Genomic DNA, 72089 nt, shown 5'->3' with positions numbered 1-72089 from the left:
AAATAAATAAAATAATAAATACATAAATAAATTTTGGCACCTTATTGCTGCCCACTGAGTGCCAATATAATGGGAACTTGGTGCCAAGATTTCATTATAGAACATTAGCACAAGCCACCTCTGGTGCACCAAAAATATAATGCACCATCAATTATGTCTGCTGTAGACGTGGTGTAACTGTTGGCACATTAGTGTGGCGAGGGTGGACACAGCTTACAGAATTCTGTAAGGTATGTGAGTTAATTAGCATCCCTGCCCCTTCCAATGCTTTGATTATTGGCACACGCCATAGCTCTTATGTTCCAAAACAGTTAATGTGCACTTTTATCAAATGGCTCTTAGTGCATTTAGGGCCCCTTTTCTAAGCAGCGGTAAGGCCAATGCGGGCTTACCACTTGCTAAACAGGAAGTACTGCTGGGCTACCGTAGCACTGCCGGAGTGTACCCAGAGTATACCTAGCAGTAACCGGCTCCCACCCAAAATGCTTTACTTGCCGCACGGCCATTTCCTGCAGGAAAGAGACTTCCCTTTTACCCAATGTGGTAAAAGGGGGCCTCGGCACATGTGAAAAACACCCACCCACACCAGCACAGGACCCCTTTTGCCGCAGCTTGGTAAAAGGGGCCCTTAAACACCTAGCTGCCAATTTTCTCAGCAGTGACACATAAAAGTGGTGCATGGCTGTAGGCACATCAACACAAGAGACAAACAAATTTGCACAATACTTGGCACAAACAAAAAATATAAGGGAGATGACCAGTGACCAGTCATGCAGAATCAACTTTATTAGCTTTAAAGACGACTCGACATGAGCCATATTTTGGCTATATCACCTGCATCAGGAGTCTGTCATCATCCAGAATTATGGTATATGTAGCAGCCGTAGTACACTGGTAAATCCAAATATATTGGACACACAATGAATGCTGAACAATTCCAAAGTCAACAATCTCAAAGGTCAGCTGCACTTTCCACCAATATATAGAACGACCTCGTTAATGAGAAGTCTCCTGATTCCTCAGTTCCAAACTGGATTGGTCCACAAGACCATGCTTCTCTTTCTCTTTCCACTTTTTCTGGAAGCTACCATACCTGCTCACTAAACTTGAACACTGTATGGGAATTGTTTTGGATATAAGGTATAAATGGTTTTTGGAATGCTGGGACCAAGGATCTCATGAGACAAGAGGTTGATTGTGTCTGTTTAGGATGAGCTAAGGGAATTACTGGATGTGCAGAAGCCATTAGGTAGGTAGGCAGGCCTCTAAGACGCCAATGCGGTTGATGACATTATGTAATTACTCAAATAAGCTGCAGAACAAAGTAATAAAACACTCATAAAAAAAAGAAAATTATCAGCCTGCGTAATCAGCAGTTAGGGCTGTACTTGAAATCTCACTTGTTAAACTCCGATGAGTTTGGGGAGCTCATTAGTGTGAGCTTTACGAAGTTGCAACACTTCCATTTAAAAAAACAAAACAAAACCCAAAGTCTTTAAAGAAATGACCATAGTGGAATCAGCATATGATTCATCTTCTCTACAAGGCGCCCTGTTGTATGTAATACTAATATTCGCATGACAGCAAGTGTTTTCAAAATAATAGTCCTGTGCTTAAGGTTAATCAGAGTGGGCGCCATCCAACTTACAAAGGTAGCAATTTTCCTCCATTAAATCCAAATCAGGAGAGAGAACCTCAGGATTCCTTTGGGCTAATTACAAGGTGTTAATAATAACAATATAATGGCTGCAATTTTCTTGCTTTGCCCAAACCTATAATCTGCTGAGTGCCTGCGAGTTTATATAAAGACAAGTGTTGGGCTGAAAAATGTTTTTAAGCATTTTTAATTTTTGCATCATGTCTCTCTTTGAAAGTTTTCTTAGGATGTGTTGATTGTTGGTAAAGAGGGTGGGAAAGTGGCAGGTTAGAACACAGTGCTTGGTTGAAGCCTTAGAGCATTTTATTCAGAGCTGGCTTTCAAGGCCCACTGGTGAACGCAATCGTTCCTAGATACGAAAGCTCTTCAGGCAGATTTGGGTGAGAACAGAGTTAAACATCATAATATGAGATAGCTGGGATCAGTGTAATTAGGCACACATCCTTGATTCTGTAATATTTTATCAGTACTACTAAGATCATATCTTTGCTTTGTGATAAATCTTGGTAGTAATAGATGGGAGGGGGACTTGCAAGTTGGATTGAATGAAAAAGCGGAAAGAGTAAGAAAGGAAGACAAGGCCCTTGATGACCTACACACAGATGTAGAGGTTAGCACTGTAATGGAAGGACTCCCTAAGATTCAAGGATCACCTCAAAAACCCATTCTTTCAATCAGGTCTTTACCTAGAAGACCATCTGGTTAGAATACCAGCGTTTGCTCTATTATGGGGTTTTACCTGGAGTAATTTTACATCCACGCTAATTGGCATTAATGACCAATTACTGTCTATAATTGGTGCTAATTGTCAGTAATTAGCAGCTAGGTGTGTACAGTAACTGCCCCTAGTCAGTATTCAAATTCCAGAGCGTGCAACTGCAAGGTAGCATCGGACCTGGGAGGTGCATGGGCAGGTCAGGGATGTGTCTGGAAGTTGCTCACATGGATTCTAGGATTCCTTCATCTACACACCTAACTGCCTACAGTTAGAAGTGAGCATTTACACCAGCAATTTGCTTGCATAAGTACTCGCGCCTAAAGTTAGGTGTGTAAATGCAGACTTACCCCGGTATCCTATAATGGCAATTGCCCATGCGATCAGTGAGCAGCATCCCGGTGCCCAATTGAAGGCAAGCTTTTGAGAATTACTCCCCTACCATCTACAAATGGATGCAAATGGTGGAGGCGTAGCCTAATGGTTAGTGCAGTGGGCATTGATCCTAGCAACCTGTGAGCTTGAGAAAGTCACTTTAACCCTCCAGTGCCCCAGGTACAAAACCTTAGATTGTGAGTCTTCTAGGGACAGAGAAAGTACCTGCATATAATGTGTACAGCACTGACTATGTCTTGAAGGGCTATAGAAATGATTAGATCAGTAGCAAATGTGCTCCCTGAACCCTCTCTCACACAGATACACCCATGCAGCTCATCCATCCCCAGACACCTGCTCAGCCTCTGAGACACAATTTACCATGCCTCTTCTCAAAGTGACCCCACAGGTCCACCTGAGTCTTCAAATTAATGGAGGGCAAACAGCTCATGCCATGCTCTCAGTGTGTACTTTTCAACTTATTATAATTTATCATTGTCAGGTGCTTTTGAGTTATTTTACTATTGTAATTATTTATGTTTCCTAGTTTTGGTAAATGCAAAGTATGGATTTCAAAATGTATCATGTATTGGCGATGTCATTATTTATTTAGCATATTTCTAATCCACCCTCCTGGCACATAATCACGTCACCCAGAGCGGTTTTCAGTGTTAAGAAAAACATTGCCTTAAACCTTTGTGGTTAAGTGATTAAGAAGTGTGATAAAATAAATATCATAAAGGAAATTTGGCAGACAGGGTGGGTCCTTTTCTGCCATCACCTACTATGTTATTGAGGTGCATCCTTGCTGTATCATGCCTAGGTCACATCTGCTGATCTTTGTAGTTGAAATTATTTTTACTAACTTCTTGGTTACTGCTCAGTAGAAATAGATTGTCCAGATCAACCTGTGTCCTTCCTGTTCAAGACATCAGTGACCAACACAATATCCAGTGGTGTTTACAATGAAGGACAGAGCGGTTTGATGGCCACTGCAATCTAGTGCTCCAGTCCCATTGAGGATATCACAAGGATTTTACAGCCAGGACTTTGACAATACTCTTGTTGTTAAGCATTTCTGCCATAACATCAGAGATCCACCAGTCCCTTGAAGCAGTCCTTCATGCCGAAACACGGCTGTGTCGGGTCGTCTTTTAGCTTTTTCCAATAAAGACTACTTGATATCCTCCTCGGACCCACCTCACTGTTTTGTTTGTCCTATGCGAAACTTCCCCGGGGGGGGGGGGGGGCACACGGTAGGCAGCTCCCGACAAAAAAAAAATGCAGTTCCCGGCAAAAAAACAAAACAAATATAATCCTTCCACCCCTTGCTCCCTCCCCGAAGCTAAGCAAGCAAACCACCTATACCTGAGAGAGATCTAAAACACATATTTAGGGAGTGGGAAATAAAAATTCAACTGGCTGAGCTATTCAAAGAATGCCAGGACATCTACCTAGCATCATATAAGTACATAAGTATTGCCATACTGGGAAAGACCAAAGGTCCATCAAGCCCAGCATCCTGTTTCCAACAGTGGCCAATCCAGGTCACAAATACCTGGCAAGATCCTGAAAAAGTTCAATACATTTTATGCTGCTTATCCCAGAAATAGCAGTGGATTTTCCCCAAGTCAGTTTAATAATGGTCTATGGACTTTTCCTTTAGGAAGCCGTCCAAACCTTTTTTAAACTCCGCTAAGCTAACCGCCTTTACCACATTCTCTGGCAACAAATTCCAGAGTTTAATTACACGTTGAGTGAAGAAACATTTTCTCCAATTCGTTTTAAATTTACTACATTGTAGCTTCATCGCATGCCCCCTAGTCCTAGTATTTTTGGAAAGCGCAAACAGATGCTTCACATCTACCTGTTCAACTCCACTCATTATAAGTACATAAGTAATGCCATGCTGGGAAAAGGCCCATCAAACCGAGCATCCTGTCCCCGACAGCGGCCAATCCAGGTCAAGGGCACCTGGCAGCTTCCCAAACGTACAAACATTCTATACATGTTATTCCCGAAATTGTGGATTTTTCCAAGTCCATTTAGTAGCGGTCTATGGACTTGTCCTTTAGGAAACCGTCCAAACCCTTTTTAAACTCTGTCAAGCTAACTGCCTTCACCACATTCTCCGACAACGAATTCCAGAGTTTAATTACGCGTTGGGTGATATACAATGAAAAACTAAAACAAAAAAAGCATTTGTTTTCAGCAAAACTCATATCAGAATGTCAATCAACCCTTTCTGGTAAGAAAGGTCATATAACTCCTGCTAGAAAGGAATGGCTCAGTTAGTCCTGGTCTTTTTCTACTTCTGGGAACGTTTTCATACAGAAATTAATAAACTAGAACAGAATGACTCTGTTCTTATAACCATAGTTGTAGTCCACAATGTCCTTGTGACATTAGTACTGGCACAAGAGCCTGAATCATGTGGTGTACTATGGGGTGAATAGATAAACAGATTCCCAAGAAGTTTAACCAAAGCTAGAATTGCTCATCCCGCGTAGAACCACCAATAGGCTCCGTTCTTCCACAGCAAGTCGACTCCGTCCTCCTTGTGACCTTAAGCCTGTCACTTCACCTTCCATTGCCTCAGGTACAAAGTTAGTAGCCTGTGTTAGTATTATAGTAAATGACGGCAGATAAAGACCTGTACGGTCCATCTAGTCTGACCAACAAGATAAACTCATTTTACATGGTATGTGGTACTTTATATGTATACCTGAGTTTGATTTGTCCTTGCCTTTCTCAGGGCACAGACCGTAGAAGTCTGCCCTGTACTGTTCTTGTACTAAGTTCTGAAGATAACATCGAAGCCCCTTAAAATTTACACTCCAGCCCATCCCTATCTATTCAGTCACGATCAGGGCGTAGACTGTAGAAGTCTGCCCAGCTCCCATTTTGTTTCCAATTACCGGCGTCAACACCCAATCTCCGCTAAGATTCCACGGAACCATTCCTGCTAAACAGGATTCCTTTGTGTTTATCCCACCCATGTTTGAATTCCATTACCGTTTTCACCTCCACCACCTCCCGTGGGAGGGCATTCCACATATCCACCACCCTCTCCGTGAAAAAATACTTCCTGACACTAGTCCTGAGTCTGCCCCCCTTCAACCTCAATTCATGTCCTCTAGTTCTGGTTTGTTTGCGGATTAATATCTTTCAAATATTTGAATGTCTGTATCATATCACCCATGTATCATATCACCATGTTAAAATGTTAATGGGTGCCAATGTGCATTAGCACATTTTAATGCATGTCATTTAATAAGATCCTCATTATTCTAACTGTGACCTATTCACGAAGAGAATAATTTTAGAAGGAGCAGCCCTCTTTTAGGAGGCAGGAGTATAAAGGACCTCTTAAAGAATACCAGATAGCAGACAGTGCACACCATGTTTCAAGGGTAACCATTTAGATGTCCATAGGTGTCTACATGGGTGTCTACACATGTCATACAGCAAAGGTCTTGGGATGAACCTCTAGGCACCTGTAACTCAGAGCTATCGAAATAATCGTTTTTATTCATTTTGGCATTTTAAATTATCAATGAGTAGTTAATTCTGAATCTTCAGTCTTGCTTTTGATTTTGCTGTGATTTCTAACATTTTGACCTAGCGGGTTTCAATTAATGATAACCACGTTAAAAATAAAATTTTTTTGAATGTGTTTTAAATTCCCTTCTTATTTAAAAAAATGTCTTTGACATTTTCCAAATTTTAGGATTTTGTTACTCTAGTATTTATTCCCACTGTGGAATATAGGTGGAAACAATAATAATAATAAGAAGAAGACCAGAAAACTCCTGGAAAATACATTTATGCTTAAAGGAGTCAGGATCATATTCAGTATAAAGCCTCACCCTTTCCTCTTTTGTTTTTTTTTTTTAAAGCTCCAGTTGTCTACATGGTTAGAACGTGTTAATTTTTAGTGCATACTAAAAGCGCTAGCGCACCTTTCTAAAAGACCCCTTTATAGAATTACCTTCCATGTACATAACACACATTAACACAGGTTAGTAAGGGTCCCTACATGTATCCAGCATGTGCTAAATCGGTATTACTGCCCGGCTACTGCACATCCTGGGTGGTAATTCTGAATTTGGCATGTGCTGAAAACACACGATAGAAAATATTTTCTAGTTTCTACCATGTGGAGCTTACCCGGCAGTAAATGGCAGTGGGCACGCACTGCATGCCTACCGCCTGGGTAGTGCGTGAGACCTTACCGCTAAGTCAGTGGGTGGTGGTGAGGTCTCAGGCTGAAAATGGACACGCGCTGGTTTTTATTTTGCCGCATGTCCCTTACAAAAAGGCCCTTTTTTCAGGTTGCGGTGAAAACTGGCCTGGCACACGCCCAAAAGATGTGGTCGCACTGCTGCAGGTCACTTTTTACTACGGTTTAGTAAAAGTGCCCCTAAATGAAGGCCTCAGATTCTATGCCCTCTGGAGACAGGAAAATAAAGTACATGCATGAGGACACCAGAACCACATCAGACCTCTATGAAAAATGGATCTAGTCAGATGGGGGCCTGAAAGACAAAAAAATAAAAATAAAAAATTACACCAAGAATTAATATATAGAGCATGTTTTTTCAGAAGAGGGGCAGTAATTTGAAAAGAGGCTTTTTTGAAGATACTGGGGAACTCTGCCATCTTAAATTGATTCATTTCATACGAGATGCATTTTCTTAAAACTGGAAAAAGGTTCTGGCGCCCTGGTCTGCTGTAGGATGCTCCCCTTGTCCTGAACTGAATCTAGACATTGCCAGCCTCATCTGCTTGTCAGTCATCCCAGTAGAGAGAAGAGCCTGAAACAAAGCAAAGAAGTTGAACTTAGCTCTCCCAAAGCTTTGTTTTAATTATAAGCAACACAGTCAGGGGCAAGTAGAGACATCTTTGCAAAAATGTGCATTTAAATAAGGATAAGACTGTGGCATTGTAACTGGAAGCCAGACAGCACCGATGGGTAATTGCTAGCAAATGATTCATGGCTCACTTTATTTTTTGCCTGTGCTTCACGATGCAAGATAGCCTGAAAATAGGTTCTACAAATAACCTGCAAATTATGATAGGAAAGCAAGCTGCTTCCTTAACAAAGAGGTTTTGTTTAACAGTATAACAAGACATTTTTATTGGTGACTGTTGAATGCTATCAGATATTAGATGGCATATGGAGACCACCAGTATGTAGATATTTTCCGTACAAGCAAAACACATGCGCAGACCACAAAAATAATTTGATGACAAATGAGGACATTAAAATGTATGCATTGAATGAAAATGTATGCATGGCAGGAAATGCAACTGAAATTTTACAACAGCAATCAGTAATACAGAATAAATACAAATGTAACGAATAACAAATAACATTCCAATTACAAAAATGATCTTTAATTCACAAAACTGTGATATCTATACCAGTGTCCATCAGTTTGCAATCCCTGTATTCCCACTTCCAATTCAGAAGCTACTACTGCTGGTGACTGACAGCTATATTAGAGAAAAAAAAAACTGTACCCAGGCTGTTACATCTTTTATTTATTTATTGGGATTTATTAACTGTTTATGAAGAGATTCACCCAAGGCGGTGTACAGCAGGTACAGTTTAACATAAAACTTACAATTTTGTTAACAACATAATAATAGTAAAAATTACCAAATGTAAACATAAATACAATAAATGAGGTAAACTTGAAAACAGCAAATTGAAACCTAATAATATGACTACCATTAAATAGAATCAAATATATATACATTTAATATGGCTTAATATCCACAATTCTATCTGATGTATGAATCCCTTGGAAGATTATTGGATGTTCTTGCTATGTGATACTCAATATGAGCACCAAGGATCTTGAACCAGAATTCTGTGATATAAGTTTTGAAGTGACCCCAATGCAAGCATGTCTTAATGCCGAAACACAGCTGTATCGGGCCATGTTACTGAGACTGGAAATAAAGGACTTTGTTGACTCTACTTTTTTTTTTCTTATTTGGATTGCTTCCATTCCTGCTCTATTTATAAAACATGTCATATTGAAAGGGTAAAGGGTGTTCCCCAGAAGCAACCCATGAAGCATCTTGTATATTGAGGAGGAAGGTGACGTTCATTTTAGTCTGTATTATTAGTTCAGAAGGTAAGGAAAGGCCAACGTTCGAGGAATTTTCTTTAAAAGCCGCATCAACCATTAGCTGAAAGAAATACATGAAATGGAAAAGTAGAAAACAGAGCAGAGCTATTACAGTAAGACCCAAGGCTTCCACATCAAAGCAGCTCATCCCCATATCCACCCTTAAATCGTCCTGCTGGTTGTTTTAATGTAAGTCCTCGGTAAAAACAATCCTTTCTACTGGCAGTGACCAGATCAGTCTGGAAATACTTTAGAACTGGAAACTTTCCTTGAATCCATCATTAGCACTCTTCTATGGGAGAGGGGTGGAGGAAAGCAGATGCGTTCCAGTGAATCTCAGAAGATGTAGCAGGCATTTGGGAAAACGTCTTCATAGATTCGGTTTCTGCTTTGGCAGTTTCTAAAGAAAAGAAAATTGGGAATTCATTCATCAATGAAGGTGGACATGTAACAGGCACCCGTCTTGCAGATAAATCTCCCAATCCAATTATTAGAAACATAAAATAAAATAAGAAAGCTCAAGGTCGATAAAGTAGACTCACGAGATAGTCAAAAGTTGACAACGAAATATTTAATTATCAGTCTGGTACCACGAAGTCGAAAAATACATGTAATCAGCCCGCCGGCTGGAGAAACAGCAAAGGTCTTGGGATGAACCTCTAGACACCTGTAACTCAGAGCTATCGAAACAATCATTTTTATTCAGTTTGGCACTTTAAATTATCAATTAGTAGTTAATTCTGAATCTTCAGTCATGCTTTCGATTTTGCTGTGATTTCTAACATTTTGACCTAGCGGGTTTCAATTAATGATAACCACGTTAAAAATTAACTTTTTCTGAACGTGTTTTAAATTCCCTTCTTATTTTAAGAAAAATGTCTTTGAAATGTTCCGAATTTTAGGATTTCGTTACTCTAGTGTTTATTCCCACTGTGGAATATAGGGGGAAATAATAGTAGTAGTAACAACAACAACAAGACCAGAAAACTCCTGGAAAATACATTTATGCTTAAAGGAGTCAGGATCGTATTCAGGATAAAGCCTCACCCTTTCCTCTTTTGTGTAAAGCTCCAGGTACCTTCTAAAGGATAACTGAGGAGATGAATTTGAAAGTATAGGTGGCACCTGCCCTGGTGCACTGGGGCTTCAGTCTCCCGACTCCTTCATAGTGTCCAGATAGAGGTGTCGGTCCGAATCTCCACAAAAGCCTTTTTGAAAAGTTTACTTCTATGTCTTAAAAGAAAATGAGGAAAATATTGTCCAGGCGCATCTTTCAAAGTCTTATCATTGCAGATAAGCTGCGCAGTCAGCCGAGGCATTTGAATTAGGCGAAACTATTATTTAGAAGCATTATTGAAATTGCCAAACAAAAAAATGTTGCTTTTCCAAAGACATAGCATTCATTTTGCTTTTAAAACTTCTCCCAAGGGTGCCTATTTGCTCTACTAACTTTTCAACCAGAAGAACTTAGAAATTTAACAAGCAAGTTACATTGAATCTATCCGTCAATGAAGAAGACACAGATCTAGAAAAAGGGGTTTACAAATGATTTTAAAATTGTGTGTGTTCAGTTCATAAAGATCTTGGTAAATAAAAGAAACGCATCATTTTAAACTGGTTGCCTGACATTCAGTAGGTCATATCGTGGTATGATGCAAGTGTATCCAATCAAAATTCTATAAGCTTGTATCAGACTTTATGGCTAAATTCCCAAATGGATGAAAAAAAAAAAAACAGCTGCTCAATTAACTAACAAAAATGTTGATCAACGGATTATATAAGATCTATATTCTAATCAGTTTATTGAACTTTTTCCAGGCGGTATGTATTAAAAAGCAAAAAACCGTTCCTAGCAGGGAGCTGGTTTCTGCATGTATATGAGACACTGGCAAATTATCACGGGCAATTGTACATACAGGTTAGCATGTTGTTGTATAATAATATTCACTGGGAAAAGAAAATGTAATCAGTACTTGGGAAAAGATGAGGTGAAAGGATAAAAGAAAATGACTTGAATTTCTTTCCATACAGAGATTGTATTTGTGGCATATGTAATGGTTATCTAATTATTGAAAGTAGTACCGATATGGTCTGGTCCTGATATAGGAATACAGTACAACAAGGCTGCTTAAGAATTTTTGAATGGCGCTTAAATCTTAAAGGAAGCAATCAGATCGATCAATCAGGTTTGTTACTTTAAATAGAACCTTTGCACTAATTTAATTAAAATATGTGACATATTTTTTCTACTTCTTCACGAAATAAATTAATATTCTGTGTTTTTACCTTCCAAGCACCTTCCACTATACAAACTTCACCAGGGAGCAATTTTTAATAGGATTTGTAACATTTTTTCCAATTTTATGCAAACCCCTGTCCCTGAAAAATGTATAAGGCTATATACGAGAAAATACAATTGGATCAAACAAAAGTTATAATCAGGAAAATACCCCCTCCCTTTCAAAGTTCGATAGTAAGAGTATCTACAAACGGAGAACAGAATATACAGGTTCCAATTAGAAAATATCCCCCCCCCCCATTTTGTTTACGTTAACAAAAATGATACAATAAAAGGCTCTGAAAACTGAAATGCAATTTTTTGCGCGTATTAGGATATTGCATGTCCAAGGAAACCTATTGATATGAAAAAAGCGCGTGTAATTTTTACCTTTTTATTTGCATTAAACATTTTCTGTTTCGTGTGATCTGTACGCTGAAAGTGTCACACTACTGATTGAACACAGAAGTTTCAATGGAAGCCCTGGACGTACCAATCTGTTAATTTTGGACTATTCCATGCTCCTGGCCAGTGTGAAAGCGGAAAAGTGGATGAATTAATCTCCCGCGCTCTTTCGTGTCGGGAGATCGCTGGGTATTATCTAGGACTGTACGTGCGAGCAGTTTCTCGCCTTCTACTGTCTTGAACGTCTGACAAATGCAATCACTTGCTGAAAGCAATCTGCTTAGACCTGTGTGGAAACACTAATTGTTTTAAATGACATTCTGAAGGGAGATTTGGAGTTTCCCCCGAAACCCGATCCTTTATAAGGCAGGTGGGTGTATGCTTAGAGGTGGGAATACTTACAGAATTATTTCCCATCTAAGAAAAAAAACCATGCACGGGTGGGGCACTAGGTGAACTGTTCTAACGAGACTGTATTGACGTGTGATCGAAGAGATAGGTTACGCCTTTTTCCAGTTGTAGCTTAAGGCGCGTTACAGACAGGTATTTTCCCTGTCGTCTGAGGACTTTATGGTCTAAACGTGTACCTGAGGCGACAGGGAGTGAAGAGACTTTTACCCAAGCTCACAGTAAATTACAGTGGGCTTTGAACCCCGGCTTTCCGCTTGCTATCCTAACCATTCAAAGCTGTTTCTGCACTCCAGTAGAGTCATGATACAAAGCCTTGTATCTGAGTTTCTTCCACAGATATACTTGGGAGCACACGGGGATAAACCAAAAAATGCAACGAACTGACCGGTAATTATTGGTTATCTAGCTTCCATATCTAGCAACGTATCGATGCACTTTGGAATTGTGTCTCCAGAAAATATTGACACGTTAATGAGAAAAATAATGTTCCCTGTTAGAGATATGTAATGTATCTGTAACACATGTACTTATGACTGTCCATCTTTTGCTTGCAAATATTTGCTTAATCGTGCTGAAACACAGACGTTGCACTACCAGGAAAACAATTATAGGGCACAAAGAAACGGGGAGAGAAACATTAGAGAGACGTTTTTATTCTGTTTGAGAGGAAACTCAGAAATGTAACGAGGTGCTTGCTTTTCAATCCCTGTTTATCAGAAGTAGGCATCGTACAAGTGACAGGTCGTGTACCAGAAGGAACAATTAACATTATATTGCTGCTTTAAATGTTAGATACAAAACAGTCTACGCCTAATTTTTTAGATACATGAAAAAAGTCACAAGATTTGAAAGAATAATCTGCATATTATCTGCAAGATTTCTCATGGCAGCAGAGATGAGTTTAGGGAAGGGAGACATATTACAGTCCGGGCGCCCCTTGTGACTCCTGAAAACGACTTTAACCCCCCCCCCCCCCCCCCCCCCAGAAAGCCAAGGCACAAGCAGAGTTCAAACGCGAACTTGATAAATTGCTGCTTATTATATAGTTATTATCGCTCTCTAATTCTTCTCATTAAACCTGCTCTGCCGCAGGAGGCTGGATGAAGGGGTGGAGGGAAGGAAAGTTGTGGGCTGGCTCGGTCTTGCCTCGGAGGCTGGGGCGGTGCTGCCTGGGCTGGAGCCGGTCAAACTGAACAGTCGCTTCCCCCAGGACTTCCTCTTTCATCTCGCCGCCACTGGCGCCTGCAAAGAGCCTCATTACGTCTCAACCTTCCCCCCCCAGCTTTGGAGCACCATGGACAGAGCACATTTTTCCAAAGTGGCGTAATACAGTGTGATCTCTGGTATCAGCAGAGCAGGAGAAAGCTTTTTATGTTTTTTATTTATATAGCACAAAAAAATTAATACAAACTTTACAAACACACAACAGTAAAATTCATAAAATAGTAAAAAACATAATAAATCAAAAGTATTCGGGGGAGGGGGGAGAGGTATTATCCTATATTGTTGTGAAAGTGAGAGACCTACACTTTCACTGTTTGTAGGGGCAACCTTTGAATTTGACCTCAGGCCCTTTTAGATCCATGGAGAATTAGCGCCCTGTCCTGTTTTCTGCTCCTCTGGAAGGGATCAGCAAGCATTTTCTCCACTGCTGCAGAAAATGGTCATATCCGAAAGTTCATCCCACAACATATGTGCATCATTTCTGAAATTGCATTTCCTTAAGAAAAAAAGGAGGGAAATACCCAGTGGAATTGTATCAATTTACAGAAAAATTAAAGGACACCGTTTTGGGTTAAAAAGCTTGTCAATCGTGCAGTGCATGCTTAGACGTAGATAGACAGGCAGGCAGGCAGGCAGGCAGGCATGGACCTACATGCCTGTTTATCCGGGTCTCCTGACCCAATAGTTGATCTCATGGCTCATCCCCTATGAGCCTGCGCCCCGTGATAAAGGCTTCTCACCCCCCCCCCCCCCAACATTCCAACTGACAGAGCATAGGCAACCGAGGGGTGGGAGGGCAGGAAAGCCACATGTGACTGGTGGGAAGAGCAGGAAAACCCTGCCTGTGCTCAGAGGCAATCCTCTTAAATAGCTTGATGTCGACTGCCCCTCATGACTGGCCAATCCCGCTCCCTGTTGGGCTTGTGTTCCTTCAACTGGGCCAATATGGAGCCAGGGACCACGCTGGTCTAAACTGCTCCTTCCCCCCCCCCCTTTCCCCCCTCCGATCCATCCATCCTGCTTCTTCCGCTGGCTGCCACCCTCTAGAACTGTGGTTCCCAAATCTGGTCTAGGAAGCACCCCAGCTAGCCAGGGTTTTTAGCATGCAAATCTCTGTCATGAATATACATTGTGAATCTTGAAAACCTGACTGGAAGGGATGCCTCCAGGACCAGGTTTGGGAACAACTGCTCTAGAACCTTTCTCTCCTTTTTCTGGAGCCATATGGTAACCCTATCCCTGCCTATGGGAAGACCCAGGTGGGCCCAGCCTTCAGTTAGTAAAGCCTTTGAGACTGGATCTCAAGCTTGTCATTTCCATGTACGATTGCTGGAAAAGAGGGGAAGAAACTCGTGATTGAAAGTTCTTCCTCCCGCTTCCCCTATAAAATTATTACCAACCAGCTCCACTATTTCTAGGACAGAGTGTCCCACTCCTGGTTTTACTGGGTGCATGGGCCTTTAGTCCTCTTTCAACCTCCAGCATAATTGGATAAAACTAAGCCTGGATCAGTTTGCCAGCTGGCAACAGTTTTAAAAATTGGGCTTCAGATGTAATTATCTTTCTTTCCAAATCCGAGCTCTTTACCTATCTCTTACACCACAGGAGTTAAAATAACTAAACTCCGAAATTTGAAATGAGATCAAAGACTGACAGACGGTGGTAGGACGATAGGAACAACTGTATTACAGGAGCAAGTGGTCAGTCTGATATATGTAAAATAATGATTTGAGGATTGCAGGAATCAGATTAAAATCCTGTTCTATTTTCGAGTAAATATTTAGGCAGATACAGAACAATATAAACTCCACAAACGTTCCTAAACATCGAAACCTTTGTAAGAGACGCGGTTCCTGTTTCACCGTGTTTTTTGTTCCTCTAAGATGATCTATGGACTACTAATGAAAATGGCCTGAGTTAAATCCACATTCTGAAACTGGACATAGGATGCAAACATTCCCTGTCATATTTGTTCTCACATCAGACTTTAGCAGAGTTTGCAGGGTTTACTGTGGTATGTCAGTAAGCAAGGCTACAATCCTCTGCTTATAGATGCTGCAGTTTGCATTACAAAAAAAAAAAGCAGAGTGAAATCAAATTTGTGAAATAATTACAACCCAGAAGCAGAGTATTTTCATATGTAAAAGCTGCTTTGATTGTTCTACGTTTTCACTCTCGACGTTCCTTGACATAAACTAAAACAAAGGGAAATGAAGTGCAGTCATAAAAAAATAGGCACAACAGGACGTCAAAAATAATAAAATACCTTTGTGCTCTTATACAATTAATATCGCTATTAGGAAAAGTTACAAGGATCTGTTGACGGTAAGCCCTGACTTGGTTCCCAGCCTGTATGTGTTAGAAGACTTTATTAATAATGTAATGGTTTCCCAAGAATAATTATGAGATAATTATGGGCCTATCCTAATTATGAGGTAATTACAGAATATAGCAATTATGAAAAAAGGCAACAATACTTTTTACTCACGAGTATATTGCACTTGGACAAGTTACAAATGATTTTAGTAAAGTGAGCCCTGGCGCTTCTATCAGAATTTAAGCTAATTTGTGAATGATGCATAGTTAAAAACAATTTAATGTAGCTTCCCATTTCTATTGTGGTTTTTCTTGTTCTGTACAAGTTTTCTTCCTATAGATAGATAGATAGATAGATAGATACAATGACGTTGGTGATTATTATTATTATTTTACTGAAAGCCTAAACGTGTTCTGGGTCTTGGGAAACTTTCTCCCATTGAGTGCAGATATAGCCAGACTCCATAAGACCCTGTCAGAAATTTACAGTCCCTCAAGGTTTTAGCATTTAACACCATTGGAAAGCAATTTTTTAAAATATGAATTTAAGTAGTACCCACCATCTAAACGCGATCTGAAAGTTTATAATGTCCGGTACTTCAAGTGGTTGGACCTGGAGCACAGTACATACACCCCTTGCATTGCATAGGAGCTGGCTCTGTGGGTGCTTGATCACCCCAATGTTAAGAAAATTCCTTCTCTGTGTCCAGGGAGGGTTATTTTCACTGGACTTAGCACCCCCAATAATTTTGAAAAGTTGGATCCTATGGCACATTGTATGGTTCTAAAGAGAGTAACAGAGCATTGATATTAGTAACCTTTTAAAGGTTCGGTAAGGAGCAGGAGTTAAAGTGAGTTTGGAGTTCAACATTTTTCTCGATTCGAAGATCTCTTCCCCGCTTAAACCACAGTAAAAGTTGTAATAAAAAAAGCACCACAAGTGTCTCCAATACCAATTTATCTGTATTTATTGTCAATCGAGATAGATTCTGTGCTGTTAACAATCCTTGTGACATCATAAAAGTATTTTCCTGAGGGTTAGGAGACATGAAATAAATTTCAATTGGAATCTTTTGCCCTCCAAGTGCAAAGAGTCATGGATTTGATATACCAACTTTCTGTGATACAACCAAAGCGGGGGTGGGGGGGGTGTATGTGTGTTGTTGTTTTTAAATAAGTCACAAATGTGTAATTCTTCCAGCCAGATAAAAGCTCAGGTGAGGTGCCCACTGGTACACACAGCAGTCTTTAGACAGGCGAGGGGTAAACAGCCCCCTTTTTCTCAGAAACCTTAATTTCTCCTCAAACCCAACTGATTACAGTCCTAGTTCTGATCCAGCCACGGCGTCATTACCCGCTCAATAATTTCTGCGTTGTTTTTGTTTTGGTGCGAATATCGCACCAGCGCTAATCTTATACCTGCGCACAACGCGCCCAGCGGCCAATGGGCGGAGGAAGGGCGGTGACGTCAGGCCGACTGACGCCCGTGATTGGCTGCCGGCGCTGCGGGCTCGGGGAGAGCAGGCGGCTGCGGGGGATGCGCGTTGTCAGTCGGAGCGGTAGGCGGTGGAGCGCTAGGACTTGGAGCAGGAGCGTTACCGGCAGCGGCCATGGCCTCGCCCCCGCCACAGCTCAAGGAGTGTCCGGGTTCGGATGATGAAGGGGCCCCGGTGCAGCGGCCGCAGCCCCGCGGGGAGCCCGTCCGGGTCTCCAGCCTGCCCTTCAGCGTGGCGGCGCTCATGGCCGGAACCCACAGCCTGAGAGCCGAGCCCAGCTCTGCCGCTCGGGACTGCCCCAGCCCCCTCGCCCTGGCCGGGAGCCTGGACACAGCCTCTGTCAAGTCGGAGACGTCGGAAGATGGAGCGTCCTGGGGCAAAGACGGCGGCAGATTCTCTCCTCCGCCAAGTGAGTGCATAGCGCTACACCTCATTCCCTGCTGCCTCTGTAGTGTCCGGACCCCGTTCCTTCCTCCTTCTACAGATATCCGCCCTCTCTTCCTTGGTACTGGTGCTGCACAGCCCGCTCTCTCTGTAGCTCAATGGTGTCTACAATGGTCCACTCTGCCTCCTTTTCTAAAGCAGTACAAGCATGTCTCTGTGTGATGCCCTTGTCTCTTCTCTGGAAAAGTTGAACTGCTGTCACTTTCATATCTTGTCTTATTTTATACGTGATCCTGCCAGGCTGCTGCTTCTCTTGCCCTAACTTCATTGCTCTGTTCTTCTAAGGCCTTCCCTGATTCGCAGCTGAGAAACTTTGGGGCCACCTATGAACAATGGGTCTTACATATATTTAACAGTAAATAAAACAACGTTCAATCGTAAATAATGCACGTGCAAATAGTACTGTGTACCTGAAAACTCTGTATTAGTTTGAAAATACTAAATAATACATAATTAATTGCACGATAGTTTCTCAAAGTGGCACACACGTCGGCTTTATTGTTTATACCAAACAGTATTCCTAGAGCGCGAATTTTTAACATAATACAAACCATTAATTGTATGCACATTAGTGTGGAGTCCTCAAATTGCACGTCTCTGTTTTACGGTAAACACGGCATTCTCTTAGGTCATAACGATGCCTCCTCACGCATTTACTAAGCGAACAACTTTGAGCCAGCATAACTTTGAAACACTTACACGATTTGCAAGCATGTTTATACCAAATAATTAGACTATGAGGCTCATTTTCAAAGCACTTAGCCTCCCAAAGTTCCATAGAAACCTATGGAACTTAGCCTCCCAAAGTGCTTTGAAAATATGCCTCTAAGTGACTCTTTTGGTAACATCCAGTGGTTAAGGAAGGCGCAAAGTTTGTTGTTCTGTAAAATATTTCCTTATTTATAATTCCAAGAAGTACTGTTTAATTTTTAAAGTTGACGCCATTAAGGTGAGAAAGATCTTTCTGGCCTAACAGAGTTTTAAAACATCTAATAATAATCCGTGATTCTAGAAGAAGGATGTAAAAGTGTTTTCTTTCTCCTTAGAGTTCACGTCCTCCTTTCCCCGTCAAAAGCAGCTTTTTAGTGTTACGTCTGTCTTAATGGAGAATATTTCTATTTAAAAAAGAAAAAACGTTTGCAGTACCGATCTATAGAAAGTGGGCATTAATGACTTTCAGAGGTGATTAGAGCTGGATACATAAACAAAAAAGTGCAGAATCTCTTGAACATCTGCTTGTTTTCAACAAAATAATGCGGATGAGGCTGAAGCAGCAACAATAATACTCTTTTGAAACACTGTAGCAGCCTGGGACGGGCTGTTGCTGTTAATCCGGCCAAACTACATGAGTGGGGGAAGGGAAAGCTGGAGATAATTGGTTTATAGTAATGCCAGGTCGCTAGTTTCATTTGATATATTTTGTATCACAGTCCATAATAGTTTAGCGTATAGTGTATGGATTATTATTTTGAATTTGCAGTGTTATACATTCTGGACATCAGTACCTTACATCACTCTTAGGAGACAAAATTCCCCCTCCCCCCCTCTATTAAAATAAATGTTGTCTAGGGATAGACTTTTCCAGAAGTCCGCCTTAGGCACCTGCAGCATCCTGATAGTGTTTGTTCCCACCCTGTTGCATCTTTACCTGCTAGAACAATCTGCATTTTAAATAGAAAGACAGAAGTTATGAAGCAACAAACAGGAAATCCATTCTGCTCATCCTTAAACAGTTGCCCAGGCGTCTCATCAAGTCACTTCTACCTGACTCTGCTTTCCAAAATAAAGTAGTTAATTCATCAGACGGCGTATTCCTCATTTCCACATTTGGCTCCCTCCCTACCACCTTCTTTTATGAAATCTTCAGGATGCTGCTACTTGTGTGAATTCTCCCTAAGTATCATACTTTGTAAAAACAAGCTTAGCTAAAACTATCCAACCGAATATAGCGGTATTCCAACATTTAGGCTACATTTTCTAGTCAGGATGAAAATCAAGTCACTGCTTACACCAGATTAAAAGTTCTAAATAGCCAAAGAGCAATAAATCCTTAAATGTTAAGTACAGTTTGAAGTTATTTAGGGCTAAGTTCAAATAAATGCAGAAATATAATTAGAAATGAAAACAAATCGGATTAACAAAATGAACTATAAGCGCTTTCATTATTAGCTAGTTGAAAAGTGTCACCTAAGAATTTAATTAAAGAACTTGGAAACTGTGCAGGTTAAAGGGATTCTATGTTTACTGGAGAACTTAAATTATTGACAGGAAATTTATGGCAAATGCCAGTGTAGCTTATTAACTTTGTAGAGGTCCCTGTTAATAGTCATTAGAAAAATTGCCAAATTAATTTATTTTAACTTTTCTCCACTTATTAGATAATGGATATGGACAGAAATCCAACTTTCTTTTAAAGAATAAATTTTAAAAAATCATACATTGAAATGTTACCTTTTATCTTGTCCACTTGAAAATGAGACAAAATGAGATGACCTTGAAAGCAAGTGTAGGGATCCTTTTGCTAAGCTGTGCTAAAAGGTGGCTCGCGTTGTGACTAGCGTGAGGGTTCCCCTTTAGTGCAGCTGTAAAATGGCCAAGTTTTAATTTCCTCCATTAATGGCCATGTGCTAATTTCCCAGTTAGCACATGGCTATCAGTGGGTGAGTCTTACTGACACCTATTTAACAGAGAGAAACAGGCGTAGGCGCTAACCAGGCGTTATTTAGTAGGCATGCCCCCCCCCAAACACAGCCTGGGTGCTAAAAAAATAAAAAGTGTTTTTTTGCACCTAGGAAGTGATTGCAGATGCCAACTGTATCTTAGGATGCCTCAGGGGCCTGTTTACTAAGCCGCGTATGCGTTTATGTGCTCCAAAATGGAGGTACCACAAGGCTTTTGTGGTATTTTCATTTTTGGCGCACGTCCGATATGCTCGTCTGAAAAATATTTGTTATTTTTGGATGCACGGAATGGATGCACGCCAAGTGGCATTTGGTGTGTGTAGGTCATTACCGCCCGGTTACTGCTTGAGTCTTTACCGCTAGGTTAATGGCTGTCGGTAAGGTCTCAGACCCAAAATGGATGCGTGGCAATTTTCATTTTGCTACATGTTCATTTTCAGCAAAAATGTAAAAAAAAAAAAGGGGCTGAAATATGGATCGGCGCGAACCCAAAACCCGTACCTACACTACCGCAAGCCATTTTTCAGCGTGCCTTTGTAAAAAGACCCCTGAGTGCACCCCCACAGTAGTGGATTTTCCCGCACAGTAAGCATGCATTAGTAAAAAGACCCTTTTTGTAAGTAGAAGCAGGAAGGTTGCTGTAAAAGTTAAATCGGTGTTTTAAAAAGCAGCTTATAAGGTTAAACAGGAAAAAATGATACAGGGAATCTAATTTGAGCAACATTTTTTTTCTAGTATTTCCTTTCTCCCTAGCACAATGTAACAAGGTAATTTGAGGGTTTTAGTTGAGAACAGATATTGTATGGGGAAATGCTTCTGTTTTTGTTTTGCTGAATATTAATAGGGAAATATCATGCAGAGAGAGCTTCGAATTAATGTGGGCTGTCTCTTTTTAAGTGGCAAGTCATAAGTACATAAGTAATGCCATACTGGGAAAAGACCAAGGGTCCATCGAGCCCAGCATCTTGTCCACGACAGCGGCCAATCCAGGCCAAGGGCACCTGGCAAGCTTCCCAAACGTACAAACATTCTATACATGTTATTCCTGGGATTTTGGATTTTTCCAAGTCCGTTTAGTAGCGGTTTATGGACTTGTCCTTTAGGAAACCGTCAACCCCCTTTTTAAACTCTGCTAAGCTAACCGCCTTCACCACATTTTCACAAGTCAGGTCAGATGATGTTTTATGCATTTACCTCAAAAATCAGAGAAGACCAAATTTTTCAATATAGTAATGTTTCTGCCAGGATTAAAACCAGTGCAAAGAACTGACACTTGAGCATCAGTTTATTGTAGGGTTTCTTTTTTTTTTACTAAGCAAAACAAATATTAGAAATGTTCCAGTTTGGCTTACGTGTAAAAACAAAAGTTCCTAAATTGAACTAGAATCTAATATTATGTGTTGAAATCAGCATAAGGTTCAGGCTGGATATTTGTACAGGTATATCATGTGATATTCATAGTTCTGTTCCATGTATTATAAGAAATACATTGACAGAGAAAAACAAAGACGTATTTTGCTGCTGAATCTGAGAGATATTTTCTCAACTAAAGGCCTGAAGAGAGAGAATCTATGGAGAAACAGGGTACTAAACTGTCAACAAACTTTTTATTTTTCAGATATTTGGTATCGCTTTTAAAATAGGTCTTTTTTGTTTTTTTGCCTGGATACTTTTCTTCCTGTTTCTGTAGGCTTCCAACTCAGTGGGAGCTATCCTTTGTTGGGTTTATGGTACCATGATTTTCCCCCCCTCCACCCCCATTTGTACATTCTGTCTTCCAGTTTATTTAATAATACCTTTCATCAAATTGTTATACCATTATAGGCTTTCCCCAAAGACCTAAACTACATCCCCAGCACTCAGCAAACATTGATCCTGGGTCTGGCCACCTGGTGTCACTGTTTGGTGATGATAGACACACCCTCTGCCCTCCTGTTGTAAACACAGCCTCAGCAACATCCCTGGGCTCAGCTGTTTTGGGGAGCAGAAGGCAGGACTGAGATTTGAACCCCTTGGTCGTCTGGTTGGTAGACTGCTGCAAATTTCCACTAAGCAAAACAGCTGTACTGTAAGTTTTTACAGTGAGTTCTGTAAAGGATGCTTGTATTGACCTAAAGGAAAGAACTAGTTGAATAGAAGAACAGCAGATTTGGGAACTGGAAAATCTGTCAGTTTATTCCAGGGTTGTTTGTCTTGTATTTTAGCTTTTGTTTTTAAGAGTTTTATAAGGCTGTTTCCTAATGAAGCAACTCCTTTGCAAACATGTGGAAGTTGTAATCTTTTTAGGAGTTGTTAAACACCATTTATTGTCCATTATCTGGGGATCTTGGTGGTGCAGAGTCACAGGCAGTGTTCCCTCCATTTTAGGAGCCTCGCTCACAGATTTTACATGGTTGCTCACAAATGTATTTTTTATTTTTTTGTGCTATATACTGAAATACTTGTTGCTTACGTGAAAAGAAATGTGCACATACCAGGCCACTCCTTAGAGGAAATCCAGTTTCAAGCTCCTGCAGGATCCCACTTTTCAAAATGATTCGGGAATCTACATTAAATGGACATTAACCTTCTCTGGGGACAGAGGGTGTTGCTTAATACTGGGGGTGCTGAAGGACTCAAAAGATCTTTTGGATGTCTTCACTTCCTTTTTGGGGGGGCCAAACAAACCTATATGATTCCCTCACAAGCAGTCATACGCTGTTTTACTTTTGACAGACTACACAAGAGACTTTAAAGTATCTGTTTCAATCATTCAAAGGTCTTTTTCAAGACCACCTAACTTTCAGACGATTCCTAGTACCAGAATCATTTAAGACTCCTGAGGCAGGCCTGTGGCCGAAACACGGTACTGTGTCAAGTCTGTGAATAAAGTGGTACTTTATACATCAGTATCCCGTCTCCCTGGAGTCATTGGTCCACTTCCTTTTAACTGTTGCTTTCTTGTGGGAGTTAGTGTTCATCCACCTCGGTGGATCACCTCCTCCTTGATTTGCTGAAGGACTCAGACATCATGTGGCACTGAAAAACAAATATGCATCCTGAGTGGTCATAGGGACCCCCGTTCTGATGTCATTGATGCAAGAACATCCCATACTTTACTGTCAGTGTTAGAGATAGAAGAAGCTGAGCTTAGAGAAGGAAAATTATGGTTGTCAACCTCCTGAGCCATTCACAACCTCATTTAAAATGTTTGATTCAAAGGAGTACTGTACAGCAATACTTGATCTGGTTCTTAGTGGAGATTCCTGGTCAGTTCAAGGGGTGCCATCAGTTGCCCATATCTGTGCAGCTGTACCACCAAGGCTGCTAACTCATCATTTAGTTTGACAGTCTCCCAAATTATTACTGAGAGCAGCTTTCTCATTGACATGTTTTTACATTGCTGCTGTGCCACAGCTGGGCTTAACTGCACCAAGATGTGATCCCTGATGCCTTGAAGCCCGAGCCCATTGCACTGAGGAAGCAGATCCCATCAGGTCTTGACTTTTACTAACCAGAAATTATTTTCATGGACTTTTTTTTTTTTTGTTACATTTGTACCCCGCGCTTTCCCACTTATGGCAGGCTCAATGCGGCTTACATGGGGCAATGAAGTGATAAGTGACTTGGCCAGAGTCACAAGGAGCTGCCTGTGCCTGAAGTGGGACCAAAGTCCACCACCCAGTGGCGTTCCTAGGGGGGCTGACACCCGGGGCGGATCGCCGATGCGCCCCACCCCCCCCGGGTGCAGCGCCCCCCTGGAACAGCGCGATGCCCCCCCCCGGCGAAAGACCCCCCCCCCCCCCCCGTGTGCACGCCACTGGGGGGGGGGGGGGTGCCGCGAGCCTGCCGGCTCTTCGTTTTCATGCTCCCTCTGCCCCGGAACAGGAAGTAACCTGTTCCGGGGCAAAGGGAGCATGAAAACGAAGAGCTGACAGGCGCGCGGCACCCCCCCAGCGGCGTGCACCCGGGGCGGGCCGCCCCCCCCCCCTTGGTATGCCACTGCCACCACCCTAACCACTAGGCCACTCCTTCACTTAAAAACTTTAATTGCATTTATGGACAAGTCACAGCCTTGACTATTAGAATGTTAAAAATGAGGTCAAACCTTTTGACAGTGAAATTTCAAAAGAAGGCCCATGGAATAGTTAAACTTCCTTTTTTCAAAACTGGGCTGTTGCTCTCTTTATCCATATCCTTCCACTGTTCACACTCTTAGAAGCTAATGTAATGAGCTGTGTGTTAAGAATGTGCGTTGAAAACCAGTGCATAGTTTAACGGATACTAAAAAAGGAACTATATTTCCAGATCAGTAGACTTAACATGCAAATGACAGTGGTGTTAAAAAGAGCATGCACGCAAGACTTGTGCACGCAGTCGTGGCTATTTAGGGCCCCTTTTACAAAGCAGTGGTACCTGTATCGCCACTTTGCCGCAAGTCAATTTGGCTTGGCGTTAGTGTCTGCCCCCAACACGCACCATAGTTGGTGCGTCAGATTTTAAAAAAAACAAAACATTTTTTGTACCAGGGCCTTACCCAGCAGTAATTAGGCAGCGCCATGTGCTGACCATTTACCACTGGGTTAGCATGGGAGTCCTTACTGCCTTGTAAAGAGATGGCAGTAAGGACTCTCCCAGAAAAAATTTCCTTTTTCCAGGCAGTGGTAAAAGGGGGGCCTCGGCACGTGGCAAATCCTTTTGCTGATGCCACTGCAGGGCCCCTTTAACTGCCGCTTGGTAAAAGGGACCCTTAGTGTTGTATGCAGAAATCTGACTTTGATGTTGATGCAGAAAGTCATACAGTAGATCCGTGCATGGATGACTCAATGTTCAGCTTCTGCCATGAACTTAAGATGGTGCCATGCAGAAAGCGAATTCTGTGCAAATGTTAGCAGTGCAGAACTTTTCCACTAATTGGGGAATTCCTGCCTGACGCGTTGCACAAAGGTTAAATGGTAAGCACATCTTCTTGTGTGCTGGCAGTTTTGTTTTTGTCTTGCACGTACATATTAACTTTGCATACACAAGTTGCACTTGAGATTTTTGCGAGGCTGATACGCACGAGCAGTAGAACGGCTGCAGATGTGTGCTGGTACTTCAATTTTTGTTTTGACATTATCGCTGTTAACCTACCATCTGCATTTTTAAAGTTGCAGATACTATTCTGGCTGGAGGAAAAAAAAAAGGAAAACAAGGATTTTAAATGAGAAAGGGGCATGAAATCCTTCTAAACTCCCCAGACCTGGTGAAAAATTTCTCAGGTTGCATGCATCATGTTGAAAGCTACTGTTTTTCTCCTATGCATCCCAGTGGAATGCTTAGCGGACTCGTTAGCGGTGATTTTAATGTTATCTACAGCTGTGACTTCCACACATTAACCCCTCTCTGCGTTACTAAGGGCCCTGTTGACTAAACCGTGTTACAGCTGCGTTAGCGTCTTTAACGCCAGTTAACTGTGTACGTACCTACAATATCCTTATAGTACTACTACTACTACTACTATTTAGCATTTCTATAGCGCTACAAGGCTTATAGGCACGTACACGGTTAGCACATGCACTAATTGTAGGCATGTAAAAAAAAAAAAGCTACTAAACATATCCAAACCACGAAAACTGCACGGTTAAGCTCTCAGTAGTTTTCTGCATCATCACTATAGAAATAAGTGGTGGTAGTAGTATAGTGGGCCCTGGGGTAGATGATATGAGCTAATGCTTTTATATTTTACTTCTATGACATAATGGAGTTGTATGATACTCATAGGGGGTCTTTTACGAAGGCGCTGGCATTTTTAGCATGCGTTAAAAATAAGCACACGCTAAAGATGCCTATCCAGCTTATTTTTGAAACAGAAAGACGCCCATATTTTGACCCAAATTGGGAGATGGGCACCTTTCTCCCGTGGGTGCCCAAATCGGTATAATCGAAAGCCGATTTTGGGCGCCTCCAACTGCAGTCTGTTGCGAGAACGGACAAAGTTGGCGGGGGCATGTCGGAGGCGTGGTGAAGGCAGGACTGGGGCGTGTTTATCGGCCGAGGAGAGATGGGCGCACTCGGCTGATAATGGAAAAAAGAAGGGCGGCAGAAGCAAGAATTTGGGCCGCTTTTTTTGGACCCTTTTTTTCACGAACAAGTCCCCAAAAAGTGCCCCAACTGCCTAGATGACCACCGGAGGGAATCGGGGTTGACCTCCCCTGACTCCCCCAGTGGTCACTAACCCCCTCCCACCAAAAAAAAAAAAGAACTTTAAAAACTTTTTTTCCCCAGCCTGTTACACTTGTGCTGGTAAATATGAGCCCTCCAAAACCCACCTGAAACCCACATGTAGGTGCCCCCCTTCATCCCTAAGGGCTATGGTAGTGGTGTACAGTTTGGGGAGTGGGTTTTGGGGGGGGCTCAGCACCCAAGGTAAGGGAGCTATGCACCTGGGAACAATTTGTGAAGTCCACTGCAGTGCCCCCTAGGGTGCCCGGTTGGTGTCCTGGCATGTGAGGGGGACCCGTGCACTACGAGTGCTGGCTCCTCCCATGACCAAAGGGCTTGGATTTGGTCGTTTCTGAGATGGGCGTCCTGGGTTTCCATTATCGTCGAAAATCGGGAACGACCATCTCTAAGGTCGACCCAAATGTGGAGATTTGGGCGTCCCCGACCGTATTATCGAAATGAAAGACTAACGCCCATCTTGTTTCGATAATACAGGTTTCCCCGCCCCTTTGGCAGCCCTGGTGACCACTGGGGGAGTAAGAGGAGGTCATCCCTGTTTCTCTCCGGTGGTCATCTGGTCAGTTCGAGCACCTTTTTGAGGCTTGCTCGCAAGAAAAAATAGACCAAGAAAAGTCGGCCACGTGCTCGTCAGGGACGCCCTTCTTTTTTCCATTATCGGCCGAGGATGCCCATGTATTAAGCATGCCCCAGTCCCGCCTTCGCTATGCTTCCGACATGCCCCCGTGAACTTTGGTCATCCCCACGACGGAAAGCAGGTGAGGACGCCCAAAATCGGCTTTCGATTATGCTGATTTGGGCGACCCTGGGAGAAGGATGCCCATTTCCCGATTTGTGTCGAAAGATGGGCACCCTTCTCTTTCGAAAATAAGCCTGTTAGTCAATCAAAAAATGAAGACGTCTTTGGACTTCATCAATAACGAAAATTAAAAACAGGGAGGGGCACCAAACCTATATCACTTAAGTGATTAAGCCCAGATCCAATCTGTAGGACATCTTTTGGATAAATGTGTAACTTCTAGGTGTAGAACAAACACCAGTGCCATTTATTCATAGAAGTTCGATGTATTTATTGTATGTGCGCATTTTCTTTTACTCTGCTACTCTTGTGATATTTACCATTGATGCAGGAAAACTGCACTGAAATATGGCCATCTTAGCTGTCCTCCCTAGTGTGTGAATTTTTTTTTTTTTTCACATTCACTTTTGTGGTCTGAAAGTTAACTTCTTTTGGTGGTAAAGCATGCCCGATCTCCCTTTTCTTCCTCCCTGTTTCATTGCCCTGCCTTAATTTTAGCCTTCTGGGGAGCAGGAAGAATTATCACTAGTTAATCATGCTGACCAGCACTAATGCCAGATTTTATTCCACATCAGACAGGAGTTAAATTTCCGACATTAAAAAGGCATTTGAACCCTTAAGCAGCATCAAGAAATAATAGTTAATGTCTTCTTTAGCATAGAATTTAAATGGCAATTTACATACTGTGATAAGGAAGAGGCTATCCTACCCTGGTTAGGCCCCTAGAGGGCGCTGTTCCCCTAAAATGTCCAGGGAGAAGGGCTGGGTGAGTCACTAAAGGGAGCCAGTAAGGGCTGTATAGCAGGAGGTCGTTAGGACCGAGGAGAGTCCTGGGGATAGAAACAGGTGCAGCAGGTTATGGGCTGGGTCCTGTTTGGACATTAACCACTTAATACCCCACCTGAGTTGTGAGGGGGAGAGCTAGAGGGCTAGCAGCGGAAGAAGAGAGCTGGTAGCTGGAGCAGGAGATCCCCATGAGAAGTACTGGCTGTGCCCTTTGGACTGGGGGTAGAACTGTGTGTTCCCAAGAAGGAAGCTGGCTGGGGTAAGAAGGCCCTAGAGTATCAAGAATAAGAACTGTGTGTTCAAAGAGGTACTGTGTGTCCCCAGCTGAAAAGACTGTGTGTCTAGAACAGTGAAAGAGGGACCTGGGATCCTGAGGTGGGAGCTTCATCATCACAGTAGCCTCATCATTTTCACAAATGGTGGCAGTGGTGGGATCTGCACTGAACATCCACGTGGGAGCAGTTGGATTCCAGATCAGACCAGATGAGGGGTCGGCGTGAGATGGAGGTGTACCTGGAGGTTCCAGAGGCTGTGGTTCCAGAAGCCCGTCGAGGGGGCCAACACTAGCAAAAGCGCTTTGCTCACCTACCCCAGGCTGCACCCCAGCGGACGGCCAGAAAGGATGGAGGCCGGAGAAAAGTTCAAGCCGGAGAGGAGAAGGCCAGAGCACTCACCGGTGTCAACTACCGCTGGAGAGGATCTATTAAAGCTGGACATTAAGAACCAGGTTTTGGGACTTGCAGGGGGAGGGTCAAAAGGGACCTACTGCAGGGGCCCCAGCCTGGGGGAGCATGGTAGCGGCGGGCACCCTAGTGAGAGGGAAGGGCCCGGGCCATGTGAGGTGCTAAGAGAAGAGTCGTCAGGTGACCCCTTTCTCGGAGGGATCGTGGTGAGGTCGGATGCCCCAGGCAGTAGGAGGTGGCTGCAGTTGGAGGGTCAGACAGGACCTGCTGCGGTTAGGCACCTCAGGTCCCCGGGAATGGGGGGAAGGGCCAAGCCATGTGAGGTGCTAAGAGAAAGATAAGGAACCTGGGGCAAGCTAGGTGACCCCTCTCTCGGAGGGCTCATGGTAGCGTCGGGTGGCCCAAGAGGTGGGAGGGGGGCTGCAGGAGAAGAGGGTCAGGTAGGGCCCGCTGCAGTGGGAGCCCCTCAAGGCCTGGTGAATGGGAAGGGCCCGGGGCCATGGGATGTGCTAAGAGGGGGGGGGGGTGAGGAGCCTAGATGGGGCGGTTGGTGAGACCCAGGGATAGAACAGGGATGAGCCTGGAAAGTGTATGCCCTCTTGGAAGAATTGCTGCTCCTCAGTGGAAAAGGCTTAAAGAGTTGATGAGGTTGAGCAGCAATTATCTTAAGGGTGGGGGTATGTGATAAGGAAGAGGCTATCCTACCCTGGTTAGGCCCCTAGAGGGCGTTGTTCCCCTAAAATGTCCAGGGAGAAGGGCTGGGTGAGTCACTAAAGGGAGCCAGTAAGGGCTGTATAGCAGGATGTCGTTAGGACCGAGGAGAGTCCTGGGGATAGAAACAGGTGCAGCAGGTTATGGGCTGGGTCCTGTTTGGACATTAACCACTTAATACCCCACCTGAGTTGTGAGGGGGAGAGCTAGAGGGCTAGCAGCGGAAGAAGAGAGCTGGTAGCTGGAGCAGGAGATCCCCATGAGAAGTACTGGCTGTGCCCTTTGGACTGGGGGTAGAACTGTGTGTTCCCAAGAAGGAAGCTGGCTGGGGTAAGAAGGCCCTAGAGTATCAAGAATAAGAACTGTGTGTTCAAAGAGGTACTGTGTGTCCCCAGCTGAAAAGACTGTGTGTCTAGAACAGTGAAAGAGGGACCTGGGATCCTGAGGTGGGAGCTTCATCATCACAGTAGCCTCATCATTTTCACAATATACATGTTTATGCTCAAAAAGGAAAGGGGATGGAATTTGATATACTGCCTTTCTGTGTTTACGATCAAAGCGGTTTACATATTATATACAGGTCCTTATTTTGTACCTGAGGCAATGGAGGGCTAAGTGACTTGCGCAGAGTCACAAGGAGCTGCAATAGGAATTGAACCCAGTTTCCCTGGTCCTTCTGCATTCAGGGGTCCTTTTTGCATTCAGGGGTCCTTTTTGCATTCAGGGGTCCTTTTACCAAACTGCGGGGAAAAAGGGGCCCTGTGGTATTAGTGGGGGCCTTTTTTACCACAGCGGGCATAAAGCCCCTAAAAAAGACATGGCCATGTGGTAAGATTATTCTTATCGGTGGCCTTGTGTGTGTGTGGGGGGGGGGGGGGGGGAGCATTTATCTGCCACCCATTGAGGTGACAGGGCTTCTGCGGTAACCCGGTAGTAACCGGGCAGCGCACAGCACTACCTGGTTAGTGCCACAGTTCTGAGTTACCAATGCAGCAGCACTTTTTTGTACAAGGGCCCTTAAATATTCACATAACCCTGTTTTGTTCTCTGTCTGTAAAGGAAGAGATTTTGGATTTGCTCATACTTTTGCTTTTTTTTTTCCCCCCCAGTTGTAGCTTGAGGTAGTTACGTTCAGGTACTGAATGTATTTTCCTGTCCCCAGATGAATTACAATTGTGCTTCAGGCAGTGGAAGGTTATGTGATTTGTACAAGATCACAAGGAACCACACTGGGATTTGAACCAGGCATCCCTGGTCTTCAGCCCAATGCTAACCATTAAGCCGCTGCTCACATCCTTTATTACATCACCCTTACTGCCAATATTGATGCTGTCATTAGATTCCTAAAGGCGTGCTATCGTTTGGTTTTGCACTGGAAATAGTGCTGTGTTTTCAAGTGAAATTAAAATGACATTTTTCTCTTCCCCCAACTCCCAGAATAATGTTTTGCACTATATACAGGTAAGCGGAAGAATCAATTGTTTACAAAGACTAGGGGACACTCCATGAAGTTACATGGTAATATTTTTTTAAAACAGGAGAGGTTTTTTTTTCACTCAAGAAATAGTTAAGCTCTGGAACTCGTTGCCGGAGTACGGTAACAGCAGTTAACATATCTTGGTTGAAAAAAAGGTTTGAACAAGTTTCTGGAGGAAAAGTCCGTAATCTGCTTTTAAGATAGATACAGGGTAACCACAACTTATGCTTGGGATCGGTAGCATGGAATCTTGCTATTCTTTGGGATTCCCTTCCTTGTGATCTGTATTCAACAAGGTTAAAGCTAATTCTGACATTAGCTGTACCATCAGTATTGGACTTGGCTCTTTTGATTTTCAAAACTATTTACACATATGCTACCTTTCCAAAAATAGCTGGAGGTAATGCTGTGGCTCATGTGCACACCAGCGCGGTTTCAGACCTGGACTGGCTGCTTTTCGCACTCCCTCTAACAAACTTGCAAGCTGAAAACTTCACTGTGTTCGTATAACTCGTATTGAATCTGTGTTCAGTATAATACTCAAACTGCTCTATACAGAATCACAAATGGGGGAAAAAAGACCTCAAATGTCCTACCTTGGCAGCAAGTGGAATATCTTAATGCCAGCTTTTACTGGACTCCAGTCTTCTCATCTATCTAAAAACCTCCAAATAATTGTTTCATATATATATTGCACTTTTAACTTTTCCATATCTTTTCAAACATTGTGATTCAGTTGTTCATAAAATGTTTCAAGAATTAGCTTGATTCATGCACCCAGGGGGCTCTCCGTTTTACTATTTAAATAAGCTTCTTCAGGGGACTAAGTGCTCGAATCATTTTACTATAGTCCACGCCAGACTTCAAACATGGTGCTTGTAGGCTACATGACGCCAACATTTGCACTGACTCCCTAAATTTAGCTCCTCCATTTTTGTTAGCAATTTAGCTTGTGCTGATTTCACTAGCGTGGACTAAGCTTCAGTCAAAGGGCCCTTAAATCACCTCCCTTGTCATTCTCATTTCCATATCATTGATAAATATATATATTTTTAAAAAACCCAGTCCCAGCATAGATTCTCCAGTATATGGCATCCACTATTCTTCACCTTCTTCCATTGAGAGAATTGTGCTCGGACGGAGAAACTGAGCAAAGTATCACATTTAAGAGAAAATAAAAAAGTTCCTTGATTACATAAAGTTTAATTCTGAAAATTCCTGATTTACACTGACTTTAATCCCGTTATATTTCTCAGTTCCTTTTTGCTACTGTTAATGTTGTAGTGTATTTCTTTACTGGATTTCACATTTCACATTTTGCTTTGGGTTCCTTTTATGAAGCTGTGGTAAAAGGTGGCCTTGGGTCTTTCCTGCACATTAAGGCCATTTTTACTGCATCCGTAAAATGGCCAATTTTCTATTTTTTAATTTTTTTTATATTAATGACCATGAGCTAATGTTGCCATTAAATAAATGTACTCATTTTGTATGCGGTATGGGCTGACACGGAATTCTTGCTCTGACTTAGCTTATCTATTTTAGCGTGCACAGACTTTAGCGCAGGAATGCCCGCTCTCCACCCACTGACATGCCATTTCAAAAAAGCTACCTTTCAGAGCGTGGTGAATGCACACACATTTGGCAGTTACTCAGGATGCTCGAGTGAATCCTGCGGTTCGCCGTTTTAAGCTACATTAGACGCGCATTAGTGCCTAACACAGTTTAGTAAATGGGTCCCTTACATTTGTTATACCGCACATCACATACCGATAATAAGTGAGGAATGAAAAGCAGCAGAGAACGTGACAATGAAAGGAGAACCTGATTCTGACCCCAACTGTGAATCAGCCGAAATAGATTTGAGCCCCAGCACCTCGTTCCTGAATTGTTCCACTGCATATGCATAGTGATCGCGTCTTTTTAAAGATGGTTATCCCGACACCCAATCCTCATCAGCGATTCTGTGTACAGACCCCTGATGTAGGCTTCACGCTGAAACACAGTACTGTGTCGGGTCTTGAAGAATAAAGATTTTATTACATTTCTCATCCTTCTGTTATTTTGTGGAAGAGCCCTGCTACATTCACTACTCCTTCTGCTGGTTTTCTCCTACGTAATGATACATGGTCCTCTGCTTTTGCCGTGTCCAGCTCCAGGAAAAGTGACATAAAGGATAAACTAGAAAATCTAATACAGCTCTGTAAAGTCACATGTGGGAAAAGGTTTAAGAGTACTGTAACCAAACCAAAAAGAAAAGAATTTATATTATTCAATAACTCTCATGCTCTTCTGATATTATATAAACCACTTTGTGATGCAAATGAAAGGAGGTGTATCACATTTATAAATAAAGTAAGTGGTCAATTAGGTAATGTTAGAGCTCCACCACATATAAAAGCATACAGGAGGTTATGCCCTGTGCAAATTAAATAGCTGTTTTAGGGATTCTTGTATTAAGTTGTGCTAAATTTAACGCACCTTAGTAAAAAAAAAAAAAACCCTAAGTATAGTTTTTCTGAACATTTGGAATTGTGTCCCTGGAGCCTGGTACCTGGAATCACAGGTTATCTCATGTTTCGTAGCTTGCATTAGCTGTGATGTTATAAACAAAGATATGTGCCCGGGACTGATCTGATCCAGGGAGAGGTGAAGCTCGACTCTGCACCAATGATGCTCCAAAAACATTTTGAGGGCTGTAAGAGTTCAGCATAGGGAGTGACTTCTACCACATCTATGCAGCTTCTTGTGACTCTGGGGAAATCACAACCCTCCATTGCCCCAGGTACAAAATAAGGGGCCCTTTTACCAAGCTGCGCTGGTGGTGGAGGCCGTTTTTCCCGCACACCAAGACCCTTTTTACTTCAATGGGTAAAAAAAACCCCAGCGCACATGACCGTGAGGTGGCCATAAGGCCCCTGCGCTAACCTGGTGGTAACTGGACAGCGCTTAGCAATGCCTGATTACCACTGGGTTACTGCTGCTCAAGCCATTTCTGGGAGGGTTTCTTTTTCCCTCGGAAATGGCGCACGCTCAGGGCGGGACTGCCACCAGTGGCCGCATTGGGCTTACCGCCGCTTTTTAAAAGGACCCTTAAGTATTTGTACATAAAATGGGCTAAATTCTATAAATAGTGTCAACAAAAGTTGACACCGAAAAAAGCACTAAGTACTATTCTATAAACAGCGCTCAAAGTTAGGGTCTGTTTCTACAATAGCGCTTAGTGCCGGGAACTGCTTTTAGGAATGACCATTTACAGCAGTGAAACTGGGAGTGTAAATCCCTGCACCTAAATTAGGCACACATTCCCTTAATTCTATAACGCGCGTAAATCAAAGAAACGCCCCTGATCCACCCGTGACCTTCCCATCGGAACACCCACTTTTTGGACCCTTGCACAATTTTTATATGCAGATTTCGGCACCTATATTTATGTGTGTAAATTTTAATTAAAGCCAATTAGTACTGATAATTGGTAGGGCCCAATTGCTGCTAATTGGCTCAGTTCAATTGCAGGTGCCATTTCAATAGAATCTGGGTGAATATGTAAACTGCTTTGATTGTAACCGCAGAAAGGCAGTATATCAAATTCTATCACCCTTTCCTTTAAATCTGTATCTGCAAAATTCAGCATATTCTTTGAAGCAGTTTCTTTGTCTTGTTGCAGACAGAGCTGCCACCTGGAGTCCATGAGGTGTAATATGCATAGGTAACACATCAAGATGTACTTGGCCATTTTTTAAGTAGCCCAGTGATGGCCAACAGGATTAGGATAATTCCTCTATCTTTCTGCCACGTTTCTTCCCTCCCCCCCCTTTTTTTTTATAAAGCCGCATGTATAAATGCAAACCCTTTCCTAAACTCCATCCCCTGAATTACCTCCACTTCAGTTAAAGTTGTGCTTGTACAGGCTGTATGCGCATAGCTTGAATTGCATATTGACCTCCGAATTCTATATATGGCGACTAAATTTGCTTGCAAATCAGCGCTTATAGCCGATTTATGCATGCAACTTGATTAATGAGTCAATCAGCGCCAGTAATTGACTGCTAACAACCAATGATTGTCATTAATTACTACTACTATTTAGCATTTCTATAGCGCTACAAGGCGTACGCAGCGCTGCACAAACATAGAAGAAAGACAGTCCCTGCTCAAAGAGCTTACAATCTAATAGACAAAAAAAAATAAAGTAATCAAATCAATTAATGTGAACGGGAGGAAGAGAGGAGGGAAGGTGGAGGCGAGTGGTTACGAGTCAAAAGCAATGTTAAAGAGGTGGGCTTTCAGTCTAGATTTAAAGGTGGCCAAGGATGGGGCAAGACGTAGGGGCTCAGGAAGTTTATTCCAGGCGTAGGGTGCAGCGAGACAGAAGGCGTTGGCAGTAGTGGAGAAGGGAACGGATAAGAAGGATTTATCCATGGAGCGGAGTGCAGGGGAAGGGGTGTAGGGAAGGACGAGTGTGGAGAGATACTGGGGAGCAGCAGAATGAGTACATTTATAGGTTAGTAGAAGAAGTTTGAACAGGATGCGAAAATGGATAGGGAGCCAGTGAAGGGTCTTGAGGAGATCCTGCAAAGTCTGCAGAGTGAAAGGCCTACATTACCCAATTAGAAGGTAATAATACAACTGAGTACGTAGGCAGGGAAGGCATTCACATTGCAGCTCTTTTATAAAAACAACATATTCAGCTATGTACCTTTATAGCAGAGCCTAACCGAAAGCTCCTGTAACTGCACGTGTGCAGGTGCCAGTAGAAATGGCACAGATGTGTACATTTTAAAAAATTCATGCAGAAGTGCCAATCCCACCCCACTTTGCCCATTCTTCGTCCCCTGGGAACACCCACATGTATACTGCATAAAAAGTAGGCATTGTATTTTCTACTTTTAAGCATGTACACCTCCAGGAAATGTTATAAGCACCTATTAATTGGGAGTTACGCTCACATCGTAGTCTATAACACTGTTCGCAGAACTCCTATAGTGCGGAATTTCAAGGGGGTATGGACAGGGACATCTTTTTTTTTTGGGGGGGGGGGGGCATTCCAGAGGCATTCCCAGAATTTACACACATTATTACAGAATAGACTTGATCGGCACCTAACTTAGACACTGTCTTAATTGTTTCAGTGCCAATTTTTTGGTGCCATGTATAGAATCTAGGCTTGGATGGGCAGTGGAGGAGTGGCCTAGTGGTTAGAGCCCCGGTCTTGCTATCCAGAGGTGGCCAGTTCAAATCCCACCCCTGCTCCTTGTGATCTTGGGCAAGTTGCTTAACCCTCCATTGCCTCAGGTACAAAATTAGATTGTAAACCCTCCAGAGACAGAGAAGTACCCAGTGTACCTGAATATAACTCACCTTGAACTGCTACTGAAAAAGGTGTGAGCAAATTCCAATTAAATACATTTTATTTTAAAAAGTGGCTATTTTGAATTAAAAAGGAGCCCTTATACTAAAAAGCATTACTAAATAGGCTTAGTACATTTTAATGCAGGACTTTCCCACTTGCTATGCCTGTTTCTAATGTATCCCAACAACAGCGTTTGAGACCTGCAGAAGTATTAACACAGGTGCATTTATCATTTCCTATTTATGAGGTGCTGAGTGCTCCGGTGTTAAGTCTGCATTACCCATTTACCCCTGGATTCTATATATCGCGCTGAGATTTCCATGCGGAAATCGAAGCATATTCCATAACAGTGTGCATAACTTCATTAGTTAACAAGCAATTATCAGCATTAATTAGAATTTACATGCACTACCCGCTAAGCATATTCTGCAAAGCAACGCACATAAATTCTAATTCCCGCTGCCAAAAAGGGGGTGTGGAATAGGTGGGTCGTGGGCATTCCGGAAAACTACAGACATGCCTAACTTTCACGCCGGTATTTACACTTTTTACTTGGCATAGCCACGCCTAGAGTTAAGTGCTATCTTGGCCTTTCGGCGTATTCTATATACCACATAGAAATTAGGCCTGTTCTATAAAATATGCCTAAATTAAGGTGTACTGTATAGAGTGTGCTTAGATGAATTTCATTTTGGCGCCAAATTTTAGTGTGCGCTAAGGCTCATGAGCTAGCTGGATAACACTTCTATGCCCATGACATGCCCCCCCCCCCCCTAAAAAGAAGCTTGTGATTAGTGTGTGCTGACAGGGAAATTACCACAAATGCTTTAATGCATTTTGCAATAAACCTTTTTCCCACATTAACAACCTGATTCTATAAATGTTGTCAAAATTGCGCATGCAAATTTAGGCATGTTTCCGCTGTGCATGCGGAAATTAATAGCATAATAAGCCAATTAGTGCCAATCGGCTTTTTAACAAGTAGTTATTGGCACTAATTACATTTAATTGGGACACAGAAATGGGAAGGTCATGGGTGTTTTGGGGTGGATCGTGGCATGGTTTTGAGTTATGCACGTAATTGTAGAATAAAGGTGCTCCACATGTAAATTTAGGCATGGGTATTTGTACCATGTTTTTGTTGACGCAAATGGCGGTCCTTCAATTTACATGTGACCTCTCCACTTAAGCATTAATTCTATAAACTGCTGAATTTTAGGCGCAGCTTATAGAATACCGCTTACATGAGTTTTTATCAGTGCCAATTTTTTAGGCGCCATATATAGAATCTAGCCGTAAGTGCTAACCTGCGCATGGCGCAGTGTGGTAAAAGGATTGCAAAATACTGTTTTATGTACAGGAAGATCTTTAAAATGAAGCCCTCTGTGTTGGTTCTCGTGCTTCACCTGTTCAGCTGTCTCCTCATACAGCATTTAATGAGAGCTTTTCTTTTTTTTTTTTCTTTTTGTCTTTTTAGGACACTTGAGTCCCAACTGCACCTTGAGGAAGCATAAAACCAACAGGAAGCCCAGGACGCCCTTCACCACTTCCCAGTTGCTAGCTTTGGAGCGCAAATTCCGGCAGAAACAGTACTTGTCTATTGCAGAAAGAGCCGAATTTTCCAGCTCCTTGAACCTTACAGAGACACAGGTGAAAATATGGTTCCAAAACCGGAGGGCCAAAGCTAAGAGACTGCAGGAAGCAGAACTGGAGAAGTTAAAAATGGCTGCAAAGCCTATACTGCCTCCTGGCTTCAGCCTCCCATATCCCATTAATTCTCCTCTTCAAGCTGCATCGCTATACGGAACGGCTTACCATTTTCATAGATCTGTTCTCCCCATCCCTCCTGTAGGACTGTACGCTACGCCCGTCGGATACAGCATGTACCACTTATCGTAAGAAAACATTGCAAAGAAAGGGAAATGAACTATGATCTTGCTTCATGGTGGGTTTTTCCCATACAACAATGGAACAAAATAACTTATTTTGACCATTTTCTGTGATTCGAAGAGCTCGGTATGTGCGCTGATGCTCGCATTAAAGAAAATGAAGCAATAACCTGATTTTGCAGCCTGAGAATAAATGGAAACATGGACCTCCAGACATGACTGGGAATGGGCCACAGTTCGTTAATAGACTCCACCCCAGGATAACAACTTTCTTAAAATTCTGCAAAATGATTAGTAATGCAGGTGTGAAAATCAATTCAGAATATGTAAGAATAGTTTAAAACCATCTTGCTATAAAAAGCTAAGGGCTAGAACATTTTATTCTGTTACAATAAATCGTAAGTTTATGTACCTGTTAATTTGGGGTGTAAAAGGTTAATGATCTGAATTCTTGATTTTAAGAAAAACCAAGTTAGAAACAGAATTTGTAAATAGGAAATACACATGAGCAATTGAAAGAAAGGTGCAGAGAGAATTTGGTCTGTGATACAACCAAACGTGTAAATTTCCATGGAGTTGTCCGATGTCTTACACCTGGTCTCTAATAGCTATGATTTATTAAGACTTTTCTCCCGTTTAATATCTATAGGGGAGAAAATTTAGTAAATCTACCCTAGACCATATTTTCAAAACCCACAAAAAGCACAGATGCAGAGTGAGAAATAAAGCCAAAAGGTTTATCCAGTGTATATAATTTTCATTTAACAGCCCTTTATACATTGGTTGGTTTGGCACTGCTGAAGTTTCAGGGAAGAAATTTTGGAGGGTGTGAAATAAAATGTCAGCCCCTCCCTTTTCAAGTATGTGCAAAGATTACAGAATGAGAACTTCCAGTGATTTAATCGGCAAACTAACATTTCGCAAACAGTGCTAAGACACTGAAACATGCTTAAAGGCACATGCCAATATTGAATGATGCAATACCGTCTAATGCTTAATGTTTGCAAAACATTGTAGAAACATTACTAGGGAGAATGGAAACACGGAGGGGATTCCTTTTGAATGTGCTGATGGCAAGATATAGAATGAGACCATCATGTTTTGTTGTCTAAAATCCTATCACTTGGACAGTTAAGCTTTTCTTCCCATTATGTTCTAGTCCCTTTGAAAGGGATGCCTTGTTAAAAAAAATATATATATATATTTTATTGAAGAGCTATTTCATACATCTCTTATTTGTAATTAAATTAAAATCTTGTCCATGTGCTGATAATGGGTGTGGACTTTTGACTTTTTTGTAATCCTTGATAAACATAAATGAAATGTCAATGATATATTTAACACTTTGAAATCTGAGGCTGAGGGATCAATTAGCATCCATGATTATAAAACCTACTTTAGATTTACTCACTTCTTTCTCTTTTTTTTAATCGGTTGGTTGCATTATGCTAAAACATTCATCTGTGAAAGAATTGGAAGGCAAAAGATTCTTGAATGATCTCCAGTTGGTGACCTTTATATAATCAGGGGCTAATGCACAGGTAACACACGAAAACAGGCTACTGCATGACTCCATTAAGAGGTCTTGTGTGTGTTTGTTTCCACATGTTAAATTGTATGTTACTGAATTTCTCTGTCGGGGAGGGTGGGCATAGAAATGGTAGCTGGTACACTTACCATGCTCTAATGAGCTACTGCGAAATTAATGTAAGTGCTTCTAGGTTAACCATCAGCAGGTACCACATGTTAATCTGAATGTTAACGTAGGACCTGCAGTAAAATCAGGAGAGAAACACTCCTTGATGCAACATTAGTTCTGGGTTTGCCACGCATACTGCATTATACAACGTCAATTGAAATGTTAATGAATAGTTCCTAACGTTAGATGAGGTTTGCCAAAGGCTGCATATATGCCAACATTTTAAGAGGGGATCTAATAGAAAATCTGTAGTTTTCATATAATATTGGGGAATAATCCGAATCATAGTTACCTGATGCTAGGGTCCATCTTTAAGAGTCAACACTCAAGAAAAAGATCCAGGTGTCATTGTAGACAATACACTGAAATCTTCTGCCCAGTGTGTGGCAGTGGCCAAAAAAGCAAACAGGATGCTAGGAATTATTAGGAAAGGGATGCAAAATAACACCTAGAATTTTATAATGCCTCTGTATCGCTCCATATTGCGACCTCATCTTGAGCATTGCATTCAATTCTGGTCGCTGTATCTCAAAAAAGATATAGCGGAATTAGAAAAGGTTCAAAGAAGAGTGACCAAAATGATAAAAGGGATGAAACTCCGTCGTATGAGGAAAAGCTAAAGAGGTTGGGGCTCTTCAGCTTGGAAAAGAGATGGCTGAGGAGGGGGATATGATTGAGGTCTATAAAATCCTGAGTGGTATAGAACGGGTAAAAGTGAATCGATTTTTCACTCTTTCAAAAAGTACAAAGACCAGGGGAAACTCGATGAAATTACATGGAAATACTTTTAAAACAAACATTTTTTCACTCAAAGAATAGTTAAGCTCTGGAACTCGCTGCCGGAGGATGTGGTAACAGCAGTTAGCATATCTAAGTTTAAAAAAGGTTTGGACAAGTTCCTGGAGGAAAAGTCCATAGTCTGTTGTTGAGATGGATGTGGGGGAAGCCATTGCTTGCCCCAGGACTGGTAGCATGGAATGTTGCTACTAATTGGGTTTCTGCCAGGTACTTGTGACCTGGATTGACCACTGTTGGAAGCAGGATACTGGGCTACATGGACCATTGGTCTGACCCAGTATGGCTATTCATATATTCTTAAAAATGATTTTTAGATTCTAAAATTACATTTTGAAGTTCAAACAGATTTGACAATCACTAATGACATTTAAGTGAGTTTATTTGAATCTTCCAAAAGAATCAAAAGTTCCTTTTGGGGGATTTAGGGCATTATTGCAGTTGACATCCACCTGTAAATATATGTTGAAATTTCCAGGAAATCTGTTGACAACTTGATTTATTTTTCATAACAAACTCGACCCAGTTAGGTACAACTTTGCATTGTTCACACAATCCTACTAAAGACCTGCTGTGATTAATGGTGTTACTGTTCACAAATTTCAAGCAAATGCTGATTTATCCATTTTCCATGCAGTATGTCAGATTTATGATGTGTACTTTTCTGAAAAGAAAATCCTCACAGTCCTGGGGGAAAACCTCTTGCAGTCCATGCACAGCACTTTGCAAAGAGTTTTGGTAGTCAGAAGCCTCAATTGCCTTAAATTATAGTGTGCACGATGGATTCATTTCCCCCCCAAAATTGCTAACATAATTGGGATCCTGTTTACTAAGCTGCGTTAGCGTCTTTAACGTGCGTTAACCATGTATGCACATTAACCGTGTATGTGCCTACAATATCCCTAAAGGCACCAACAAGGTTAGTGCACACTAATTGTAGGCACATGAAAATTGCTAATGTGCCTTAGTAAACAGGGCCCTTGGTTTGAAACAAAATGGAATAATTTACTTGTACTCAATTCTACTAAAACCATATCCATCCTATAAAAAATTTATAGGAGTCCTTTTACTAAGCTACGGTAAGCACTAACGCATGCTTGAAGGGCTTGCCTACAGGGTATGCTTGGGAGTACTGTGGTAATAATATTTGCATCTGTGTGCACTACCCATACACTAAAAAAATTTACATTTATTTTTTAGCACTGCGGCAGAGACTGGACGTGCTCTGCGCTAAGGGCCAAATTATACATATGGTGCCTAAAAAAAAATCCACATGGAGCACATTTGCACCTAAGTGTATTCTATAAAATTTACACGCGGTATATAGAATACGCCCAATCGATGTCACAGAGCCTAAAACTACATGTATCTGTTTACGCCAATGAAAAGTTGGTGTGAATCCCTGCACGTAGATTTAGGCACACTGGGCCATATTGTATACATGCATAAATCTATGAAATACTCATTGCCTCGTCCTTAACCATGCCCCTTTTTCCTTCCCTGTGGTAGAATTTAGGCACACTGCATTACAGAATATGCTTAGCGAGTTGTGCATTCAGATTCTAATTAGTTCCCATCGTTTGTTAAATGCTGTAAAAATGCTGATTAGCTTATTAAGCCAATTAGGTTACACGCATAATTATGGATGTCACATGGATTTTGGCGCAGATCTCTAGGCACAGTATATAGAATCTGGGGCTAATTGGTTAGCACAGCTACATTACCACATGCTGATTAGTACGTGATTAGTGCAAGAGCCTTTATTACCTATGTAATGGGTGGTGGTAGGGTCACATCAACGGCCACATGGTAATGGGAAAATTAGCACATGGCCATTAATGAGGGAAACAGAAAAATCGGCCATTTTACCCTGGCAGTAGAAAATAGCCATAGTGCATGGGAATGACCCACGTAAGAACATGCTAAGGCCACGTTTTAACATAGTTTGGTGGAAAGGTCCAATAGTAAATTGAATTCCTCTGCAGCAAAGTGAGAAACATGATGTACTCTTTCTTTTAATTTGTCTTTTTTTCATACTTGACATCCCCCCTTTCTTTAGAAAGTGAAAAATCTACTGGCCACCTACTTGTGAGTCCTTGTTCATGTTTTATGCTTCATAATCTATCAAGTGCTGTCTTCTAAGAGCCAGAGTGACTCTGGGAAAAGCTGGGATCATAGTACATTGCGATGTAGACTACCAGGAAAAAAAACCACATGAAGTTTTGAGACCACACAGGTCTCATTTGGAAGAGATATCAAGTGAGGTCTGAAGCTCATGAATGTGCTGTCAATTTTAGAAGACAGGGAAAGAACTGGTCCTTTCTTCATTGTTTCCAGTTTGAAACAACATATTCTTGTTTCTGCATTTTTTAGCCATGTGCTAAAATCATTTTCTGCCATTTCAAAATTCAGAATTTGAAAAAAAAAAGTAGTTTTTTTAAAATGCGCTTTCCTGAAGGTCATGCAACACAACATAGTTTCTGCTCACTGTGCAAAAGAGATTGCTACCTACACATATTCCTTCATGAGTTCTTTTCATTCTTTGGTGACTAAGTCCATTCATTGTAGTGATGAAAACACAGGGAAGCAGCCCATGAAAAGACTAGAAGCTTAATCAGAGGCCTCTAGCAACCAACTGAAAAGAAACGAGAATTACAAACCACTCACTTTGCTAATGACTATTTCAGATGCTTTTAGATACCCTTTTACAACGTTGCGGTGAGCTACCGTGGTGGTATTGGCGCAAATCAAGCTGGCACTACTGCCAGGCCACTGCAAAAACCCAGCGGTAGTATCCACCCCCAGCGTGTGCCATTTCTGGTGTATCACTGATTTTTTTTTTCTAGGGGCTTACCTAGCAGTAATCCGGCAGCGCTGTGCACGGCCCAGTTACCGCTGGGTAAGCATGGTAAGGGCTGCCCCAGGAAATGGCCACGAAGCGTGTGTTTCACTTACCACATGGCCATTTCCTTTTTTAAAGGGGGCCTCAGTGGATGCCAAACCTATGCGCTGATATTAGCATGGGCCCCCTTTTACAGCAGCGTGATAAAAGGGGCCCTTAATGCCGAAGGTTATGTTTTCTGCAGGTTTGACAATACTAGTGACAAAATTGAGTTCTCCTGTGTGAGGTTTTTGCACATTCTAGAGAAAAGATTTACATTGATGATGAGTAAGTTGACTGTTTATCTTCTAATCCTATTGCGATATTCTGTCCCTAGAAATAACTTCGCTCCATCAAAGTCCCCTAAAAACTGTCTACTCTTTGCGAAAATTCTGTCACAGTCAAGATATCGGCTTTGAAAAATCTCGCTTCCTTTCCAAGAAGTGGCAGAGTGAGGAGACGCTCCTGAGCAGTGTTGTTGCTTGAAAAGTCTGTGGGGTCAGGCTGTCCTACTGTTTGCAGAGAAAGGGATCTGTTTCAAGAAATGGGAGGGCCTGAGCCTTGCAACTCTGCTGCTGTTGATTTGGGTCACTGTTGCTTTGCATGTACTATTAGCTGGTTTAATTAAATATTTTAATGAAACCCTTTCCAAAAGCAGGAGTTAATTGGATATAATGTTTTATTAGTGGGAAGTGTCACACCTTACGCGCTGGCTTTGATGATCTTAAGCTGAAGAGGCCTTTAATCCTTTAAATGCCTTGCAGTAATTCAAGAGTCCTAGATATATATATGTAGGAGTGAAACTGAAAAACTTGAGTGCCAGGGTAAAAAGATGTTTTACTTTGTAGCTTTTTTTATTTGCTTTTTTGTGTTTTTTAAAAAAAATCTATGTTTTGGACTTTTTGCTGCTTCTTTGCCTTTTTTAATTTGTCTGTACTTTGAATTTCATCTTTTAGGGCCCTGTTTACTAAGGTGCGTTAGCATTTTTAACGTGCCTACAATTAGCGTGTTCACTAACCGTGTAGACGCCTATAGGGATATTGTAGGCACATACATAGTTAACGAGCGTTAAAAACACTAACGTGCCTATAACGCGGCTTAGTAAACAGGGCCCTTAGTTTTTATCTGTTCATTTGTTTATTTATTGGCTTGGAATTCGAGGTTAGTTTGTGCTTCTCACGCTTCTTCCTTTCCATTGCCTGTCTTCTACCACCAGCCCCACTTTGGTCTTTCAGGGGTCTCTCTTTTAAGGCACTGGGTGCAGCCTTAACTTGACCAGTCCCTTCATAAGCAGAAGCAGTTCTTTTCCAGTCTTCCACCATCCAGCGACTTATTCCAGGCCAGGCCCATGACCAGCAGTACCTGCTTTCTTCTAGCTCAGGACCACTAAGAAGGGGGGCAAGATTCCCCTGGCCCGGCCTCCAAGGGGGACCCGGCGCCAGAAGGTTCTACTCCCTCGGTCTGTCTCCTGCTCCTGTGTGTTGCGATGAGCCAGCGGTAGTGCCGGATTGGTGTGAGGCAAAGCGATGGTAGCTCTACCACTGCTTTGTAAAAGGGCCCCTTATTTATGTATTTAAGATATTTATAACACTATCTTACAATTCTAGGCGGTGTCAGTTTCACCCAAGGATATCCTAAAGAGTTATCAGGTGATCACATTATGGACAGTCTCTTCACTCCCTGATTTGAAATCTGGCACAAACCCTTTGAAAAAGAAATTGGTAGCACCTCACTGTTAAAAAAACAGCAGTGCTCAGTTCTCGATTTTGGTAAGATCTTGATATTCAGGTTCTTTCTCCACCCAGAATAGTTCTGTTCATTTTTCTTTTCCTTTCATGGTGTTAGGATCTGATTAACATTTCTTATAGTTACCCTAATAAGTTTTATTTGTTTAATAACAGAGGGTTTTCTTGCTCATCCTTTGCTGACCTGGTCCTGTCTCATTTCTGCTTAAAAAAATTTTTTTTTTTTTTGCTGCGCATGTAAATCTAAACGTCACTTGTAAAGGGCTGAAGCAGAAACCTGTGCACTGAAGCTCCCTAAGAGGAAGGAGAAGGGATTTTTGGATTAATGCAGGCCTTTTTTCAGGTGTAGCTCAAGGCAAGTTATATTCAGATCCAGCAGTAGGTACAATCTGAGTCTGTACCTGAGGCAATGCAGGGTTAAGAAACCTGCACTAATAGGAGAGGACACGTCACACGCATGCATGTATGCACAGAGTGGAGGAGTCAAATAATGGTTAGAGCACTAACAACCAGCAAAGCCTTGTTCAAATCCCATTGCAGCTCCCTATGACCTTGGGCAAGTCACTATGTTTACAAAGATATGCTATAGGCGCGTTAGCGTTTTTAACGTTCATTAATGGTTGACGTGTTAAACACTGACATGCCTATAGGAATGTATTGGCACATTAGTGTTTAACATGCCTTAACTTTAAGGGTGCATTAAAAATGCTAACGCACCTTAGTAAACATACCCCTTAACCTTGTTTTGCCTCAGGTTCAGACTGCGATTGTGACCCCTCCAGGGACAGAAAAATACCTACTGTACTTGAATGTACACTGCTTTACTAACTCGGAGGCAGGGTTTAGTTCCTGCGGTGGCCAGGTGCAAACAATGTTTTGTGTCTAGTGGAAGGCTTGAGTGGCAGGGCTTTGATACCCCACATTGACTTGTGCAGGTTCTCAATCCAAGTCCAGTGGCCAAGAAGGGCCCATTCCCAACTCAGGCCGTAACCTTGGATCTTTTATTAACTAAAACGAGGCTGGAAAGAGATTTGTATGTCCATTGTCCACTCATTGCTTCATTGGACCTATGACAAAATTCCAGAGTGAAGAGACACCATAGCAGTCAGGCTTAGAAAAAGTTGGAGTTACTGACTCCGAGATCATTAACAACAACAACAAAAAAAATACTACCCAGGATCCATATGTTTGATTATTTGACAGTAAAGCAATACATTAACACTGGTGGAAGTGTATAGTCAAGTAATGTACAATAATACTTACATATATAATACTAACGTAGTGGCCTAGTGGTTAGAGCACCGGTTTTGCAATGCAGAGGTGGCCAGTTCAAATCCCACTGCTTCTCCTTGTGATCTTGGGCAAGTCACTTAACCCTCCATTGCCTCAGGTACAAACTTAGATTGTGAGCCTACTTGAATGTAACTCACTTTGAGCTAGTACATAAGTAATGCCACACTGGGAAAAGACCAAGGGTCCATCAAGCCCAGCAGCCAATCCAGGCCAAGGGCACCTGGCAAGCTTCCCAAATGTACAAACATTCTATACATGTTATTCCTGGAATTGTCCTTTAGGAAACTGTCTAACCCCTTTTTAAATTCTGTCAAACTAACCACCTTCACCATGTTCTCCGGCAACGAATTCCAGAGTTTATGTGTTGGGTGAAGAAACATTTTCTCCAATTTGTTTTAAATTTACTACACTGTAGTTTCATCGCATGCCCCCTAGTCCTAGTATTTTTGGAAAGTGTGAACAGATGCTTCACATCCACCTGTTCCACTCCACTCATTATTTTATATACCTCTATCATGTCTACCTCAGCCATCTCTTCTCCATGCTGAAAAGCCCTAGCCTCCTAAGTCTTTTTTCATAGGGAAATCTTCCCAACCCCACTATCATTTTAGTCGCCCTTCTACTACTGAAAAAAGGTGTGAGCAAAATCCAAATAAATAAATAAATAAATAAGATGTGAACAATAACAAAGGCAAGAAACACAGGCATTAGAAAAACCCATTGTGTAGTTTGTTACTTTGAATTCATTACATTGTGCTTACTTCAGACATAGGGCTATCTTGAAATGCCCACCAGCACACAGCCTAACAAATTCAAAAGCTTTTCATATAATCAGCCAGGCATGAGTGGGTGCTGTTTCTACTGTGGCTAATGAGGGCAGGAGCTTTTAACTATCACATCTAGAAGAGATGAATGTATTTCATTAAAGTATAAAAGCTAGATAATTGTGTGTGTGTGTGTGTGTGTGTGTACACTAGCACCTGCATTTCCTTGCACAGAATGTTCAGAGTCCCGGAGCGCAGGAACAAATGAGTGCACAGATGAACATCGCAAGTAACGTGTTAATGTAGTCAAGCTGATGTTAATGAGGTCATTTTCTATTCCTTTTACAAAGCCGCGCTAGTGATTCCCATGCTGGAAATGAGGAAGCCCATAGGAATTGAAGGGGCTCCCTCTTGTTTGCCACACCGAGAATCGGAAGCGCGGCTTTGTAAAAGAGGTCCTTAGTTTTCTCATATTTTTTTAATGTATATTCCGAATATGTTTTCTTTTCTGATTATTTGTAATTTCTTGATGTTTTGTTGTCAGGTTTTTTTGGCTTGCATTGATTGTAACTCACCTTGAATCTATTATGTTGAGAGCTGGCCAGAGATAAATGTTCAATAATATAATGATAGATATTGAACTCTAACTATAGGCAGGCAGCCTTCAGCTGAAAGTCCTATAATCTCTAGAAAGTATTTATTCAACATACCTAATGCTGGAATAAAAGGTGATTTAGGGAAATTTAACAAACAAACAGTTGCTCCTTCTTACCATAATTACCCAGGCATTCTACCTTATGGCTCAGAATATCCCTGTCTCTCACAGTCATTATTGTAAAGTCCTGAAACTTCTTAGCTTCTTCTTCCAAAGCACCAACCTAAACCTTTACACAGAGTTCTACAGTCCTCTTTCCATAGTGAAAGTTCACCCCGAAAGGCATTAGAAAAGGATCAAAGGGAAGAATTCAAACCTTGAATTGCATCCCACAAAGGCTCCATCCTCACAAAATCCACAGCTGCTTTTCTCAAATCTCCAAGAATACTGGACTGCAGCTCCCTCACTAGGAGATGTCAACTCCACTCCACTTCATCCTCCTAAAGGTGATTCAACCAGCGGGGAAGAAATGGCAATAGGTACCCTTCTCACCTCAGGAAAGAGTGACACAACTTCAGGCACTCCACACTCCGGCGTGCCTACCACCATCACACTGCTTCTGGATTGCAGAGGAGCTGCAAAAAGAGGAGGGCTCGATAACACACCCTCATCGCTGCGGTCTGACGCTCTTTCTCCGGACCTAACTGAAGCGGCTGCTCCATCTTCCAGCAGTAGAACCCCCAAATCTTTCGAGGGTTGCTTGTCTCAGGGTAAGGCTACCTCCAGGGTTCGGGGTGGGGGGCCCTCTGGTCTTCACCTTCCATTTCACCATAAAAATACGGGCAAAAGACTCCAAGAAGCAAGGCAGACCATGAAGAAACTCGGAGCTCAAACACACACGTCTGCCCCTAATGCCATCTTGGCCCAGCTCAGTGAATCATTTTTTAAAGACAGAACATTGGCATCTTTGCTAGATAATGTAATACTGTTGCCTGAAAGCAAGGGTATATGGGCTTGATGAGAAATAGAAAATGAGAAATGAAGTTTAGGGGAGAATTAATCCAGGGGCGATATGGCTTTAATGCATCTTAATGCATGTTAAGGGAATTAGCATGTGCTAAATGCTAAAAACTCATAGGTATAGGATGGGCTTTTGCATTTAGGGGGTCTTGTGTGGTAGTGTTTTTAGCTCAAGGTAGAAATCAGCTGGCAGTAAACCCCAAGACGCCCATTCTATTCCTATGGGCATCTCAATGATTACCGCCAGCTGATTTCTACTGTGACCTAAAAAGGCTAATGCAGCTTAGTAAAAGAACCCCTTAATGTGCTAATTCCCTTAAAGTCCTTTGAATATGGTTCTTTTAAAGGAAGTGTGACAGTGGATTTGTCAAGTGTTCTTCAAGCAACATTAGAGTCCATTGTTGAAGCAGATAAGTGATTTTGTTTAAGGGCCCTGTTTACTAAGGTGCACTAGCGTTTTTACGTGCAGTAAAAATTAGCACGCGCTAATGTTAGAGATACCCATATAGCTAGTGTGCCTATAGCATGGCTTAGTAAACAGGGCCCTCGGGGTTCCTTTTACGAAACCAATGGTACTGATTTCCCTTGCGGTAAATGCGACAAAGTCCATTCAATTCCTATGGGCTTCATCACATTTGCCGAGTGGAATCAGTTCTGCGGCTTGTAAAAGGAGCCATCAATGACTTATCAGTGATGTATATAGTGCTTGGACTATTTCTGCCTGGACTGGATATGCAAAAAGGTTTTTTTTATTATTTTATTTATTCATTTTATATTACATTTATGTCCAATACATAAATGGGAAAGAAAAGAGAAAATATCAATTAAAACAAACATTAAGGAAAAATATCATCTTTGTTAGTCCACAATTGGGGGATAGGAAAAAAATCTCAAAGAAAATAAGAAAAACACTGAATGGTTAATCTTACAATTCATATTTTCTGAGGGAGGAAGGTTAATCAGTAATTGCAGCCGATACAGTGGTAACGTAAAGGAAGTTGCTGCAGAGGGTTCTTCATCTGTTCTTTTAACTCCACAAACTCTTGTAATTTCCTGGGTTCAACAAATAAGTAATCAGGAAATAAAACACTTACAAGGGAATCGCTCTAGGAAGGTCCCACCTAGGGCAATGATTCTTGGCTTAAAAGCCAAGAGTTCACACCTCCTAGTCTGCAATTCCCTTGATATGTCAGGAAATATATTTATCTTTGAACCCTATCTAAATCAAAGGCAAAAGTCACTAATAATATAACTCTATATACAGGGTATTTTAGGAAAATTTATCTTTCTCAAGTTATTTTTCCTTAATTGGTTCTCCAGAAGTTCCAATTTTTTTTACCAAAAACATAAATTGTCCTTCATTACCAGATTAACTGATTTTCATAGAGAAACCATTTCCGAAATCAAAGTCTTTATTTTTTTTATCTTGGACTTCCACTTTGTTAGATAAGTATTGATATAATCACATATTTATTCCTAAAAAATTTTTTGACATCTGAAGAAGAGAGTTATTCACACTCTGCAGCACTTCCCATAGTGCGTCCATTGTGACATTGTTTGGCTTCACCAGGTCCAATTTCTCCACAGAAACTGCTCCAGATATCTTCGGGGGGAAAGCTCCCCCCAGTTGGTTTATTATCCCGGAGTCAATGCTGCCAGGACCTCCTCGGATCGTGGTGAAAATCCTAACCCACTTCGGGCATTTCCACTGTTGACATCCATAGTGAGCGTTACTGTTCCGGGTCTTGGAGAGGTCTTGCCAACAGGGGGACTCAAAGTCACTCCCTCTCCTCTGAGATTCGACAATAAAGCCTTGCTGTTCCCCGAAGCAGGAACCGATATCCCCAACGTTATGACCCCGAATCTCTCCAAAGTAGAATGAGAAGTGGTGGGAACCCCAGCTGTATTCGAGGAGGGCAACACCACGGCTTTGCCTTTCTTCTTCCCCATTCTCTGGGGAGCACGCCTACTTCTTCAGGTATTTTGGTGTAAAACGGGAACTCAACTAACGTGCATCCTCCCTCGACGTGCAAAAGTTTTTAGAGTAAGGTTGGGGTGACAGACCTTTGTATTTTTTGCATTTTGATATGTTCGGCAATTTACGTATCAAATTTTTTTTGACCTATGATTATTGTGAGCTGGCTTAATATACAGCATTGGCTGAAGACTCCGGCTTCTTTTTGACTGAGGTCTTTTTTTTTTCTTCCACAGTGGTATAAATTGCTTAATTTTATGGATATTTTGATTTTGTGCTTCCATCACTGCACTGATAAGGTGGGAATTGATGTTATTGGGATTTTTAAATTAAAGGTTTAGCTCACATTTTTGTTTTACTTATTATAAATCCCCCCAAATATGTAAATTTTTTTATTTTTCTCAAGAAGTTGCAACAGTTTGGCATTCAAGAAGATCATATGTGGAGGTACTGCATACAGTTCAAGCTTCTCCTACTAACCTACAAATGCAGCCCCTCCTTACCTCTCTACCCTCATCTCCCCTTACATTCCTACCCATAACCTCCGCTCTCAAGACAAATCCCTCCTTTCAGTACCCTTCTCCACCACCGCCAACTCCAGGCTCCGCCCTTTCTGCCTCGCCTCACCCCATACGTGGAACAAACTCCCTGAGCACATACGCCAGGCCCCCTCCCTGCCCATCTTCAAATCACTGCTCAAAGCCCACCTCTTCAATGTCACCTTCGGCACCTAACCACCACACCTCTACTCAAGAAATCTAGACTGCACCAACTTGACATTTCGTACTTTAGATTGTAAGATCCTTTGAGCAGGGACCGTCCTTCTTTGTTGAGTTGTACAGCGCTGCGTAACCCTAGTAGCACTCTAGAAATGTTAAGTAGTAGTAGTAGTAGTGGTATGGCCTAGTGGTTAGAGTACTGGTCTTGTAATCCAGAGGTGGCTGGTTCAAATCTCACTGCTGCTCCTTGTGATCTTGGGCAAGTCATTTACCCCTCCATTTCCTCAGGTGCAAACTTAGATTGTGAGTCCTCCTGGGACAGAGAAATATCCAGAGTACCTAAACAGACCACACTTAGGGCCCTGTTTACTAAGGTGTGTTAGTGTTTTTAGCACACCTATAGGGATATTGTAGACACGTACATGGTTAACCTGCGTTAAAAACATCAACATGCCTATAATGCTGCTTAATAAACAGGACCCTTAGGCTTTCTGACAATTGCTAGTAAGTTCACATCACATCCCTTTTAAGCACTTATGGGTTTAATACAGCTACGTGACTTTTGACGCATTTATTTGTGCTTCAGTATAAATATTCCCCCTTTTTTTAATTAACAGAGGCATTTATTAAGGATTGTCCTGTGTTATAGATTTGTAAACAATGCATTTTAAGTGGTTTCTAACCAGCTGTTTCAATAAAAGATTTTTTTCCCCATCACATGTCCTCTGTACTGGTTTCAGTTTTTTCCTTTTGCTGCAGTTCTAGAAATTAATTTCTACCCTCCTTTCACAATAAAGAGGAAAGGTAGGTTAAATTTCGTTTCAGAAACCCCTTAACACCAGAATGTAGGCAATTCTAGGAGTATATAAGGGAAGAAATAACGCTTTTATTGCAGGTCAAGATGGTAATTAGAGCATGGAAGCATGTTTGGTCTGTTGGAAGGAATCTGATACAAATCTCAGAGAAGAAAGTCTCCCATCTAAAGATGTATCTTTGACTCATTTTGACAGCGCTCCCTATTTTGCTGCCAATGAAACTCTTCAATGGGCTGAATTGGAATTATACTGTTACTATTTTTTATATTTATATATATTTTTATTTTAAAGTTTTCTCAATATAAAATATAGACATCACCGTCCAATACCCAGAACGTAACTCACCTTGAGCTACCACTGAAAAATGTGTCAGCAAAATCCAAACAAATAAATTAAAAAATTAATAATAATTAAAAAATAAACCGTCATCTCTAACTTATTGGTGGTGGGTGGCGTCAAAGAACCTGAAAAAAAATGCATGACCCAGCCTAGTCTTCCACTGCAAAAAGACAGTGGAATAAAATTAATTGAATAATGTGAAAACAAACAAAAAAATAGCAGTATCAAGAGCGACGGAGGAGCAGTTATCAAATGATGCTGGTGATAAGGAAAACCATAACTCCGCCAGTGGGACTCCAGAAACACAGCGTCAGGGTCTGGGATCTGTTTTCTCTGTTGATGAAAAAGGGACTTTGATGTCTTTGCATTGCAAAACAATTATTCTCCTCATCTGAAGCGACCTGGTGTTTTCCATTAGCTTTGAAGTTACACCTCATCATTTTCCAAATTAAACTAACTCGTTTCAACTTTTGCACCGGGAGCCTGGCAAGGGCAGAGGAAGGTAATATCATTATCTCCGGGGAGCCCAATTGCTGTGCTCCGTCTTTGGCTGTAGCTGGGGGCAAAGTGGCGCTGGGGAGGGACAGCCCGGCTCTCTTTAGCCGCCCACCAGTCGCCAACGAGCTGCTTTGATTTGCTGTAAAAGCTGCCCCCAAACTTGTAATTATGTGCTTAATAGGAAAGCATGGTTTGTAATTCTGATCTGGATAATTAGTAGAGGCAGGCGGCCAAGCTGACAACTATTTGCCCCCCCCCCCCCCCCCGGTTCTCATCCGGGACTCCTCCGATCTCTTTGTGGGATTGAATTCTAATCGTTCACGTCCTGGGGTGATGTTATGACTCCTTTTTGCTCAGAGGTACGGCCAGAGATGCTACTTGACCTCTCATTTGTCGAACTGTGTTTTCGGTAAGTTGCTGTTCCCATCTCCGGTAGAAAAATCAGAAAAGACGGAGCCAGAGGGCACATCTGGAGCATTACCAACACCTCTGCAGAGGAATGACAGATGAAGAACGAAATATCACCTCTGGTCCGCTTTTTTACCACTTTGCCATGGCTGGGTTTAAATTGTCAAAAGTGTCTCTCTGTGATTAAGGGGGTCATTTTACTAAGATGCGCTGAAAAATGGCTTGCGTTACTGTAGACGTGGTTTTTGGGTGCGCATGATCCATTTTAAGTGGGTCTATAAAAAGAGGCCTTTTCAAGAATTTTTCCCACAAAATGGCCGTACGACAAATCAAACGGACGCGTGTCTATTTTGGGTCTGCGACCTTACCGCCAGCCAGGGCACCTAGCGGTAGACTCATGCAGTAACCGGGCGGTAATGAGATTATGCGCATCAAATGCTACTTGGCGCTCATCCGATATGGGCTGTCCGAAAATAAAAATTATTTTTTGGCTGCGCATATTGGATGCGCGCCAAAAATGAAATGACTGCAAGAACCACACGGTAGCTGGGTAGTAACTCCATTCTGGCGTGCGTTGAGTGCACGTAGATGCTTACGCAGCTTAGTAAAAGGGCCCCAGCTTGAAATACAAGCTTTTATCTTATTACAGAAGAACAGCGTACATTCAGCAGACAAGATAAATGATAAACAAAGGATAAAGTATCAATCATATCTTTGGTATTTACAGTTTGAATAATAAAGCTTTCTGTGCTCATTGCCAGTAGGGCTACCTTTATACCACCCCAGTAAGAAATTTGAGATCTACAAGCAAGAATGCCCTTATGGAGGTCCCATCTTTTTGTTCTGTGCAATTAGAGGAATATCAGCCCTATTTCTAGTAGTTCCCACAGCTTTGGAATTCTTTGCCTCTGAGAGGGATTCAGAGTTTAGATCTCTTAAAAAAAAAAAGAATTGAAGATATCTTTTGTTCATCCAGGCTTATGGTGGAATCTGACATTTATGTGCTGAGAATTGAGTTTTTGTACTATTAGGAGATGAGTATTTGCAGCTGAGGGTGAACTTTTGTAAGGATTTTGAGACTATTATTTTATGTATGTTGCTGTTTGGTTTATTTTATACTGGTATGTTTTATTTTGAAATTGCTGAGAATTGCTAAGCATCTTGCAGATCAGTGTTTCCCGTTCCAGCCCTGGAGCACCCCTTGCCAGTCACTGGTTTTCAGGATATCTACTACTACTACTACTATTTAGCATTTCTATAGCGCTACAAGGCGTACGCAGCACTGCACAAACTAGAAGAAAGAAAGACAGTCCCTGCTCAAAGAGCTTCAATTTAATAGACAAAAAAAAAAGTAAGCAAATCAAATCAATTAATGTGTACAGGAATGAGGAGAGGAGGGTAGGTGGAGGCGAGTGGTTACAAGTGGTTACGAGTCAAAAGCAATGTTAAAGAGGTGGGCTTTCAGTCTAGATTTAAAGGTGGCCAAGGATGGGGCAAGACGTAGGGGCTCAGGAAGTTTATTCCAGGCGTAGGGTGCAGCGAGACAGAAGGCGCGAAGTCTGGAGTTGGCAGTAGTGGAGAAGGGAACAGATAAGAAGGATTTATCCATGGAGCGGAGTGCACAGGAAGGGGTGTAGGGAAGGACGAGTGTGGAGAGATACTGGGGAGCAGCAGAGTGATTACATTTATAGGTAAGTAGAAGAAGTTTGAATATGCATGAAAGAGATTTGCATGCAGATCAAAATGCACATTCATTGTGGACATCCTGAAAACCTGTCTGGCAAAGGGTACTCCAGGACTGGACTTGGGAAACACTGCCTTAAATGAAGCAAGAAAGAGTGAATACCCAATGTTCTCTTGGCACCCTTCAAGGTGTCTTAGCAAACTGGACTGTAGAATGCATTTTGCATTGCTGGGCCCTGCTGGAAATAAGTATCTGAAACTCAGCTGTTTCCACTTGGGTGGTGTGGATAGGAAGCTTGTGGAGTCCATCATGCAGAAAATCCACTCAAAGCTTACATTTGCTTTGGATTTTAAGAAATTAGAGGGAACTCAAAATGTGTCATCTAGATTATTAGGAGAGCATCGTTGGGAGAGGTCTAAACTTTTCTTGATCTTGAATAAATTACATTGGCTTCCTATGAAGGAAAGGGTTAATTTTAAGATAATAACCTTGATTTGTAAGGTGTTACATGGAAGAGATCAGGATACCTTAAAGAGAAACTCATGTTTTGGTGTCAAATTGATCTCTAGGATTGGTTAAAGTAATCTACTTCTGGTTCCGGGAGTGGATACCATTAGAAAGGCCAGATGGCAGTTGGAGTTTTTCCAGTTATTGAACCAGATTTATGGAATAAACTTTCCGTGGATTTCAGATTGGAAACCAATCTCATGACATTTAAGGAAAAGTTTTAAAAATGTATCTTTTCCCCCATTAATTTGACTTTAGTTTTAGTGATACTTAGTTCCTTGTATAAATATATAGGGTAATTTAATCTGTAGTTTAATTTGTTGTGATGGTTGAGAAGTGTATAGGTTTTAGCTGGTTTCATTGTTGAAATTATGTTATCTTTATTATTATTATTATTGTTTTATACTTATTGGTTTTATGTTTTGTTTTTTGTTTTTTTTGTAAACAATTTTTCTATTCCAAATGGTACATATAAGTAAATAAAATAAACCAGACCTTTTTGTTTTAAATTTCTGAAATCTTTTGTTTCTTAACCTCTCCCTTTGTTGTGACTGCAGTCTGTAGGTGAAGATGAAGTATTTTTGCAGGCCTTGTGTCAGGGTCCTGCACTCTTCAGGCTCAGATGAAGAACTGCAATGCCACACCCCGAGGTACTGGACTGAGCCTCTCAAAAGTTTTAAATTCAAACATCAATGAAAATGATTGTTTACAAAAAAGATCAGGTTGTTTGGTTTAACCGTTACCCGAATTATCTAATAACAGCAGTTATTTTTGAAACTAACTTTTTTCTAACGCTCCTTAAAGTGATTTTTGGATAATTGTGGGATACAAGTAGGTTATCAATAGAAATCAAATAAAATAAAACATGGAAAAGAAAATAAGATGATACCTTTTTTTATTGGACATAACTTAATACATTTCTTGATTAGCTTTCGAAGGTTGTCCTTCGTCAGATCGGATACAAGTATGAATAAATAAATTTCTTGCCTAGTAAACCATTCTTTTTTTTTTGTCAGCCTCAGTTATCAATCACCCGTTTGTTTGCTGTTTCAGAACTCTGTCTAATCAAAATTAATTACTTCTGTCCCATTTCTGCCCCAGGCCTGTTCTGCCTTACTCAATTAAGCTCCCAAATACCTGCCCGGTCATAAATACAGAAGGACAAGAAGTTTAAAGGACTTATCCAGTGACAGACAAGAACTGAAAACAGATTAAGAATGGAGAGAGCCCGGTGAAAACAGAAAGTTACATAGGAGAGGTGAAAGTGTTTCCATAATGAAATGCTGAGAGTATGCTCATTGGGGGGGGGGGGGGGGGGTTGTTCAGTATGTTATCTTTTCAACACACACACTTTTTATAGGGAGAATACACAGAGGGGAGTGGATTAGTTTAAGCTGACAATTTTAAGCAGGAAGATCAATCCTTGGAACTTGGTTATTCTCCATTCAAGTATCTCTTAAGTATTTTTGGATAAAATATTGTGTTTGCCGTGTTATTCCACTTTGAAAGTAATAAATAGAAATAAAACAAATCAAAATGAAGGATAACCTTTTTTTTTAATTGAACTTTGTCACATTATCCATTCACCCCTCCCTCTCAAAATTTAATTGAAATGCTTTTCCTGTTTCACTATATTTATTTCAGTATTGTCATCTTTGGCTCGTATCTGACCTGAAGAAGAAGGTTGTCTTCCAAATGTATTGCTAGGCCAATAAAAAAGGCATCACCTTATTTTCCTTTCTTTTAGTTGTTTTATTTTTATACCTCATGAGCATTTATAATTTAATTTGATTGTGAATGTTTCTGAACACTGCATAATGCATATTCTCTGTACAACAGGTAACTCTGAGAAAACATGAGTCCTATTATCACCGAAAGGTGGTACTTATCTACTCAAACAGGCACAACGCTGACTGGGTGTCAGAAGGTCAAGACAGCGCTATGCCTTTTTGGGCAGATAAGTAGTTACCATTTTACATAAGCAATTGTTTGATATATATATTTTGAAATTGATTTGAAATATAATAAAATATTGAGTAAGATGCAAAGCAAGATGGTGAACATTGAATGCAAGTGATTGATAATGACGTGGAGGCTCGGGATTTGGAATAGCTTAGTGCTATGAGATCTAATAGCCTCGTAATCGTAGATTATCTGATGCATTCACATTCTACTTGGCCGTCCATCTTTGTTATTGCCACGTATGCTTGGCTCTCTTCTGTTTCGTTTATTTATTCTTGAGGAACAAGCGTTATATTATATCACCTACTTTATATGTAACACTATTTGCACATAGGGCGAGATTCTACATATAGCACCTAAAAATAAGCCTAGGCATATTCTATAAAGTAAGCCTAAATTTATAGAATATGCTGAGCACTCATCCACGCCGTAGCCATTTTTCCATATGTAGGAGCAAGTAGTGAGATGGTAGAACCATAGTCTACTAATTTAATAAAAGGGAAAAAAATTTCAGAGATGTGAACTGCAAACTGATACCATATCTTTTTCCCCAGCGAACTTCTTCCCTGAAGAAGGACTTCAAAACCTGGCCATGTCGGCATAGGTTTGATTCGGGTGAAAAATCGCTGCTTAAAGCTAAGAGTTACTATATATACATCTCGAATACTAAAGGTTGAAGTTAGTTGAAAGTTATTGAAAAATGTTTATGAAGGATTGCACTATCCAAAAAAAGAAAAAAAGCTATAAAAATAGATAGCATACGGGTAGATCAATGAAGATGTGTGCAGCGCCATGAGTACATTGGGGCGCTGTTCTTAGATGGTGTATGCTGTTAATGATTCTGATGATCCCCGTTGGAAAAATAATTAACGTTTTTGGAAAAAATTACTGATGTATATTGACTGTGGAAGATATACTAGTTTATAAAAATTAAGATATTTGGAAGTGTTTGGGACATTATAATAATTATAAATGTAGTTGTGGGCAGTTACTCCAAGTAATATTTGGTGTAAATGCTGATGCCTAAATTACACGTGGACCAGGTGTATTCTATAACCACGTGCATAGATGTGAGAAACACCCATGACCTGCCCATTCCACCCTATGGCCATGCCCGCTTTTCAACTATGTGACATAGAATTTACGCACATCACATTGCAGAGTATGCTTACAGAGTTGTGCGCTTAAGTTCTAATTAATGCCGATCAGTGTCAATGAAGTGGCAATTACCAGCGTTGATTGGCTTGTTAACTAATTAAGATGGGCGTGCAAATGTGGAATATGACTGGCAACTTTAGTTACGCTATATCAACAGGCATAAGTCTGGTGCCCAAAGTTAGGCACAGATCGGCACTATTCTATAACTTGGCGCCTAAATTTTGGGACCACCCGTGACCTGCCTGTGTCCTTCTTATGGCCTTTTGGGTTGTGCAGAGGAAAAGTAAGGCACCAAGTTTTAGAATAGCGTGGAAGGAAGATCCATGTGCAACTGCAGTCAAGCACCACTGACCACTAAGTGGTCAACTGGTGCCCATTTCCTCATTAAGGGGTCCTTTTACTAAGCTGCAGTAAAAGGGGGCCTGCACTAGCATCAGTGTGTGTTTTTGACATGCGCTGAGGCCCCATTTTACCGCAACGGGTAAAATGCTATCTTTTTTTTTTTGGGGGGGGGGGGGGGGTACTTACCGCCACCCATTAAGGTGGTGGTAAGGGCTCTTGCACTAACCCGGCAGCATGTGTTGCTGCCTGATTATTGCAGGGTGAGTACTGGTGCTGCAAAAATAGAAAATACTTTTGTAGTGTGGGAAACCCCTTTAGTAAAAGAGTCCCTAAGTTGCTTATGGATCCAAGATCAACGTGCAGATTCCAGTGCCCAACTCTGTGCAGCCTATACAGAAGCCAGGGGATTGTGCAAACAGTTTGCACTCTTACTGGTAAATAATATTTGTTTGAGATGACTGTGTATCACTAGCGGTAAACCAGAGAGACCAGGGTCCAAATCCCATTGACACTCCTTGTGACCTTGGGCAAATCGTTGAACCCTCACTGCTTTAGGTACAAACGTAAACTGTGAGACCTCCAGGGAAAGAGAAATATCGAGTAACTCACCTTGAACTATCACTGGAAAGACACAAGCTAAATACTGAAAATAAAATATGAAAAATCTCATTCTTCCTAGATGGGAACTATTAAACTATTTGACTGGGGGGAGGGAGGGAGGGAGGATCATAGGATGGTCTTAATCATATGATCCTTGAGTTGGAGACGGTTAACAGCACCTGAAAGTTAAAACGACTTAACTATATAGATGATGGGGGGTGGAAAGGGGTTATTTCAGGGAATAAGTGCAGGAAAAAAAAACATTTTTTCAGTTCTTTACCCTCACGACTGCGGTTGCATTATGTACGCGGGCGGCGGGTTTTGAGCTGTGTGTTTTGATGAGGAGGGGGGGCCTGTTAAAATAGTGATGCTAGTACTCCTGGGCATGGGCTTTTTGCTTTGTTATGTTATGCACTTTGTTGGCATTCTGTTTATGCTGGATCCATAGACCATTATTAAATGGACTTGGGGAAAATCCACTATTTCTGGGATAAGCAGTATAGATTTTTTTTTGTACTTTTTTGGGATCTTGCCAGGTATTTGTGACCTGGATTGGCCACTGTTGGAAACAGGATGCTGGGCTTGATGAACCTTTGGTCTGTCGAAGTGTGGCAACACATATACTTATGTACTTGGAATTCTGAATGGAATCTTGGTACATTTTGGGGTTCTACATGGAATGTTGCTACACTTTGAAATTCTGCATAGAATCTTGTTGTTTTTTAGAATTCTAAAATCTTGCTACTCTTTGGGGGTTCTACATGGAATGTTGCTGCTCTGAGATTCTACATGGAATGTTGCTACTCTTTGACGTTCTGGAATGTTGCTACTAACTGGGTCTCTGCCAGGTACTTGTGACCTGGATTGGCCACTGTTGGGAACAGGATGCTGGGCTTGATGGTCTGTCCCAGTGTGGCAATACTTATGTACTTAAGGATGTATTTTATGCAATTCTCATTAATAAAAATGTTGAACTCTAAACTATTTGACCGTTCCTGTCTCTTACCATGTGTAACTTTAGGATGCCCTAATAAATCGGTGCCAGTGCCAGGCAGATCCTTTTCAGAAGCCCATGCAGATGGCACAAAGAGCTGAAAGAGGCAATTAACAAAAAATAGTCATACATTTTATGAAAAAAAATAAGCATGCTACAAGAATCAGTAGAACAAATTGGAAATGAATCAGGAAAGAAAAATCTGTTTAGTATTTCTGCCCAGTAAGTTAATGCCGAAAAAATCAAGTCCATAGGATTGAGGAGAGGGAGCTAAATCTCCTAAAAAATAAAAAAAAGGCCTGGGCTTGATTTCTGTTAAGTAAGTCAAATAATAGCCTAAGACTGTAAATTAAAAAGAAAGTCATCTTTTCCTGCTGGGGAAAGAGAGCCTGGGAATCCTTTGAAGCCTGCTAATGGAATGGAAATGGGGACCAGGGCTGTTTTGATTAAAACTAGATGCAGTTACGGAGGTACCTGATAGGTTTCAGAGAATGCTGAGACTGCATTGAAGGAGACAGTTCCCTCATTTTGCTGGCTCTTCTCTTGGGAAACACATGCTCAGGGCTGGACTTATGCGTATTTAGGCCCTTAAATTGTAACATTAAAGAGGTCCTTCTCAATTAAGTAGGAAGTAAAGTTTAGGTTTAATAGTTTTCCATGCTGGTGAATGGCATGGGAAATGTGAGTGACACATCCCACGTTGTTGCATCTTGTTAAGAAACGAAGGGGTCATTTTACTAAGGTGTGTAGGTGCTTACTCGCGTACCACGCATGTCAAGTTGGAACTACTGCCGGCCACCGCGTTCCCTGGGCAGTAATTCCATTTTTTATGCACGTCCAAAACACGTGGTAGAAATTTTCTACCATATGGCGCTTACCCAGCGGTAATAGGCAGTGTACGCATGCTGATGATTACCGCCCGGTAAACGCTTGAGACCTTACCGCTAAGTCAATGGGTGGCGGTAAGGTCTCAGGCCGAAAATGGACGTGAGCTGCTTTTAATTTTGCCACACATCCATTTTTGCTTCCTCCCCCCCCCCCCCCCCCCTTCAAAAGGCTTTTTATGCAGGTGTGCTGAAAACACACACCTTCACAAGTACAGGCCATTTTTGGGTGCACTTTAGTAAAAGGGCCCCAAAATGAGCTAAAAAAAAAACAAATTGTGTTTTGTTTTCATTTGCTGATGATAGTGTTGCACTGTTTCGAAAGAGTGTGTCCATTTGAACCGTCATGTATGTGTGAACCCCTCCAGAAGTGTAAATAGTGTGAAAACGAGTGCAACACTCCACAACTCTCCCATGAAGGCAAAATGAAGAAAATAAACATTCCCAGAAGCAACACAGGAAATGACCCACAATGAACATTTTTGGCAACCCATCCCCTTGAGTGAAGCCCTTTGTAATGGAGGCCCTATAATGTCTGGCTTATATCTAAATCCAGCCCTGTACACACTGCCTGATTGGTGAATGGTTGTGCAAATTTCATACTTGATGGAAAGTGAAAACAGCAAATAAACCATCAGTGTATAATACAGCACAAATACCTAAAATGCAAAAGCAGGCTTTGGGATGACAATTTTTTCCCAACACACCAAGCCTTCAGTTGCTCCCCCTCCCCCAATCAACCTTTAAAGCAATCCCCACCCCCAGAAGAGTTTCTTTCCTGGAAATGACAATTCCCATGGGATTATTACTCACTAACGTCACTGCCTTGATTAATCCCCATTCAGCGCTATTTTATGCAGTTAAGAATGAGCTGTTAAAGGAGATTATTCTACAAGGACTTTTAAGAACATTAATGTTCACTCTAACAGAGGCTTTGGAAACTTTGATTCAGGATTAAATGCCATAATTGGATTCTTTGTAATTACATTTTAGATTATTGGTCCCTGCAAAACCTCTTTCTTAACAGCAGCCTTCCTCACTGTGGTCCGGATGCTCAAAAGTTAGGGGCACTTTTACTAAGCCGCGTAGACGCCTAGGTGTGCCCAACGAGTGCCAAATTGCAGTTACCGCTCGGTTACCACGTGGCCCTTGTGGTAATTTCAATTTTAGCGAGCGTCTGCTACGCACTTCCGAAAAATATTTTTTATTTTCTGACGCGCGTAGACCATTACCGCCCAGTTACCATGTGAGACCTTACTGCTAGGTCAATGGCTGGTGGTAAGATCACAAACCCAGAATGGAAGCGCGGGAGTTTTCGTTTTGCCGCACATTTGTTTTCAGCAAAAATTTTTAAAAAGCCATTTTTTTAGGTGCGCTAAAAAATAATTCTGCATGCACCCAAAACGCACGTCTACACTACCGCAGGCCATTGTTCAGCGCACCTTAGTAAAAGGACTCCTAAATGCGGCCACTAGAAGCCTTTAGTGCCATACTAGTGCCTGCATTTACCTGCGCAGAATGTTTAGAGACCTGAAGCACAGGAGCAAACAAGCACACAGATGAACAACACAAGTAGCACGCTAATGTAGTCAAGCTCATGTAAATGAGGTAATTTTGTATTCCCCCCAATGCTCAGAAAAGAGTGCCCGAAACTGCCTTACCAGACTGTAGGAGTGGCCTAGTGGTTAGAGCACCAGTCTTGCAATCCAGAGGTGGCTGGTACAAATCCCACTACTGCTCCTTGTGATCTTGAGCAAGTCATTTAACCCTCCATTGCCTCAGGTACAAACTTAGATTGTGAGCCCTCCTGGGACAGAGAAAATATCCAGGTGAACCTGAATGTAACTCACCTTGAGCTACTACTGAAAAAGGTGTGAGCAAAATCTAAATAAATAAATAAAACATAACTTCAGGTCAGAGTGTTAGGCTGGTGGGTTTCCCATGATTCTCATTCTTTCTGCAAAATCTGCTGCTTTTGGAAGCAGAAGGAAGCCCGTGCAAGCCTTAAGCGCTGGTCATGAGAAACAGCAGACCCAAGTGAAAGCAGACATTGGCATCTATTTTCTGCATCTAAATTTAAAGCGTCCATACTAAAAAAAAATTTTAAATGTCCAAAATGAAAACACATATTGGCATGTTTCCTGTGTCTAAATATAAGTCTCAAAGCTAAAAAAAACCACTTATATTTAAGCTGCAGAAAACAGACACCAATGTCTGCTTCACGTTTGGGTTTTACCAGGCGCATGCGCACAGGAGCGAGCTTACCATGGAAACTCTTTGCGCATTGCGCCAAGCACAATCCTCCTGTGGCAAACCACAATCCTCCCATCAAACTCCCTAATGCTCATTGATCTGCGCTGTTCTGGCGGTATTTTTACAGTGCTATTGGAAACAGCGCCAGAGTTTTGAGCATCGAGGCCTGTATCTTTCTCTTGTGCACTCTGTTCATTGTCTTCCCTGCTTGGCCAGCATCTCCCCTTTTCTTCCATCCCCTCTCAAAAGCCCCCACTGGAAGAAGCCCCTATCAAAGACCCCCTTATTATAAAGAGTATCTACCCCTTTCCAAAGACCCCCCACTCTCCAAAGATCCACCCAAGCCTAACTGAAGGAGTCCCTGGTGTCTAGGGTAGGACAGGCAGCAGCGACTCCCACTTGCCGCTGACCATGTTGGCTCTGGGTTCAAAATGGCAGCAGCGACCTCTAGTGGCGCCATCGGAATGTTCAGAATATGTTGGGGATACAGCTCGATATACCTTCAGCCATCCTGGGCTGAAGACTTAGCACACATAAAGGGACACAGACACGTTTAGAGAAAAGTGGACCTACCTCATCCACTCATTCCTCTCCTCCACAGACAGGAAATGGACAGAGTTTGATGGATTGCTGGTTCTGCCAACGTCAAGAGTAAAGTTGTATCTATTCCGGGCCATACATATGCGTGATGCTGAGCTTCCCCACAGATTAAGGTCATTATTTTGTAGAACTTTATGAGTCAGATCACTTTTAATTTGCTATTTGTAATTAAGCTGGGTACACCTAGCAGTGGGTGGGGCTTTGGCAAAATTAGCATTTCAGCTGATGATACACAGAATAACAGGAAAGAATCAGGCTGGCTTTGTAAACAGGGATAAAATTGAAAACATACGTAGCAGTTTTACCCCCCCTCCCCCGTTTTACAAAACTGCACGGTAATGCCAACACAGTCCATTCAAGTTGAATGGGCTGTGTTAGCATTACCACACCGGTAGCCACTAGTGCGGCTTTGTAAACGGGGGTGGGGGAGGGTTAGTGATTCTATTTTGTCCTTCAAAATAAACAGTTATAGTTATTTTGATTTTAATGTGCTTACTTGCATTTTTCAAATTCAAACTCAAGGTGAGCTATATTTCAGGTACAGTTGGTAGGTCCTCTTCAAAATAAATCCTATCATCGTACTTTAAATAGTCATATCCTGTTCATGAACACAAACTGAAATTCATAATCATTTTTTTACAACAGCAAAATGTTTACAGACTTTCACAATATGAACTAAAAAACGACAGATTCCAGAGAAATGTCCAAACCTAACAATCCTGGGTCTTTCCCTCGTCTTTGAAATTTTTAAAAAATCAATGGATCCACTTCTCTTGTCATTTCCAACATTAAACTGCCCTCTAGTGGTGATAATGCATAATTTCACCCTTCCTGTGTTATTTTTGCAGCGGTAAGGCAGGCTTGTTTCTGGTGCTCTTTTCTGAGCATTGGAAAGGAATACAAAATGACCTCATTTAAATGAGCTTGACTATATTTGCATGCTATCCGCACTAGTGCCTGGCCCGCTCGCTGTTCCCCCATGCTAGATCCCTCTGAGCATTTTGCACAGCTAATTGCGGGTGCTAACGGCCTCACACCTGCATTTACTTTTGAGCATTGGGACCTAAATGGCTAGAACCAGCAACCTTCTGATCTAAAGACATGAACTCTACCATTCAGCCATAAGGCAAGCACTCCAGCTGGGTTAAGTTGCAAGCCTTTTACTATTTTGCCTCATCTGTAGCTGAGGTCTACCATTAGAGATGTTTTCTTACATTAGCCCTTGTTTTAAGGTTTTGTCCAAACTCTTACAGCTAACCATCACATGGCCGCAAAAATCCTTCTTTGCAGTCAACAGACCCAATTGAAGGCGTCCCTGAGGAAGGACTTGGTCGGATGAGGAGGAATGGACAGTGAAATTGCAACTAAATTGGAAAGCTAAGTTTTACTTCTGTCCTTTCTTTACACCTTCCGGTGCTCAGTGTATATTTCATTCAGTTTGTGTTCTCTGAAGAGAGACCAAAATTGTACCTCCGGGAGGGAGATTGCCCCTGGGGTTTTTTAGAGGGTCTAGTTTTGTATTGGATGCCTTAGAGCAAAAAACATTATTATTTATAGACTAGTAAAAAAGGCCCGTTTCCGAAACCAATGAAACGGGCGCTAGCATGTGGCTTTGTGTGTGTGTGTGTGTATGTGTCACAGAGTTATTTTGTGTGTGTGTGTGTGTGTGAGTGTGTGAGGGTGCGGTGTGTGTGCAGGTTGTTGATGTGTGTCTTTTTTTGTTTTGTTTTGTTTTTTGCTTGGGGGTTGGGGGATGTGCTGTGCTTGGTCGCTGTTTGCTGCTGCCTGGGTCGCGGGTAATCCTTCCATCTGGCCGCAGCTTGTCCTGTTTGCCCACGTCCCAGATGGTGATGGGCACGTTGTTTTCCGGCTCCTCTGACTCCATGTCAAGCGATCCCAAATATAGTCTGTGCTATAGGCCCTCTGGCACTCTTCAGTACTGGCATTAGGCATTTAAAAATTTCTCCCCCCCCCCCCCCCCACCGGTCTATTTTTGCACATACCCACAGCAGGAATATTCTTCTCTCGTTCCAGCGGTGGTTCTGTGCTCTCCGTGCTGCACAGATAATGAGCCATTCTGCTGGGGAATGCTCCTCCCTTATTGTCACGTAGTTTCCTCTGATTGGTCCGTCTTACGTTGCCTAGTGTTGCCTGGGAATGGTGTTGTGATGGTCCTTTGTGTTTCAGAATGTTGAGGGTGTTTTTTCTGATTGGTCCGTCATGCGAGGGCGGGGCAGAGAGACATGGTCAGTGTTGTGGCTTCACCACCATGAATCCATGAACCCTTCAGTGAGTGACTGAGTGACTTCAGAACGTTGTCTTCAGAACGTTGAGGGTGAGTTTTATTATAGTAGATAGGTGTGGGATATCACATAATTTAATTTTCACTCACAAAAAACATTGGGGACTTGAATTTAGAGGGTGTTACATGATGTATAGAGCATAAAAGTGAGCTGCTGTCGGCGATTAGACTCACTGAAAGATATGCTCAGCCCCTATATAGATTTTCTAGACATATAAATTTTCCAGCTATATATTGCTTGTTGGAGTCATTTGGTCTAAGACATCTGATCCTATTTTTGTTTTAGGATTGACTATTTTGGGGGATTTTTTTCTATAGTATCCTAGAAATAAGCAGTGGATTTTCCCCAAGTCCATTTTAATAATGGTCTATGGACTTTTCCTTTAGAAAGCCATCCAAACCTTTTTTAAACCCCACTAAGCTACTGCCGTTACCACATTCTCTGGCAACAAATTCCACAGTTTAATTACACGTTGAGTGAAGAAATATTTTCTCCGATTCGTTTTAAATTTACTACTTAATAGCTTCATTGCATGCTTCCTAGTCCTAGTGATTTTGGAAAGAGTAAACAAGAGATTCACATCTACCCGTTCCACTCCACTCATTATTTTATAGACCTCTATCATATCTCCCCTCAGCCCTCTTTTCTCCAAGCTGAAGAGCCCTAGCCGCTTTAGCCTTTCCTCATAGGGAAGTCATCCCATCCCCTTTATCATTTTCATCTTCTATGGTGCATGTCCCAGAAACACCAACGAAAGACTCGTGATGAAGTATATAATATCACATTCATTGTTGATTTAATCATGAATTGATAATGAGTGTGACTGATGGGCAAACTGGATGGACCGTTCAGGTCTTTATCTGCCGTCACTTACTATGTTACAAACCAGGACAGCAGCGGAGGCTGGGATGATGGGAAAGGGGTTCAAATGAAGTTATCAAATTAAAGCTTTTCAGTTGGTACCACAATATTTCCCATAAACTGTTTTGATAATTAGGACTTAGATTTCTTCAGAACTATGAAAGGAACCCCCTCCTCCCCCCCCCCCCCAGTTGTAAATAATAGCACCCTTTCTCTTCCTTTCAATATAGCATAATGATCCCAGCAATTTTGTGTTCTGAAAGCGGAATAGAACTGGTGCTGTTTTTTTCTGCCCATTTCATTTGGCTCTCCATTGTGCCCTCACACTGCCCTCTCCTTGTTAAATCTTGTAGCAATTAGCAGACATTTCATGGCCCATTTCTTTCAGCTAATCTAGCTCAACAAAACAGCTCTTGCAACAGCCCATAACTGCACAGAAGGTGAGTATTGGGGGGGGGGGGGGGAGGTTGATGCGGAGGGGTACGTCTTTTCTAAACATGGGGGTTTTTCAAATTTACAGTGGATCACAGTTCCAGCCCTTTCCCCAAGCTCTTATAATCTTACCCTCCATAATCCTGGGAAGTAGGGTACTAGTATACTTCTGAATATAACTTTTACATTTAATTTGGCTGCTGTTTAAACATGGAGACAGGGCTCAGATTAATCCATATGGAGGAAATGGAGGAAGCCTAGGGTCAGGCTGTTAGTCACAGCTCCCAGATATAATCAGTCCCCATTCATTTGCTTCTCTAAAGCACAGTTCATCACAGCTCCCAGATCTACTTTTCCCTTTGGGGAAAAAAACCAGAGACAGTGTTTAGCAGTGATCAGGGCATTTCAGAGATTCACAGGCATCTGGGCCAGTGCAATTTAGGAGACTCCATAATTACGACAAAATAAAATAGATATAGAACCAGTTGAAGTGGATGTTTAGCTGTAGAAATTATAATGTACGAAATTTATTTAAATTAAAATCTCATTTTCTTACCCAAAGTGTGCAAACTGTAATCCTTGAAATTATTTACAGTAAAAAGTTTTGATAATACGGGCTTCCCCGCCCCTTCGCTGTGACGTCCTTAGAGATGGGCGTTCTTAGAGATGGGCGTCCACGTTCGATTATGCCCATCCAAGGGACCAAGGTTCAAGCCCACTTCAATTTTTTAAAATAATTCTGAGTCTTCCAGAAACAGAAAAATACCTACTGTACCTAAAGACACTTGCAAGTCTGAAGACTATTGAAGTGGTGTACATTCAGGTACAGAAGATATTTTTCAGGCCCTGGAGGGATCACATTTATTAAAAAAAAAAAGAGTTATGGTGGGGTTTGAACCTGTATCCCTTGGTTTACACTCCACTGAACTAACCACTAGGTTACTCCTCTGTCCTGCAGGGACAGCTGTGTGGCCATATTTTTGAAAATTATGCCAGATGTTCATGTCCCTGTAACATAGTAGATGACGGCAGATAAAGACCTGTATGGTCCAACCAGTCTGCCCAACAAGATAAACTCATAGCATAAGGTATGATGTGGTACTTCATGTGTATACTTGATCTTGACTTGTGTCACGTATTCAAAGCTGGTAACTCGGTTTGTGAGCCTTTGGGCCACTGCTGAGGAGCGGCAGCGGCAGGCAAAACCACCCCACACCAATGACAAGGCAGAGCTAACGTACCGGCAACTCCAGGCAAGGTCTCTAGGCAGTCAGCCAACAAGCAGAAGACAGGTCTAGGCAAAGGTTCAAAAGGCAAGCGGCAAGCAAAGCAAAGTACAGGTCCAGGCAAAGGTTCAAAAGGCAGGCGGCAAGCAAAACAAAGTCAAGGTCCAGGCAAAGGTTCAAAAGGCAGGCGGCAAGCAAGGCAAAGTCCAGGTTCAGGCAAAGGTTCAAAAGGCAGGAAACCAGCACAGACAGAATCAGGTCCAGACAAAGTCTCTCAGGCAGAAGTGCACCAGCACCCACATACCAGGGCCTAAGACGCAATGCGAAGGCAAAAGACTGCAGTCTCTAGGTGATAAATAAAGCCCATCCACACCTGAGGCGCAGCTGCAGCAAATCTAAGTAACTATGGAGGCTGTTCCCACAGGAGATCTCTAAGGACCAAATATGGGCTTCCTTCTTGCCCTCCTTACTCCATGATGGCTTCCTATGATATGATCTATCCAAGATGGCTGTACCTCTTGAGTTATTCAAGATGGCTGCGGCCATTGATCCAACCCAGATGACGGCTGCCAGAGATAGGAAACCAAAACAAACCTCCCCAAAGACAGAACTACTCCAGAAAGGATAGGCAGAAGCCAGCTCAGAAGCTGACCCCCAGAAATCAGGTAGAGACTGTGAGGAGTCACGACCACAGACGTGACAACTTGTCCTTGCCATTTTCAGGGCATAGACTGTAGAAGCCTCCCCAACACTGTCCTTGTTCTCCAACTTCTGTCATCGATGCTCCACTCCAGTCCACCCAAATCTGTCCAGCCACGATCAGGGCACAGACCGTAGAAATCTGTCCAACAATGTTTTTGCTTCCCAGTTACTGGTGTTGCCATCTAATCACCACTGAGCTTCTTTGGATCCATTCCTTCTAAACAGGATCCCTTTGTGTTTATCCCACACATTTTTATAAAACGACCCTCCACACTATTAAAACATCAAAAGAAAAGGAGTCCAATCATGACAATAAACAGAAAAAAAGAACAAAAAAACCTTCACCAGATCTCTGCGTTCTTTTATATTCCTATAATAAACTGCAATGTTGTTATTGGAATGCTAGGGTGGACATTATATCATATCATATAATGGCCAATATAGGTCACGTGACCTCTTATGGCATATGCCATTTCAGGTCAATGACCTTTATCAATGATTTTAAAATTCGCCGATGACACAAAATTATTCAGGGTCGTCAAGTCGCAGGAGGAATGTGAACGATTACAGGAGGACCTTGCGAGACTGGGAGAATGGGCGTGCAAGTGGCAGATGAAGTTCAATGTTGACAAGTGCAAAGTGATGCATGTGGGTAAGAGGAACCCGAATTATAGCTACGTCTTGCAAGGTTCCACGTTAGGAGTTACGGATCAAGAAAGGGATCTGGGTGTCGTCGTCGATGATATGCTGAAACCTTCTGCTCAGTGTGCTGCTGCGGCTAGGAAAGCGAATAGAATGTTGGGTGTTATTAGGAAGGGTATGGAGTCCAGGTGTGCGGATGTTATAATGCCGTTGTATCGCTCCATGGTGCGACCGCACCTGGAGTATTGTGTTCAGTACTGGTCTCCGTATCTCAAAAAAGATATAGTAGAATTGGAAAAGGTACAGCGAAGGGCGACGAAAATGATAGTGGGGATGGGACGACTTTCCTATGAAGAGAGGCTGAGAAGGCTAGGGCTTTTCAGCTTGGAGAAGAGACGGCTGAGGGGAGATATGATAGAAGTGTATAAAATAATGAGTGGAATGGATCGGGTGGATGTGAAGCGACTGTTCACGCTATCCAAAAATACTAGGACTAGAGGGCATGAGTTGAAGCTACAGTGTGGTAAATTTAAAACGAATCGGAGAAAATTTTTCTTCACCCAACGTGTAATTAGACTCTGGAATTCATTGCCGGAGAACGTGGTACGGGCGGTTAGCTTGACGGAGTTTAAAAAGGGGTTAGATAGATTCCTAAAGGACAAGTCCATAGACCGCTATTAAATGGACTTGGAAAAATTCCGCATTTTTAGGTATAACTTGTCTGGAATGTTTTTACGTTTGGGGAGCGTGCCAGGTGCCCTTGACCTGGATTGGCCACTGTCGGTGACAGGATGCTGGGCTAGATGGACCTTTGGTCTTTCCCAGTATGGCACTACTTATGTACTTATGTACTTATGTACCAGCTCTAGCATCTGGGAACCTACAAAAATGTATTCTTGTCATCCGCAAAAGGCAAACTTTTCCTTCTAACCCTTCAGCAATGCCTCTCACAAATATTAAACAGAATCAGCCCCAGCACTGACCCCTGAGGCATTCCACTACTCACCTTCCTTTCCTCTGAGCGGATTCCATTTACCACCACCCTCTCGCCTGTCGGTCAACCAGTTTCCAATCCAGTTCAGTACTTTGGGTCCTAAGTTCAGCCCCCTCAGCTTATTCATGAGTCTTCCTGAGGGACCATATCAAAGGCTTTGCTGAAATCCAAGTAGATTACATCTAGTACATGTCCTTTATCCAGTTCTTTGGTCGCCCAGTCAAAGAAGTCAATCAGATTTGTTTGGCAGGATTTTCCTTTAGTAAAGCCATGTTGCTTTGGATCCTGAAACCCATTGGCTTCTAGAAAGTTAACTATCTTTTCCTTCAGCAGCAACTCCATTATTTTTCCTACCACT

General features: G+C 41.9%; 1 protein-coding gene across 1 annotated transcript; it reads left to right on the top strand.

Annotated features, from left to right (window-relative positions):
- Positions 1-17060: 17060 nt before the first annotated feature.
- Positions 17061-39314, top strand: MSX2 (msh homeobox 2). The gene is made up of 2 exons (XM_030213164.1): positions 17061-17429; positions 37630-39314. The coding sequence occupies exons 1-2, from the start codon at positions 17135-17137 to the stop codon at positions 38049-38051; spliced, it is 717 nt and encodes a 238-aa protein (XP_030069024.1). The 5' UTR covers positions 17061-17134; the 3' UTR covers positions 38052-39314.
- Positions 39315-72089: the final 32775 nt, after the last annotated feature.

This window comes from Microcaecilia unicolor, chromosome 8 (assembly GCF_901765095.1).
Source record: "Microcaecilia unicolor chromosome 8, aMicUni1.1, whole genome shotgun sequence".
NCBI lineage: Eukaryota > Metazoa > Chordata > Amphibia > Gymnophiona > Siphonopidae > Microcaecilia > Microcaecilia unicolor.
Note: the sequence above shows the minus strand (reverse complement) of the source record. Positions and strands in the feature narration are given on the sequence as shown.

Bases quoted from the DNA above. Each gene is read 5' to 3' on its own strand.
- MSX2 (XM_030213164.1), top strand. From the start codon at position 17,135: ATGGCCTCGCCCCCGCCACAGCTCAAGGAGTGTCCGGGTTCGGATGAT. The intron at 17,430-37,629 runs GTGAGTGCATAG...TTGTCTTTTTAG, and splicing joins CAGATTCTCTCCTCCGCCAA to GACACTTGAGTCCCAACTGC.